Below are 72,089 nucleotides of genomic sequence, written 5' to 3'. Positions count from 1 at the left end.
GAGGCTCTGCATAACTATAGAGTTCCGCCTTACCTGTTGAAGGTAGTTAGCAGCTACCTCAACAACAGATGGTTGCATGTGGACACCTATGATGGAGGAAAAGATTATAGCATTACCGGTGGAGTTCCACAGGGCTCTGTCATGGGGCCGCTACTCTGGAATGCAATGTACAACGGAGTGCTAAACTTGAATATGCCTAAAGGAGTTGAGACCATTGGCTTTGCCGACGACATCGCCTTAGTTTGTGTGGCGATCTAAATGAACATCTAAATGAAGTGGAAGCTGTTTGCTCGAACGCGATATTCCGAGTTCAGCAGTGGTTGGCATCAATGGGCCTTCACTTGGCCGAACATAAAACTGAGGCAGTGCTCGTAAGCAGTCGGAAGAAAGTAGAGATTGCAACAATTCAGGCTGGCACCGCGCAAATAACCAGCAAAAGCGCAATAAAGTACCTTGGCATACTTATCGATTCCAGGTTAACGTTCAAAGACCACCTCAATGAAGCTGCAAAGAAAGCGAGGGCTACCGGCGCTGCCTTATCGCGCCTAATGTGCAACACAAAGGCTCACACACAGAGCTGCAGATTGCTGCTTCACGGGGTCACAAAGGCCATAATGCTTTACGACGCTCCGGTCTGGGCCGAGGCCATGGCCACAAAATCTTATGCACGGGACATGGAATCCGTCTATAGACTCAGTGCGCTCAGAGTCTGCTCCGGTTTCCGCACGATCTCTGGAATTGCTGCTATGGTGCTAGCAGGGACGAGACCAAACAACTGTTCAGCAAACTAAAAGACCCGAGAATTACCCAAATCGAAAGGGCTGCAATCCGCAAGAGGAAGCGGAGCATAAGTATTTCTAGATGGCAGGCGCTGTGGGACGAGTCTGAAAAAGGCAGATGGACTCACCGACTTATCCCAAATCTCGAAACATCGCTTAATAGGAGACACGGCGAAGTCAACTTCAACCTGACACAGCTACTGAGCGGACACGGTTGCTTTCGGAGTTACCTTTACAGATTTCGGCATGCTGCAAGCCCAGCGTGCCCATGTTGCAACAACGGTGAGGAAGAGACTGCTGAACACATTCTGTTCAGTTGTGGCCGCTTCGACACTCACAGAAGAAATCTGCAAGTGGTACTCGGGGTGCAGGCGTCAGCAACAAATCTGGTACCGCTAATCATACTGCGGAAGACCAATTGGGATGCCTTCAACAAATTCGCAGCGGTCACCATGGCCGAACTACGCAGCGAAGAACAACTGGCAAACAGAACCTGATAAGAGGATGTGCGGTGGAGGCAAGATCGTGTGAAGCAATACCCCCGCTGGCAGTCCCACACATTCCTAAATCTATTGTAAATTCTCCTTTCTATCCTTTCTTAAATAAATGAATTAAAAAAAAAATGAAGTAAGTAAGTCGTCTCGCCGACTGAGGTATACCATACACCAGTAAAGCAAATATTTCAACTGTATTAAACAAATGCATTTTCACATGCTTCTTACAATCATATCTTAGTATCTCGCTCACTCAATCAGACGAGCACCCTAGCGCCCCCACCAGCCAACGGCCAACTCCGGCCTTATGGAAAAACGTTCACATGCATAAATCGACTGTTTTTTGTCCGATTTTGATCAAATTTGGTATTTTGCTACATATTAGTATTAAATTTAAGTGTGCCAAATTTGGTTGCATAAGGTAAAAAAATACGGGAGATAATCAAGTTTTTGAAATTACGGGGGCGGAAAAGGGCGTGGCAAAATTTTCATACATACAAAATGTGTGCATTTACTAAGCGAATATACATACCAAATATGGTGGCTCTAGCTGGAATAGTTTTTGAGATAAACGCTTTTTTTAAATTGCGGGGGCGGAAAGGGGCGTGGCAAAAATTTGAAATAAACTTGATCACTCTACATACTACACGAGTCTACATACCAAATTTGGTGGCTCTAGCTCTTACAGTCTCCGAGATCTAGGTGTTCATACGGACAGACGGACAGACGGACGGACGGACAGACGGACGGACGGACGGACAGACGGACATGGCTAGATCGACTCGATTGTTAATCCTGATCAAGAATATATATACTTTGTGGGGTCGGAGATGCTTCCTTCTGCCTGTTACATACATTTTGGCGACTTTAATATACCATTTCACCCTATGGGTGTATGGTATAAAAAAAAAAACACACACACACACACACACTGTAAGGGCACCTGCAAACAAACTTCTAGCCGCCGCCTGGTTTCAGCACCCCGTGGCGCCGGGGGTAGCACCTCAGCTGCTTAAGCCGAATTCCCTGGTTCGAATCCCGGCGAAGGAATTTGCTAAAATCCCCTGTTGGTTCAATAAATCTAAATATATATATTCTTTTTATTTTTAATTAATAAATTGATATAAATTTAAATTGAGTCTGCACCAAATTTGCTGCTTATAGGTTCAAATCCTGGGTTACACCTATATTTGTTTTCCTTCTTTTTTTTGGTTTTTCATTTTTTTTTTTTTTTGGTTCCACTTTTGCCAAAGTAACCTTGGTCTACTGGTCAACGCTTTTAGTTCTATACAAGCTTGGATTTAGGCCACCGAGTCGGGGCGGTGTATCTCCCAGCCGTCGTCAGGAGGAAATTCTTGGCCACCGGGGGACTTGCGTACGTAGACCAAGGCATACTGAAAGCTGAGTACGAATCGGCGGTCGGGCGACGGCCGAGGCTGCAGTGGGCCTCCGGGCATACTTGGGCGGCAGATTTAGATTTAAATTTGGATTTAAAACCCGGCTTTTCCCAAATATTGGGCAATAACGAAGGCCATGGAGGCAGATATTGCAGAGGGGGGCGGACGAAGCGGCCATCTTTGGCAGAAAGTCAAGGCTTAGAATGTCGCCCAGAGAGTTGGTGTCGGATGTCACCAATATGGAAGAAATGGCAGCGGGTCCTAATCGGCCGTTAGTCTCCGATATTCCGGAACTTGATGAGCTGGGCAAGCTGCTCCATGCACTGGCCAAAACCTTCACAACAAAGGAAGGTGGCAAGCCACCAACTCGGCATGTAACTGCAGGTAACAAGGACGCGATTACGAGAATGTACGAGCTCCAAAGACTGCTCTGTCAAAATGCGATTGCCGGCAAACTCGCAAGCAAGCCCATAACGAGCGAAAGAGCGACGCAAATGTCCCCTGAGGCCGCCAAAGTGGAACTTAAAAAGCCGAAACCGACTCGAAATCAGCCCAATGTGGACCTGTGCCTACAAAATGGCAATAAAGTCACTCCGAAGAGGCCCGCGAGGAACAGCCATCAAATAGAAACTCACCAATCAAGAAGCGGCGGGCTCACGATAGACCGTCATATGCTGATATTGTAAGAGACGCGGTAGCTGCCCCGTCGACCATGTCTCAGACGGCTAACAAGGCCATGAATGGTCAACGCACCCAGCAGGAATGGCAGACTGTAGGCCAGAAAAACAAGAGACCAAGACCAGACGTCATATTTATAAACTGCGAAGATGCAACCAAGCAGCAGCAAGTCACAGAGCTGATCACAACAAATGGTGAAGCAGGATAACGAAATCACACAGGGTCTAAAGGCGGCTATACAAGATGCACTTGGCGATAGCGCAGTAGTCCGAGTTCCCAAAAAGGCGATCGTTGTGGAAATTAAGGACATCCTGAGGGCTTACACGCCAGACGATGTGCTCAAAGCAGTGTTCGCATCGCAAGACGGAGATATTCCAGCAGATGCATTTCCAAGACTACGAATGGCATACGGCAACACACAGACAGCGACACAACGACTACCAGCCGAGCTGGCCGAAAAGCTACTTAGCGAGGGCACAATTCGAATCGGAAGGTCAGTCTGTAGGGTGAGGATCAAGGTAGAACCACTCAAATGCTTCAAATGCTTGGAGTTCGGGCATGTAGCAAAAAACTGTGGCAGCCAATTTAACGCATCTCAACAGTGCTTCAATTGTGGCAGCACAGAGCACCATCGTGCCAGCGAAGGTTGTGAAGAACCATCGTGCATCCTCTGTACCCGAGCGGGGGGGCAAAATGTCTCACATAAAACGCTAAGCAGGGTGTGTCCGGCGTTCCTGAAGGCCTTAAACAAAATCAGGGATGTTTAGAGCACTGCAGCTCAACCTCAATCATTGCAGGGCCGCCCATGACTTACTGACTCAGTCAGTCAGGGAGTTACGGGTAGCGGCTGCATTGATAAGTGAGCCTTACCGCCGCATGAGTAGAGGAGGCTGGATTCAGTCGCTGGATGGAGGATCAGCAATTTGGGCATGTGAAAGTTCGCCATGTCAATTGGAAAATAATCACGCAGCTGTTGGATTTGTAAGAGCAGAGTTATCTGGCGTACGAATATACAGCTGTTACTTGGCCCCCAGACTAACTGCCGATGCTTATTATAGCATTCCAGATGCCCTAATTGACGACGCCAGAGGCCACAAAAAGTTGGTCATAGCAGGCGATTTTAACGCCTGGTCTGTGGATTGGGGATGCGCAAGCACAAACTGGAGGGGAAGAGCCGTTCTTGAGGCGTTAACATCCCTCGATGTGGTTCTGCTCAACGAGGGATCGCAACACACTTTTAACAGGGTTGGTGCAGCGTCGATAATTGACCTGACATTTGCCAGCAGCGGGCTGTTCAACAGTATAAAATGGAGGATCAGCAACCAATTCACCGGCAGTGACCATGAAGGCATTTTGTGCGACATAGGAGCCAATAGCAATAGAGCAGCAACTACGCGCAACTCGTGCAAAGGGTACAAAGCTGAGACGCTAAACCCGCAGCTATTCGCCGAATCGCTGGTCATTAATACCACAAATGACCCGGAGACTGCAGCAGATGCGGTGACAACTTGCCTCACAGAAGCATATAACAGGAGTATGGCAAGACGAGGCACATATCGGCGACACCACACACCCGTGTACTGGTGGTCTAACGATATCGCCGCAGCTAGAAGAGACTGCCACATAGCGCGTCGCCAATATTCTCGGTCAGGAGGCAGCGATAATGCGGATACACTGAGGCAGCAGTATAAGGCTAAGAGAAAAATACTCAAAAGAGCAATCAAAGACAGCAAGCGTACGTTATTTCTCGAACTTTGTGACACGGCCGACACAGATCCTTGGGGAAAGGCATATAATACAATTGTAAAAAAGCTTCACGGGCACAAGCAGCAAGCTCCGACAGACTCCGAGAAACTCGGCCGCATCGTATCTAGCCTTTTCCCGGCAGTGCATGACCCAGCAGAAACGCAAGATCCATCGGCGACACCAGCAGAATATGATGTAGAGATTACGGTAAGAGAGGTAATTGATGCTGCAAGGAAAATTGCAGACGACAAAGCGCCAGGCCCAGATGGAATACCAAGCCGCGCCACTAAGCTAGCGGTGTCCCTGCAGCCCGAGGCGTTCGCAAAACTCTTTAACCTATGCATGAGGTCAGGCATATTCCCAAGCAGATGGAAAATCCAGAAACTGGTCCTTATTCCCAAGCCTGATAAGCCACCAGATGATCCCTCAGCATATAGGCCCATTTGCCTGCTAGACACTCTAGGCAAAGTGTTTGAAAGAGTCATCTGCAGCAGACTGGAAGTGGCCATAAGAGAGGTAGGGGACTTGGCTCCGCTTCAGTTCGGGTTTCGCAGAGCACGCTCGACTGTCGATGCCCGCTGGAATAAAATTCTAGCTGCATTGGAAGGCTTTGGAGTGCCCATGTACCTAACACGTATCATACGTGGCTATCTCAGCAACCGGACTCTCCTGTACAGTACCGACGACGGGCTTAGAACGCATCACATCTCAGCCGGAGTCCCTCAGGGCTCGGTATTAGGGCCGACATTATGGAATGTAATGTATGACGGCATTCTTCGTTTGACGCTACCGGCAGGATGCACGATGGTGGGCTTTGCCGACGACATTGCACTGGTAGTGGCGAAGCATCTAAGCCTGGTAGAAACTAACTGCAATGAGGCAGTGTTGATGGTCAAAATTGGCTGGACAAATCCGTTATCTTATATGTGGCGCCCATATGGGCCAGAGCAGCAGCAACACCTAGCTACTCCAGAGGATTGGCAGCGACATATCGGCTGAGTGCTCTACGAGTCTGCTGTGCATTCAGGACTTTATCCACGGAGGCAACACTGGTAATTGCGGGCATGCCACCAATTGATCTACTAGCCCTAGAGGATCAGAAAGTGTTCTTGGCAGTTCGCAGCAACAACGCAACTAGAAGGGTCGCTCGCACAGAGGCGAGCAGCGCACGATTGATAGATGGCAAAGGAGGTGGGATGAGGCATTGAACGGAAGATGGACTCACTCGCTTATACCGAATATAAGAGCCTGGATAGGAAGAAATCATGGCCAAGTATCGTTCCCGATGACACATTTCTTAAGCGGGCACGACTGCTTTCGCAGCTATCTGCATCGTTTCAAGATCGAGAATAGTGCGCTATGCACTTGGTGCACCGAAGACATTGAGGAGGATGCTAGCCATGCACTATTTACGTGTGGCCGATTTGCGGAGCAGCGGACTCGGCTGGGAACACAGCTGGGAACATCTATCAACGCGGGCAATCTAATATCGATTATGTTAGAAAACGAATCTAACTGGAGAGCATTCAGCGACTATGCGGCATCTACAGCAGCTGAGCTTCGCAGGCTAGAACCCGAGAGGGCACACACACACACACAGACACGCACACACACACATACACACACACACACAGAGGACGTATACGTCTGCCCGACCAACACGATACGTCGCTGAGCGGAGCTTAAAGTGAGCTTTAAAGTGATCGCGCAAAGTGCGGCATACTTTTAGGGCCCCCATACTATCTAGCTGTGTTTCAGCCCTCCAGCTGTAAACTTGGTCTGTGGGCCCCAAGACGAGCACTCGGCCTTGTAGGCGAAAGTACCAGGCTCAAATCCGCCCTGTGAAAAATTTTTAAAATTTTTAAATTAATTTTTTTTTTAATTAATTTTTTTTAAATTAATTTTTTTTTTAACTAATTTTTTTTTTAAATTATTCAATTAATTTTTTAAATTTTCAATTAACTCGGACCGACATTTGAATTGTGTGGAGCCGAGCAGGGAGCGGCATAACTCCCAAAAAACCCCAGGGGGAAATACCTGGCTTCAAGCATGGTATGGCTTCAAGCAAGCTTAAGATCGGCTGGCTTGATGGCGGGGCCAAGTGGGCGGCGTCAGTCAATGGCGCTCGCCTCAGCACCGGCTCTATGGTCTGAGTCTGTTTGCGCCGACAGTCCATGCAGTCAGCTTGCGATAGAGGCTCTGTTCGGTCATGAGCGAGTAGGAGTAAATGAGTTGTTTGGCGTGACCGATACGCCAAAGAGGCTGCGTGAAGTTTCCAAGAGTCCTCCAGCAGGCGGCGCGATGCAACCAAAGAAATCTAAGTTGCAACAAGTAAGGGGCAAGAGCGAGTTGGCAGAAATGGGAGCGTTACTGGAGGAAATAGCCGAACGCATCAAGCCAGAAAAGGAGGAAGGCAAGCGAGCCATTACGAATGCTCTCAGAGAGAAAGTCGACAGACTTAAAGAATTGCAGCAGGCAGTGAGTAGCATTCTGTGCAGCGATAGCGACCCTGAAACAGTAGCGGCATGCCCCAAGTGCACTAAAGTGTCCCTCGTCACCAGAGGGCAACAAACGGAGAAGCCGCAACAGCAGCCTAGGATGCCCCGCCAGAGAGCAGTCGCCGCCGCCGCCAACACTTCGGAAACCTTTTCGCCGAAAAATCGACGGCCGCGAGAAACTTTTTCGTCGCACGACAACGAGGGGATAGTGCCACAAACAGAGCCTGCATGGCAGACAGTGACGACGAGGCGACCGACACGGACTCTACCAAAGAAGCGTCCTGCCGCTATTTTGGTACAACGGAAGAGTGGGATGACATATAGCGACATGCTAAAGCTGGTGACAAGGAGCCAGGATACCAAGCTGCAGGCAGTGGGCGAAAGCGTGTGCTCCATGAGACGTACCGCCAAAGGAGACCTCCTACTGGAACTAAACGCAGCAGGAGCAGAGAATGTCACCCAGCTGAAGGAGGACATAGGATCCGCGCTTGAAGGTCAAGTCGAGGCAAGGGCACTATCGAATCTGACCAGATTGGAGATTCTGGACATGGATGGCGGAACCACCAAGGAGGAAATCGTTCAGGCCGTCTCCGACCAGCTGAGTCTGAAAATTGTTCCCGCAGATGTTAAGAGTCTGCGCCCAGCGCACCGAGGAAACCAGAGGGCAACAATCTGTGTCCCAGGAGCGGTAGCAGAAGCAATCCTGAAAGCAGCCCACCTGAAGATTGGATACTCGGTATGCAGGGTACGCGTAAGCACTTCGGCGTCAAGATGCTACAGGTGCCTTGAATTTGGACATATGGCGGCAACGTGCAACAGCTCCGTCGACAGGACAAACTGGTGCATAAGATGCGGCGGCAAGGACCACAAAGCGAAGGAATGCAGAAATGGTTTCAACTGCTGTATATGCGAGTCAAGAGGGATCACCGAGCGAAAACACGTAGCAGGCAGCCAGCGGTGCCCCTCAATAACGCAGGCTGGGCCCATGAAGTCATCTCGACCAAGACGAAATGTTTAGCTTTACCCAGCTAAACTTAAACCACTGCGAGGCCGCCCATGAACTACTTAAGCAGCGGGTGCGAGAGACCAAATCTGACGCGGCAGTAATCAGCGAACCATTCCGCAGGAAAACCTCACCCAATTGGGCGTATAGCACGTCGGGCAAGGCCGCCATCTGGGCATGTGGCAACCCGCCCTCGCAGCTCCTTTCCAGGCTAGCTGGTGAGCACTTCATCAGGGCACAGGTCAAAGGAATATGGCTGTACAGTTGCTACTTGCCGCCCAGTCTGTGCCTTACGGACTTCTGCAAGGCGCTAGATGAACTGACGACCGACGTAAGGACACACAGCCCCACCATAATCGCGGGAGACTTCAACGCATGGGCACAGGAATGGGGAAGCTCCTCCACAAACGCACGAGGCCGCGATTTGCTCGACGCTTTTGCCTCCCTAGACGTCGAACTATTGAACCATGGCACCCAAAACACGTTCAATCGGGCTGGAAGGGGATCAGTGATAGATCTTACGTACGTAAGCAGTGGCCTTGCGAGGACATCAGCCTGGAAACTGGATAATTGTTACACGGCGAGCGACCATGAGGGGATCTGTGTTACTATAGGCCGTGAAACGGACAGACGACAGCACGCAGCGCACCCCCTCCCTATCGACATGCCCTTCAAAGAAGACACGCTGGAACCCCAGGCGTTCTCTTCAATGCTGACCCGGCAAAGTCTCACAGCAACCACGGCACAAGAAATGGCGAACGAAGCCTGCAGTATGTTGGCTGCTGCCAGCACGGCAAGTATGGCCCAATCCAGACCATTCAGAAGCCACCACAAACCAGTATTCTGGTGGAACGGAGAAATTGCAGATTTGAGGAGATCCTGTATGGCTGCAAGAAGGAAATACCAACGAGCAAGGAAGCGCATGGACTCGGACTGGACACACCACCACGCCCATTACAGCTCGGCTAGAAGGTCCCTCAAGAAGGCCATCCTTTCCGCGAAAAGTGAAGTTTATTTGCAGCTGTGTGACTCCGCAGAACACGACCTATGGGGAAGAGCATACAAAATAGTGGTCAAGCGGATACATGCAAACCGCCAGCTCATCCCATCTGACGCTGAAGAAGTCTCACAAATTATCGACGGCCTATTCCCCAATCGCCGGGTTTCCCCAAGCATAGCTCAGCATCCAGTTCCAGCATCACACACCATTGATGCGATCTCGTCGGATGAAGTCCTGGCGGCGGCCAAGTCGCTCCAACTCGGCAAAGCACCCGGTCCAGATCGGATCCCAAACCGCGCCGTTAAACTGGCCCTGACTCTACGACCAGAAGTCTTCGCAGCCGTCTTCAACCGCTGCCTCACCGAGGGAGTCTTCCCTGAGCAATGGAAGATCCAGAAGTTGGCCCTTCTCCCAAAGCCGGGGAAGCCTACAGATACTTCGCCCTCCTATAGACCGATTTGCCTGGGAGCTTTTTTAGGGAGAGGATCCTGAGATACGGCACCTCCGACGGCCCTAAGAGTCGTAATGTGTCTGCTGGAGTGCCACAAGGCTCGGTTCTGGGTCCGCTTCTTTGGAACCTGATGTACGACGGAGTGCTGCGTCTCCCACTCCCGCCAGGTTGCGAAGCCATCGGATATGCTGACGACGTGGCTATTGTTGTTGTTGCCAAGGAGCTGGAGAAGGCAGAATCAGTGGCCTCGCAAGCTATAGCCAGCATCACGCGGTGGCTTCAGTCGGTTGGCCTAGCCCTGGCAGCCGAAAAAACGGAGGCGGTTCTGATCAGCAGTAGGAAAACAGTTGAGCATGCCTCAGTGCAAGTAGAAGGTTCCACAATCACCTCAAAGCGAGCCATCCGGTACCTGGGCGTATGGCTAGACACCCGTCTATGCTTCAGAGAGCATTTGGAGAACGTTCAACGGAAAGCAGCGAGCACAGGACAGGCGTTATCGAGGCTAATGCTGAACACGAGAGGACCGAAACAGGAGCGGAGACTACTCCTGATGAGTGTGCTGAAATCGGTCATTTTGTATGCGGCACAAATCTGGGCCAACGCCATACACACTACGGCGTGCAGTAGGGGCATTACCGCTACCTACCGTCTCTGCGCGCTAAGGGTCTGCAGCGGTTTTAGGACAGTCTCTGAGGATGCTGCGCTGGTGGTTGCAGGCATAATCCCCATCAACTTGCTTGCGGACGAGGCCAGGAACATCGCGGACGCAAAAAGGAACGGTACACCAAAGCGGACAGCTAGCGACGACGCAAGGATGCAAAGCTTAGCCATCTGGCAAGAGCGGTGGGATTCATCTAGCAAGGGTAGGTGTACCCACACCCTTATCCCCACGATCAGGTCATGGATTGAACGGAAGCATGGACAGGCGACTTTCCATCTGACACAGTTCATCACAGGACATGGCTGTTTCAGATCCTATCTCCACAGATTCGGACACGAGGCTGAGCCGTACTGCCTGACATGTGGTGAAGGAATGGTAGAGGACGCGGAACACGCCCTTTTCGCATGCAGGCGATTCACTAGTCAACGGCGGCTCCTGGAGGAAACGGTCGGCACTGTGCTGACTACCGAGAACCTGGTGCCCATAATGCTGGCAGACGCGGCGGCGTGGGAAGCAGTGAGCAGCTTTACAGGCTTCGTGGGAATCAGCCTAAGAAAGGCAGAGCGTGAAAGAAATGGCCATACGTAAAGGGTTATAGGTTTTTGCGAAGCAATTCCCCATGGGACGTCCCGCAGAAACCCCCCTTATACGTATTTGCAGCTTTAAATTTGTAATATATATATATTTTGTTGTTATTTATGTAATAAATGAATTAAAAAAAAAAAAAAAAAAAAAAAAACACACACACACAAAGAGAGATAGAAGAGATGATATCGTAGTGCGGACGCGTTTTCGTCTCCGCTCCCAAGTATTCGTCTATATCGTGTTCTACCTATGAATAAAAGGCTCGAGTTGGTAGTGCAAGTGCCGGCGTTAAGTGTCTACTTGCCAGAACCCAAATTTTGTCCCGAATACCCGGTAAACAGGGCCTGCTGTGTGCGCCGGTCCATGAGCCTGCGTTTTCCTTGTGTGACCAGGGGGGTGGGAGTGGCTCTGTCCCGTCCCGTTACTTGTGGTTGTGTCGGTGTTGGTGCGTCGGGCTTGCTATTTCTTTTGGTTCCCGCTTTTGCGCCTCTTTGCCCACACAAATTCGTCCCTGCGGGATAGAACCATCAGCTGCTACCAGGTTTGCCAGATCAGTAGTTACTAATAGAGTCGCCGTTAACAGCGCCCGCTGGGCTAACAGCACCCCCTCCAACACATGATCGGCCACTGTTAACTGTGCACTCTATTAACTGCTAACAGTCGGTCACATTTGCTTTTGCATTGCATGCATTGCACGTTATCCGATACTAGAACCCGCTCCTAACATAGCTGAGTTCCAGCACCAAGCTACGTATTTGCTCGGTGGCGTTGTACGAGACGCGCAAGCCGCTGGCGCATGGGCCGCTGGTTCAACTCCGCGCTGGGGATTCGTGGATCTCTTGGATTATTTGCAATTCGAATAAAAACATTATAATACAATATAAATATAAATATAATTAAATAATTTCATATTCTCTATTGAATTTGTTGTCACCTATAATTGAATTTCCCCCCACTATACATATACATATATATATTTTTGCTTGCTGTTGACGGCACCGGAAGGTCAAGGCTCAAATCCGCTGGAAGCATCTGGAGATTAAATTTTCTTTTTTCCCCCGTTGCTTGTTCTTTTTTTTTCCTTTATTTATTTTTTTTTATAAATAAATAAAGACCTAGTAAGAAGTTTCCGAGTTGGAGCGGCATAACTCCCATCGCTAGGCAGGGGGAAATACTTGCCCGCCGAGGGAATGCCATTACAGCGCACGCCTCCGCCACCAGGGCAAGGGGCAGTACAACAGGTTGCCCCAAGTCTCGTGGCTCAAAATGCGGCACTGACGGTGGAGACTTGTCAAGATGCGACCCCAAAGCGATCGAGAGACTCCACAGCGAATAGCCCTAATAGCGGCGGTAACGTACCCCCCAAAAAAACGAAGGTACAGCCAAAGGTCAAGGCGCTGGATGAAATGAGCATCCTCCTGGACTCAATTGCTGTCCATTACTCTAAGGAGAAAGATGCTAGCGGCAAAATAAACCGCAGCATCACAAATACTTTTAGGGAAAAAGTCGCCAGACTGCAAGAATTAGTCGTGGTTGTTAGCGCGCCCAGAAGGACATCAATACGTGGCAGCGGGTCGGTGCGTCATCGCGGGCGGCCCGTCAAAAATCTGGGATACCTCGCAGAGTCAAGCCGGAAGCTCTCTTGGTCCAGCCAGCATCGGGCTGTAGCTAGAGCGAGGTCTTGGCCATGGTAACGAGGCGCAGAGATGATAAGCTCAAACGCGTAAGCGAGCAAGTCATCAAGGTACGGCGTACCGTCAAAGACGGGTTGCTACTCGATCTAAAGGGGGCCCCTGAGGACAAGCAGTTGCTGAAGGACGAGCTGAAGCACGTTATAGGGGAGTCAGCTGGAGTACGGGTCCTTGCTCCAATCAAACACGCAATTATCCGCGAACTGGACGAACTGACCGAGCCATGCGACCTTATTGTTGCATTGGCAAATCAAGCAAGTGTTGACGAGGACTGCTGCACCGTCAGGAGTCTACGCCGCGGGCTCTCCGGGTCCAAAGTCGCAGTCATCAGTGCAGCTGAAACGGTGATGAGGAAGCTACTGCCATTAGGCAGAGTCCGTGTTGGTTGGTCCTGTTGCCGCATAAAGGAGCTGGACGAGCTGCCTAAGCGCTGCTACCGCTGCCTCAGGGCTGGGCATATATCAGCGAAGTGCCCCAGCCAAGTGGATAGGTCCAACTGCTGCCTTAGGTGTGGAGTGGAAGGACATAAAGCCGCGAGCTGTGGAGTAAAAGACCCCATCTGCTTCCTATGCCAAGAAGAGGGCCGTCAGCCTACAAACCATTTTGCGGGCAGTCATCGGTGCCCCCTTAATGGAACAAAGAGGCAACCACGGGCCCATCAATGATGCGCCTAAATTTCATACAAGTGAACCTTAACCATTGTGCCGTCGCGCAGGATCTGCTCCATCAGACGGTTCGAGATCGGTAGACGGTAGATCGGAGAGGAACGTCGACTGGGTATCCGACATCAACGGGAAGGCTGCTATTTGGTCTTGTGGGACTAGTAATCTTCCAATTGAGGAAGTCGCCCCTCGATAAAGGGCTTCGTCCGGGCTAAAATTGGAGGGTACTGGGTCTACAGTTGCTACCTGCCTCCCAGCTACACCCTGGAGAGGTTCGGATGTATCATCGACGCCATTTCTGTCGACGCTATGGGCCGCCAAGGTGTCATCATTGGGGGCGATTTTAATGCCTGGGCAATTGAATGGGGCAGCACTCGCTCCGACGCAAGGGGCCGTCTCTTGCTCGAGTGTTTCTGCAACCTCAGTGTCTCGCTGCTCAACTCCGGCACAAGAAACACTTTCAGTAGAGCCGGTGCAGGAATCATTGTAGACCTTACGTTCGCCAGTGACTCTTTAGCGCCTCAGTCGAATTGGGAAGTTGGGCGTCACTACACCGGTAGGGACCACGAGGCCATTGTCTTCACCGTTGGGACAACCAGGCAACGAGCTGAACGAACGTGTCTTGAGTTCCTAAACGTGCACACGTTCAGCAGCGTGTTGGAGAATCTACGCGATGTACGCCTAGGAGATGCAGCCGCGGCAGCCAACTCTGTCACTCATGTCGACACTCGAGAGTGCCTGTGATGCGAGTATGTCCCAGCGCAAGGCATACAGAAGATACCACAAACCAGTCTGTTGGTGGAATGACAGCATCGCCGACGTTCGCCGCAGATGCTTCCACACGAGGCGCAGGTACCAGCGTGCTAGAGGGACGCTAGCCTTCTCAGACTTGCATCTGGACTACAAGCGGTGCTGTAAGGCAATCAAGGACAGTAAACGCGAGTGTTACCTGTCCCTATGCGACTCGGCAGAGCAGGACCCATGGGGAAAGGCGTACCAGACTGTCGTGAAGCGCTTGCATATAGACAAGACTCCGGCACCAAAAGACGCCCAGACCGTCCGGGGCATAGTAGATACCCTCTTCCCTCAAATCGTGGACGAATTGCCTGTCCTGCATCCCCCGCTTCACCCACACATAGAGGAATGCACAGTGGACGAGGTACTTGATATAGTCCGGAAACTCAAACCAGCGAAGGCTCCGGGACCCGACGGAATCCCTAACCATATACTGAAGATCGCGGTCTCTCTACAAGCTGAGTCCTTTGTGGACTTGTATAACAGTTGCCTGAGGGAAGGTGCCTTTCCATCCAGATGGAAAAAACAGAACCTAGTTCTGCTAACAAAGACAGGGAAAACTTCGCTCGAAGCGTCTTCGTTCAGACCGATCTGCCTCCTGGACACGGCAGGCAAAGTCCTGGAGTCCCTCATTTGCGCAAGGCTTAGCTCAGACATCCAAGCCAACGGAGGACTTTCGGAGCAGCAGTTCGGTTTCCGGAAGGCTAAGTCCACAACGGATGCCATTGCACGCGTGGCTAACATTGCGGCGGACGCGATCTCCGGTGTTAGATGGAAAGGGGGGTCAAAGGAGTATTGTCTGGTAACCACCCTAGACATAAGAAACGCCTTCAACTCGGCCAGATGGCCGACTTTGGAGTCCCACGCTACCTCCTTAGTTGCGTGCGACAATATTTTCAAGGAAGGACCATCTGCTACACCACTAATGATGGCCCAGTAGTGCGGACAGTGTCTGGAGGTGTGCCCCAAGGCTCGGTACTGGGACCTTTACTTTGGAACACGATGTACGGAACACGGAGTCTTACGCCTGAAGTTTCCGCCTGGCACCCACATCACAGGTTTCGCGGACGATATAGTTCTTGCCGTGGTCGCCAAGACCGTCAAGGAAGTTGAGGAACGCTCGAATGCCGCCATCAAAAGCGTCGAGCAGTGGCTACAGGCCGCCGGCCTCCAGTTGGCAGCTCACAAGACGGAGTCAGTGCTAATCAGCAGCAGGAAGGCTGTGGAAACTGCGAAAGTACAGGTGGGCAGCGCTGTGATAGAATCCAAGAGGGCCATTAAATATCTCGGCGTTCTACTGGACACTAGGCTCAGTTTTAGGGAGCATCTTCAACACGCAGGAGAAAAAGCAGCCAAATCCGCCCACGCTCTATCGCGCATCCTCTTGAACACGCGCGGCCCGAGGCAGGGACGACGGCTACTGCTCTCTACCGTCACCACATCGACGGCCCCATACGCAGCACCAGCGTGGACCGACGGTATGAAGGTGAAAAGCTACCGACGAGGTCTCGAAGCAACCCACCGACTAAGCGCTATAAGAGTCTGCAGTGCATTCCGCACGGTCTCGGATGAAGCGGCGCTCGTCATCGCAGGAATGATGCCGATCGACGAACAGGCAGCGATCATCGAGGCAGTCGCCAAGGCCAGACGAGGAGGTAGCTCAGATGGGCCGGGAGCAACGCGCAGCCTAGCGAGGCAACAAAGCATGCGGAGGTGGCAAGAGCGTTGGGACACCTCGACCAAGGAAAGGTGGACGCACAAGCTCATCCCTGATATTAGCGCGTGGGTTCTGCGTAAGCACGGCGAGGTAAACCATTACCTGACCCAACTGCTAAGTGGTCACGGCTGCTTCAGGACATATCTGAGGAGGTTCGGCCACGAAACTTCGGACGAATGCACCTGGTGCGGCAGCGGAATACCCGAAGACGCCGAGCATATTTTGCTGCATTGCCCCAGGTTCGAAGCGGCAAAATTTTCCCTGGAGTGTGCAGTGGGGCATCGCGCAACATTGGAAAATCTGACCAGGCTGATGGTCGCTGATCCCCGAGCCTGGGATGCCGTCAGCACTTTCGCGTCGGTGGTGATGAAGGAGCTCAGAAGGCTCGAACGTCAGAGGCACGAGGAATGATCGCCCAGGGCCCTCTGAAGCAGTACCTAAAAGTAGTCCCGCTTGACCCTGTATTTGTATCCACCTTCCCCTCTAACCTCACGAGTGTATTGTACTGTTCTTTGTTTGGTGACGCCATAATTTATTGTTATTATACTCTTTTCTTTATATGTTATGTTAATATGTTGTTATTTATATATGAGTAATAAATGGAACTCTAAAAAAAAAAAAAAAAAAAACACACACAAATGCTTGAGTGAAGGTGTCTTTCCCGATAGGTGGAAACTACAAAACCTGGTGTTGCTGCCAAAGCCGGGGAAGCCGCTTGGAGAGGCGTCCTCCTATAGACCCATCTGCCTCATCGATTCAGCTGGAAAAGTCCTCGAGGCAATAATCTGCTCGCGGTTGGAATCGGATATCATGGCAAGGGGCGGTCTTTCCGAGCACCAGTTTGGTTTTAGGAAGGCGAGATCTACGATCGACGCAATCAACCGGGTGGTAGGTTTAGCTGCAAGGGCAATTGAAGGAACGGGATGGAAAGGCGGTGCCAAAGAATATTGTCTCGTGGTAACACTTGACATTAAAAACGCCTTCAATACAGCGAGATGGAATAGGATCTTGGACGCGCTTGGGGCCTTTGGTGTTCCGAGCTATCTCATCAAGTGCGTAGCCAGCTATTTCTGCAACAGGAGGATACGATTCTGGACGGACGCAGGATTAGAGGAAAGGGTCGTATCTGCTGGCGTCCAACAAGGGTCTGTCTTGGGCCCGCTACTGTGGAACATAATGTACGACGGCATTCTGAGGATCCCTCTACCACAAGGATGCGAAACCATCGGATACGCAGATGACGTGGCGTTAGTGATCGTAGCCAAGGATCTTGCGACGACTGAAGCGTTTGCATCCTGCGCGATTGGAAAAATCACGAACTGGCTTCACTCAGTCGGTCTCTCACTGGCAGTGCACAAAACGGATGCGGTGCTTATTAGTAGTAGGAAGGCAGTGGAAGTTGCGAGGATACTAGTAGAGGGATCTGTGATTGTCTCAAAGCGGGCTATACGTTACCTGGGCGTATGGATAGACACTCGTCTATGCTTTCGGGAACATCTGAATCACGTACATACCAAGGCGGCGAGTACTGGGCAGGCCTTGTCCCGAATCATGTTAAATACCAGAGGCCCGAAACAGGAGCGCAGGCTGCTGCTAGCGAGTGTGCTAAAGTCAGTGATATTGTATTCAGCGCAAGTATGGTCGCAAGCTATTCACGTCCCGTCATACAGCAGAGGCATTAAAGCCACATATCGTCTGTGCGCACTTAGAGTGTGCAGCGCTTTCAGGACCGTTTCGGAGGACGCCGCGTTGGTAATTGCGGGTATGATGCCAATCGACCTACTTGCCGATGAAGCCAAGGCGATCGCCGTAGCTGTCAGCCGCGGCACACCCAAAAAAGAGGCCAGCTCTGAGGTGAGAATTCGGAGTCTTGTGACTTGGCAAAGACGCTGGGATGCCTCTAGCAAGGGAAGGTGGACGCATCTCCTCATCCCAAACGTAACGGAGTGGACGTAGAGAAAACATGGGCAAGTTTCCTTCCAACTCACACAACTGCTTTCAGGTCACGGATGCTGCAGATCATATCTGCACCGGTTTGGGCATGAGCATGTACCCTTTTGCTTGGTCTGCGGCAGCAGCACAGTCGAAGACGCAAGACACATCTTGTTTGAATGCGTCAGGTTCAACAACGAGCGACAAAGGGTGGCAGACCTGATCAACACTGCCCTTACACCTGACAACTTGGTCACAGCTATGCTGGCCAAATCGGCGAACTGGGACGCAGTATGCGGCTTTGCGGGGGTGGTCTGTCAAAGCCTTAGACAAGAGGAACGCGCAAGAAACGGATAAGTATGCTAGCAACACGTTTTTGCGAAGCAATTCCCCCTGGGACGTCCCGCAAAAATTGGTTCGTATTATGCCTGCAGTCCGATAGAAAACATTGTATATTCTTATGTTATTGTTTTTATGTTATAAATAAAGGAATTAAAAAAAAAAATTCCTCGGTGGTTCCGCGACTCCTAAAAAAACTTAAGTATAAACAAATCGCTTCAATTTTGACGTACGAGGCTTACCACTATACGGATTCCCTGTGCTCCAGCTGGTGGTCCCCATTCCAGCTCTCGGGTGGGCCAACGGGCCAAATCAACTCCAGGAATAAAGGGGACTGGCGAGGGGGTGGCTGGCCACTTCTTTTTCCCGCCTCTCATAATTTTTATTTGTGTGGGTGAGAAAAAATTTTGCCAAATTCTCCACTTTCATTCCACCGCGTTGCAGCAACAAATCTAAACAGCTGTGATCACAATGTTGATCAGCGCCAAAAGCTCAGCCTGAGCCGCCCTGGCAGGGGGCGCCACTTTGCAGTTTGAACCGGGAAAAAAAAGCGCCACTTTATTGTTTCCCGAAAATTTCAAATTTAAATTTGGCGCTGGCGCCAACATTGAGATATGGAGGGTTATGTCTTGTCGTTGGACCATCTAGCTCGTTGCGATGACGGATCGGTGCAAGATGCACAATGCCTAGAAGCGGCATTTGGTAAGCGGCCAAAAATTGTTCGGTCGCCGCCTGTCAAATTCAACCATATGGAGGCGGAGACGGTGGCTTTACCCGGTAATAGCTCAGCAACGGCTGGAACACCGGCAATGGCTCCCAGCAGTCCGGAGACAACCACCTCGCCAAAAGTTATCTCAAATGTGACGGAGTTAGACGAGTTGGGCTCGCTCATTTGGGAGATGGACATCATGTTCAACAAAGGAGATGATGGCAAAAAACCAGTACGCCACATAAACCTCGGCACGAAGAATGCAATAGTGCGAATGAAAGAGCTGTACGAAACGCTATGCCATATAATGATAGGCAGCAAAACGATGGTAAGCTCAAAGTGCAAAATTGCAACTCAAACCTCGCCTCCTAATGCTATTAGGCGAAAAACGGTGCGAAAAAGATGGATGCGATGGGAAACACGCCCAAACGCCAGAGAGAAGACGTGGGCGCACAGCGCAACACCCCTCCTAAGCGACCGCGAGCAATCGCGCTAAACACGCCACGCGGCGATCCGGAGCCAGGTACTGGGCAGCGAGCCATTGCGACCGAGCCGCAGGTAGCCCATGGAGCGGCGGAATGGCAGACTGTCTCAAGGAAAAGAGCGAGCAAGCCATCCTTGAGGAAAGCTAGGCCGGAGGTAATCGTAATCAAGGCAAAAGAGGGCTGCACTTATGCCGAAATCCTGAGCCTAGTTAGCAGAAGGCCAGACGGCAAGCTCGACGACGTTAAAAATAACGTCAAGAGGACGAGGAAAACGGCTACGGGCGATCTACTTCTCGAGCTTAAGGGGGGTGGAAATGCAAACAGCAGGAAACTGACTGAAGACTTGAGCCAAGTACTGGGCCACCAAGCTTCAGTACGAGCAGCTGGAGCCGATGCGTGGCTGGAAATGCGCAACCTCGACCATTTAGCGACGGTAGAGGAAATCAAAAAGGCAATTAAACAAAAAATTGGCGATGACGTCGGGCAAGTAAATGTAAGGGGCCTGCGCAAGTCGTGCAGAGGCAAACAGGTGGCCATCTTGAACATGCCGCGGACTATAGCAGCCACATTATTGAGAGAAGGCTCCATTGAAGTTGGCTGGGATGCGTGTCCGATTCGAGAGAGGCAGGCTCAAAAGAGATGCTACAAGTGCCTATGCTTCGGCCACAAAGCAGATAGTTGCACTAGCGCCAAAGATCGCACGAACTGGTGCCTCAGATGCGGCCAGACTGATCACAAGGCAGCCACATGCAACAACAACCCAGTTTGCTTTAATTGCGTAGATGCAAAACGCATGGATGCGAGCCACTACACTGGTAGTCGCCGCTGCCCAATGGTAACTACTGGAGAGCAAGCTTCGAATAAGAATTTATGAAATTTTTACAATTAAATTTAAACCGTATACTGCGATATAGCACACAAGGCGGCTCAAAAATACACTTGGTACAAGGAGGAGTTCAACAGGGCTCGGTTTTGGGCCCCCTATTGTGGAACATAATCTATGATGGGGTCTTGCGGCTGTCTCTACCACCTGGCACGCAAATCATTGGTTTTGTTGACGATGTGGTGCTCACCTCGGTTGCGAAACACATCCACGAAGCAGAGGAGAAAACTGCAGAGGCGGCGAAAATGGTGAAGCAGTGGCTAGCCAACTTAGGACTTCAACTTGCAGACCACAAAACAGAGGCTGTGCTAATAAGCAGCCGGAAAACTGTTGAAAGAGCGAAAATCTCACTTGAGACCTGTACGATTGAATCGGTAAGGGCAATAAAATACCTGGGAGTAATGCTGGACACCAGACTCAGCTTTAGAGAGCATTTGGATCATGCCAACATAAAAGCTGCGGACATTGGGCGAGCTATAAATCGCATCCTGCTCGGTAAGGGCAATAAAATACCTGGGAGTAATGCTGGACACCAGACTCAGCTTTAGAGAGCATTTGGATCATGCCAACATAAAAGCTGCGGACATTGGGCGAGCTATAAATCGCATCCTGCTCAACAACAGGGGCCCAAGACAAATGCAACGGCTACTGCTAGCGTCGGTACTAAGGTCGGTCATGCTATATGGTGCACCTGTATGGGCATCCGCGATGGAGCAATCAACATATCGGCGCGGGATGGAGTCTACATATCGACTGACAGCGATTCGGGTATGTCGTGGCTTCCGAACTGTCTCGGACGAGGCGGCTCTGGTCATAGCTGGGATGACTCCAATCGATCTGCTAGCACGCGAAGCGAAGTTCATGTTTATTAGGAGACAAACCGTGGCATGGACGCAGGCGGTAAAAAGCGCAGCAAAAGCAGCGGCCAGACGAGCGAGCATGGAGGAGTGGCAACGCAGATGGTCCACTTCTACAAAGGGAAGATGGACCCATAGGCTGATCCCTAACCTAACGGATTGGCTTTCCAGACAAAGTGGAGAAGTAACATTTGAATTAACACAAATTCTGAGCGGTCATGGCTGCTTCAGGTCATACCTTCACCGTTTTGGCAAAGACAGTAGCCCCGAATGCACGCTTTGTCGGAATGGCATGATAGAGGACCTGGAACACGTTCTATTCAGCTGTCCAAGATTTTCGGCAGAGAGACTCGAACTAGAGGCTATTCTAGGACGGACGCCCACAGTTGAAAACCTGGTCCCAGCAATGATTGAGAGCCAGGAGAAGTGGTCTGCGGTCTGCATATATGCAGCAAATGCCATGGGCACGCTCCGCCGACTGGAACGCCTAAGAAACGCAGGAGGGGCATAATAGGCCCGTCATCGTCCTGCGAAGCAATACCCCACGGCAGTCCCGCAGGTTCCCGATGGCATCTTATCTTCCTGAATTATCCTTCTTTTCTTTCTTTTCTTTGTTGTTACCTAAATCTATCGCTAATTGTTGTTCTTTTCTTAATAAACGAATTAAAAAAAAAAAAAACACACACACACACACTCACGGATTGAACGGACGGATTGAAAAAAACGGTGTATACAGAGGAACGACGCTGGTACGTCGCTCCATCAAAAATCCGGTTTTTAACTCGTTTGCGGGATCTGCTAAGTAAAACGGACGGGGTGAGACGGTGTTGGCTACGCAGGCCTACTCACGGGTTTTCTCGAATCGCCTTCCATACGGTCGTGATTCCGCTTAAGGCTTGATAGGAACGGTTGCGGTCGTCCGATCAGGGGGGTGAGGGGCGCCAATTGCTCTTCCCGCCTCTCTCGCGCACTCGTGTGTGGTAGTGGGGTGGTCGCACACCCATCAACATGAACATCGATAACTGAAGAAAAAATATTATCCTGGTTTGAGTCATCTCTCATTTTGTTTTTTGCTTCTTTGCTGCTTTTTTTTTTGTCTCCCACTTTGTATACAGCTGGATAATCTGACTCGTGGTGCGGACATCAGATGTGCACCGGTCAGGCCAACCCGGGCCTAAAAGCCCCGATTTTGGCACCTGCCAACCCCGCGGAGTGCATCGAAAGCTTTTAAGCTAAGTTTCAAAGCTTGTAATTCGATCACGCAAAGTGCGGCATACTTTTGGGGATCCCAAGGTATATAGCCGGGTCTCAGCCCCCCAGCCGCCAACTCGGTCTGTGGCCCCAAGGCAAGCACTCAGCCTTGGATGCGAAAATACCAGGTTCAAATCCCCACTGTGGAAAAATTTGCAAGTTGCATTTTTCACATTAATTAATTGTCAAATTGGGTCATTTGGAACCAGTGGTTGGCACTTTCGTCCGTCACAGACCGAAATTTCCAAGTGTGTGGAGCCGAGCAGGGAGCGGCATAACTTCCATAAAATTCCAGGGGGAAATACCTGGTTGGCAAGCATTGGAGGGCTTGAGATCGGCTGGCTTGATGGCGGGGCCAAGTGGGCGGCGTCAGTCAATGGCGCTCGCCTCAGCACCAGGTCTATGGTCTGAGTCTGTTTGCGCCGACAGTCCATGCAGTCAGCTTGCGATAGAGGCTCTGTTCGGTCATGAGCGAGTTGGAGTAGAGGAGTTGTTTGGCGTGACCGATACGCCAAAGAGGCTGCGTGAAGTTTCCAAGAGTCCTCCAGCAGGCGGCGCGATGCAACCAAAGAAATCTAAGTTGCAACAAGTAAGGGGCAAGAGCGAGTTGGCAGAAATGGGAGCGTTACTGGAGGAAATAGCCGAACGCATCAAGCCAGAAAAGGAGGAAGGCAAGCGAGCCATTACGAATGCTCTCAGAGAGAAAGTCGACAGACTTAAAGAATTGCAGCAGGCAGTGAGTAGCATTCTGTGCAGCGATAGCGACCCTGAAACAGTAGCGGCATGCCCCAAGTGCACTAAAGTGTCCCTCGTCACCAGAGGGCAACAAACGGAGAAGCCGCAACAGCAGCCTAGGATGCCCCGCCAGAGAGCAGTCGCCGCCGCCGCCAACACTTCGGAAACCTTTTCGCCGAAAAATCGACGGCCGCGAGAAACTTTTTCGTCGCACGACAACGAGGGGATAGTGCCACAAACAGAGCCTGCATGGCAGACAGTGACGACGAGGCGACCGACACGGACTCTACCAAAGAAGCGTCCTGCCGCTATTTTGGTACAACGGAAGAGTGGGATGACATATAGCGACATGCTAAAGCTGGTGACAAAGTAGACAGACTGAGAGAATTGCAGCGGGTAGTAGTTAGCAACATTCTGTGCAACAATTGCGACCCTGAACCATTAGTGGCATACACCATAACGCCGCCGAAGTCCTTCGCTACCAAAGGACAGCAAACTGAGAACTTGCAACAGTCAAGGGTGCCCCGTCAAAGAACAGTCGCCAACACTTCGGAAACCTTTTTTGCTGCAGGGCAAAAAAACGATTCCAAGCCGCAAGAAAATTTTTTGCCAAATGCAGGCAAACAAGCAGAGCCGGCTTGGCAGACAGTGGCTGCGCGACCAGCGAAAATGGCGATACCCAAGAAGCGTTCACCTGCTATTTTGGTCCAGGGAAAGGGTAACATCTCATACAGCGAAATAGTGAAGCTGGTTACTAGAAGCCACGACGAGAAGCTCATTGCTGTGGGCGACCGCGTTCGCACGGTAAGACGGACTGCGAAGGGAGACCTGCTTCTGGAACTAAATCCATCTGGCGCCGAAATAGTAGACCAGCTGAGACAGGACATAGGTGTAGCCCTAGACGGGCAGGTTGAGGCGCGCGCACTGTCAAACCTCACCAGGATAGATGTGCTGAATATGGACGGCGAAACCACGAGGGAAGAAACAGTACGATCGTTATCAGAGCAACTGAGCGTGCAAATTGAAGACTCGCATATAAAAAGTCTGCGCCCAGCCCGCGACGGCTGTCAAAGCGCGTCCCGTCAGCAGTGGCCGAGATCATCTTGAAGGTTGGCAACCTCAACCTTGGCCATGTAGCAGCTCGCTGCTCGGACCCGGTGGACAGGACAAACTGGTGCCTGAGATGCGGTGGCAAGGATCACAAGGCGAAGGAGTGCAGGAACGCACTCAATTGCTGTCTATGTGAGGCGGCGGGCGAAAGCAATATAGCCCATGCGGTCGGTAGCCAGCGATGTCCAGCAACAACGGGTGTACCACCAAAGTTGATCGAAAAGGGCCACCAAAATGAGTAGATTCCTTCAGCTGAATCTTAACCACTGCGAGGCTGCACACGACCTACTTGCGCAAAATATTCGCGAAGTCAAAGCGGAGCTCGCAATCATAAGCGAGCCCTTCAGGAAAAAGTCCACCGGCATTTGGGTGGCCAGTACCTCCGATAAAGCCGCACTCTGGTCATGCGGCGCCTCTCCGATCCAACTGCGACACCATATGGCTGGAGAGCACTTTGTACGCGCGCAGCAGATGGAAAATGGGTCTATAGCTGCTACCTGCCCCCCAGCGTGAGCCATGATAATTTTTGTAGAGCGCTTGACGAGATAGTCAACGACGCGCGTTCTCGCAGCCCACTCGTTATAGCAGGGGACTTCAACGCATGGGACCTTGATTGGGGAAGCGCGGTTACCAACGCGAGAGGACGATCGCTTCTGGAAGCTTTTGCATCGCTGGACTTAGTCCTTCTGAACAGAGGGTCGAGCTTCACATTCAGCAGAGCAAGCGGCGGGTCCGTTATCGACCTCACCTTTGTCAGCGGCGGGCTATTTAGGTCGTCATCATGGAGCGTTGGTGAAATCTACACGGCCAGCGACCACGAGGCGATATTATTCACCCTAGGCGTCACCAAACCCCGTCAGGCAGCGCTGCCCCAAAGCAGGGTATACAAAAGCGACACTCTGGACGTAAGAGCCTTCGCCGAGGCATGGGCAACACACGAGTGGACCCAGAGCACAGCCCAGCGGATGGCAGACCAGCTATCCAGCTTGCTGGCTGCATCGTGCAACGCGAGCATGGCGGTAAGGAGACCTTTTAAGGGACGTCAGCAACCGGTCTTCTGGTGGAAAAGCTCGATTGGAGACACACGAAGAACGTGCCTAGCATCTAGGCGGCGTTACCAGAGAGCAAGGAAGCGAGGATTGGAGACATGGCCGCAGCTATGGGCAGCCTATAGCGCATGCAGGAAGGAGCTGAAGAAGGCTATATATGAAGCGAAGCGTGAAGTGTACCTAAGTCTCTACGACTCGGCCGATCAGGACCCTTGGGGTAGGGCATACAAAATCGTGGTCTGAAGGAGTCTACGCCAACAGATTCTCTTCACCTACTGAAGCCAGCGAGTTGGAACGTATTGTCTGCGATATTTTCCCCCAGCGAGCGGACTCCCTAAACTGTAGGCGCGTTGAACATGCTGCTTCCCGCTACCATGTACCAGTTACCACCGAAGAAGTGCTTGCGGCCGCCAGGTCGCTAAAACAAAACAAGGCCCCGGGCCCGGACTCCATCCCCAACCGTGCACTTCGGCTGGCAATGGCAACTCGCCCAGAAATATTCGCGGCAACCTTCGACCAGTGCCTGAAGGAGGGAGTATTCTTATCTCAGTGGAAGTTGCAAAAGCTGGTGCTGCTCCCCAAGCCTGGAAGACCAGCAGAGGAAGCGTCGTCATATCGTCCAATCTGCCTCGTGGACTCCGTGGGTAAGGTGCTGGAAAGCCTCATCAGCGCCAGACTGAGCGAGGCGATCAATGAGGGGGGCGGCCTATCCGCCAATCAGTACGGATTTCGCAAGGCAAGGTCCCCAATAGACGCGGTCAGCAGAGTAGTGTGTACAGCGGCCGATGCTATTAAGGGTTCTCGATGGAAAGGAGGTGCGAAGGAATATTGCCAAGTGATCACACTGGACGTAAAGAATGCCTTCAACACGGCGGATTGGGGCTGCATTCTTGATGCTGCCAGAAGCTTCGGAATTCCGTCGTACCTGTACGAGGTGATATGGAGCTTCTTTTCGGGGAGAAGGCTGGAGTAGGCTGCGTCTACTGGATCCGTTCAACGGCAAGTGTCTGCAGGAGTGCCTCAGGGCTCTGTTCTGGGTCCCCTTCTGTGGAACATCATGTACTATGGCATCCTTCGACTAGACATGCCGAGTAGGTGTCAGCTAGTCGGCTACGCGGACGATGTCGCGGTCATAGTGGTGGGCAAGGAACTGAAGGATGTAGAGTCAACGGCAAATACAGCCATTGCATCCATTATGACCTGGCTGCGCTCGGTGGGCCTAGTACTAGCGGCGCATAAGACGGAAGCGGTGCTAATCAGCAGACGGAAGTTAGTGGAAACGGCCACCGTTACTATCGACGGTATTGAGGTGAAATCGGCTAGAGCAATTCGATACCTAGGAGTGTGGCTCGACACAAGATTGTGTTTCCGAGAACACCTAGCGGAGGTACAGCGGAAGGCAGCGGAATCGAGTAGAGTACTCGCCAGGATCATGCTCAACACAAGAGGGCCCAAACAGGAGCGGAGAATGTTGCTGATGAGCGTGGTAAAATCGCAAATATTGTACGCAGCCCAGATCTGGGCACCGGCCATGGAGGTCGATTGCTACCGTCGCCTCATCAGTCCGACGTATCGACTCTACGCTCTCAGAGTATGTAGTGCCTTTAGGACTGTTTCGGAGGATGCAGCATTAGTAATCGCCGGCATGGTGCCCATCGACATTCTGGCAGCCGAAGTTCGGGTCACTGCAGAGGCCACCAGCAGGGGCATTCCGAAGAGTGCCGCCAAAGCAGACGCTAGAAGGCTCAGTTTGAGGAAATGGCAGGACCGATTGGACGCTGCACCAAACGGCGGATGGACGCACCGCCTCATCCCCAACATTGAGGCTTGGGTCGGTAGAAAGCACGGGCAGGTGAATTTCTACCTCACGCAGGTGCTGAGCGGACAAGGCTGCTTCCGCCAATATTTAATCAGGTTCGGCCACGACCACTTCCCAACGTGTCCTGAAGGAGCAATCGAGGACGCCCACCACGTTGTATTTAGTTGCAGCCGCTTCAGTGCGGATAGACAGCGGGCAGAGCGGGCGTGGGGGGACTTGGCGCCTTTTGTCTCCAGCCGCCGCCTTCGTCATAGTATTGGTGCGTAGATCTCTCCCATCCTCTCTGTTATCCGGAATCCACTCCGTTCTGGACGCACGTTCACTTGTGGCAGCGAAATAAACTTGTAAAGTTGCCCCACAATAGGGATGGGTATCAGAATCAGATACTTTTAGGTATCGATACTTAGTGTACCAAGTATCAATTTTTTGACGCGATACTTCCATCTCGCCTATACTGTAGGTATCGATACTTCTGCAGACGATACTACACGCAATACTGCCGACACCTGGGTCGAGTTTTGATGTACTGTTATCTCTTTTTACTTTCGGCGTGATATGAAAGAGATGAACATACCCAAGATCGATATAGATCATCTGAGTGATCTGAGTTGAAAGCGTCTAAGTTTGTACATTTCCTTGTATGTTGTGTTGTTTGACTTAACCTATTTTTTGAGTTTTGAAAAATACAAAATGTTTAAACTAAGTGGAGCGAGAAAACATTTTGATATAAGTGGAAAAAAAGCAAAGTGCAATTTATGCGGGCGACAATATACTTTTCACGGCAATACGACAAATTTATGGAAACATTTGCGGTTGCACCACAATATACAGAAAGATGGGACAGCGAAGAATGCCGATGACACTGGACTATCAGCTTCATTTTAAAAATTCCGATATAAGATGTATCTCTGCAGAGGTAAGCTTTTATTGATCTTTTCTCGTTCCGGATTAATTATGTCTGATGAGGGAAACCGTTTGTCGTCTACTCACCTTCAACAACGACTGTTTTTAGCACCTTTAGATGACGAGTTGTGGTTTCTTAATTTTTTTATTTCAGTTTATTTTGATGTTGATCACGTTTAAGCAATAAGGAGCAGCTTTGTATCAAAATTCTTAAAAAAGAAATAAAATAATAATTTATGTAAAAAGCCTTCGAAAGTGCCTCGTTTTTTGACCGATACCAGACACCGATACTTGCAAGTATCGATACTTGAAGGCTTCAAGAATCGTGGAATCGATGTAGACTCATTAAAGTATCGCGATACCAAAGTATCGATACTTCACCCTCCGATACCCATCCCTTCCCGCAAAGAGCCACTGATCAGCCAGTGTTGGACAAAGCAAATAGGCTTTGGGCTGTGCCCAAGGCTGCATTCGCCAGGTGGCGCCTACGCGTCGTTCCCTTGCCGTTACATTTTTAAATTTAAATTCAAATTTAATTCTGAAACCACATAGGGAAATGGACAAAATGACTGCGTCGATGGATCAAGCCCGCTGGGATGGTGTGGCCACTGAACAGGGGGGCGAAGAGATGGCATTTAGTAAGAGCAGTAGGATGATGCGGTCGCCAGTGGCTTCGCCGGCTGGGCCACCGTTACCACCGTCTGATAGTCAAGCGAGTGCGACGCCGGTACTAAGCCCGGTTGTACTATCGCGCATTCCGGAGCTTGACGACTTGGGCAATCTCCTACGCCACCTGGAGAACACTTTTAAGAAGAAGGATGACGGCAATCAAAACACGATGCAAGACATAAGGCGCATGATAGAGCTGTAAACAGCGATCTGCCATTTAGTTTTTGGCGACAAATGCGTAAAAAAGACCGCAGTGGATGTGGCCACGCAGGCCACATGGCCGGCAACCAAAGCCAAGCGTATTGGCAACTCGGTAGCACACTCCGACAGCCCAAAGCGCCCGAGAGAGGAGCCACCCGCACAGAGGAATACTCCGCCCAAAAGAAAGCGAGGCAGTCAAGGCCCACGTATGCGGCTATGTTAGGAGGTAGTGCACCCACAAGCGCTAGTGCTATTGAGGGCGAGTCTGCAGGTACTCATGGGCCATCCCCAGATTGGCAAGTGGTCTCAGCGAGGCGCAAGCCGCACAGAGGTCGGCCAGATGCCATTATAATTAAGGCGGAAGAGGGCATTTCGTATGCGCAAATGTTGAAAATGGTAACCCGACGGGCGGCTAAATTGCATTAAAGATATAGTGGCAAGGGCCAGGAAGACACAAAATGGCGATCTGCTTCTGGAGCTTAAAAGCAAAGATGGAGACCGCAAAATACAAGAGGAGCTATGCAACGTATTGGGCACAAACGCCAAAGTACAAACTGTCACTGACGTTTCACACATCGAACTGCGGAAACTAGATTGCCTGGTAACGGCAACCGATATCATTGCGGCCATTACAAAGGCAACGGGTATATCGGGAAGCGCCATCACAGTGAAGACGCTGTAACGATCCTTTTTCGTCCTTCAGGATAATTTCAATCTTTAGGGCGAGGTTCGGCACAACAAATTTTAATTTGTGCCCCAGTGAAATCACGACACAATAATTTATGTATATATAAATGTATGTTGGAGTTTATTTCTATATTTTGGGTTTCTTTTGGTTAAATGTTTATATAAATCACGACACAATAATTCATATATATAACTGCTTCAGACCTTTGGTTAAATGTTTAGATACGATTTTACACTGATTCGGGTTGATGCTTGTATTGACTGTGTACTTGTTGTAACTGTATTTAGATTTTGTTGTTGTTTAAAGAGTCTATAAGGTTACTCGTAAGGCCTTATAACTCGATGACTTGCTCGTACTTGTAGATTGCTAGGCGCCAAATATTCTTAAGGTTACTCGTAAGGCCAAAAGATATTCGTTGCTTCGCTAGCTGATCAGGACTCGATGACTTGATTGCTTGATCTCGACTCGACGACTTGATAAATATCCTGACTTGCTGCTCGTCTTATATAGGCCTCCTGGGCCTCCAGAATCACTTGGTTGCTATGCGGTCTTCCATCCTTTTCTAGTTTAGTTCTCTGCTCTGGTCGCATGTCCTCTCTCGTTGCTAGGCGACGCTGTTTTCTCCCATGTCCTTCTCCTTGTGGGCTCGTTCTCTCGATTTTTGGGCATGGTTGCTCTTTTATATGGCCGATTACTTTATGTGAGCAACATATTGATTTTTGTTTACTTGGATTTAGTTAATTTATTTCAACATTAACTAAATCATATGTCATCCATACGTCATTCGCCTCGTAGACAGGGCTTCCCCAATACCCAATTCCCCCTTTCTTGGGCTTGCACATACCCCCCTTTGCCCATTGAACTTGATCGACGATATTGGCTTTGCTTGATATGCACACAGCCCCCCCCACTACCTCCCGTTGGACATGCATTGCCCACACTTTGGCTCTTTGTTTCTCTGCTTGTTCAGCCTCATAGAGCGCGCTCCATCCACCGGTACCCGCTCTCAATTAGCACACGCATAGTGTCGGTGTGCTGCGACTGTATTGCTGCATTCTCAGCTCTCCATGCATACCCTCTCTTAATCGGTCCATGCCCTCTTGTGATTGGACCATCGCAGCCCTCTCTCTTGTGCGTATGCTCTCCAGCCGTTGATTTTTCTGTTTTCTGCCTCCCACGCATCTTCCCGCTGTGACGAAATTGCTGGTTTGGTCGTATGTGGTCCGATCGAACTTGTTGTATCGTAGCGAAATGTTGCGTGTGTTAACATGTTGCGAAGCATGATCTTTGGCAACATGTTGCCGGGCATCATGCATCCTTGGTTTTTCATTGCGTTGGTTTTACATGTTGTTGTGTGGGACATTATTGTCAAATATATGTTCCTCACAACGCTGCGACCAACCTTCAACGAGACCCAAATGGCAGTTGTATGTCTGCCACAGACGTCGGCGGCCTTTCTTGTAAAGAAGAGAGCACTGGTAGTGGGCTGGTTCAGCTGCCACATCAGGGAGAGAGTGGCTCAGCGGAGATGCTACAAATGTCTCAATTTTGGACATGTGGCTTTCAACTGCAAGAGCACAGTTGACCGAACCAGCTGGTGCTTCAGATGTGGGCAGCCTGGACATAAAGCTGCGGCTTGCGAAAACGATCCAATTTGTTACAACTGCGTCGAAGCAAACCGCACTGACAGGAAGCATCTTGCCGGCAGCAAAGATTGCCCGCTGACAAGATCTGGCGCTTAACTAACAAACAAACCGGGATGAAGTTTATTCAACTAAACCTCAACCACTGTGCAGTTGCACAGGATCTGTTGGCGCAAACAGCGCGTGAAGTAGACGCCGATATAGCGATTTTGAGCGAGCCGTATAAAACAGGCGATGGCCCCCTGTGGGCAGTGGACTCGTCTAAAAAAGCTGCCATTTGGTTATGCGGACAAAACGTACCGGCTATGGAGTCGATTTATGCGTCCCTCGGCGACGTTCGCGCGAAAATCGGGGATATGTGGTACTATAGTTGCTACCTAGCCCCCAGTCTGAGACTCACGGAATTTGAAAGAATAATTGACTCCATCGCCGCTGAAGGCGATCTATAATCGCAGGTGATTTTAACGCTTGGTCCGAAGAATGGGGCAGCAGTTCATCTAATGCTAAGGGAAGAACGCTTCTCGAGTCCTGGGCGATCCTCGATATTGCTGTGCTAAACACTGGATCCAAGCATACGTTTAGTAGGGCAGGATGCGGCTCTGTAATCGACGTTACATTCACCAGTGCCTGTCTCTTCCCCCATTCAATCTGGAAACTTTGCGATTTCTACACTGGTAGCGATCACCTGGCCATTATATGCTCCATCAGTAGAAGCGCACACCATAGGCCCAACCCCCTGCGAACAGATCAAGGAGGCCAAGCATTCCGCGTGGATACTCTTAATCCATTTATTTTTGCGTCGGCACTCAGCATTCCGCGACTAGACGGAGATGCATCAAGTCAGGCGGACACCATTATGGACGCAGTAAGGGCGGCATGCAACGCTAGCATGAAGGCCCGAAGAGGGCATAGCCGACATAGAGCCCCTGTCTACTGGTGGGACGAGAACATTGCGGAGGCAAGAAAAAAGTGTCTTCGTGCTAGAAGGCTCTACCAAAGATCGCGTGGCAGATCAGAGTTCTTGCTGCTGCAAGCAGAATTTGCAGCCAGAAGAAGGGACCTTAAAGAGCTTATTTAGTCACGAAAAAAACCTGTTTTCTCGAACTTTGCGACTCAATAGAAAATGACCCCTGGGGCTTGGCCTATAAAGTAGCCATGAAAAAGCTTAGGGCTGCTAAGCCGGCGGCTCCAGACGAAGGGCGCATGGGTATGATTGTGGAAACTTTGTTTCCGGCCACCTCATCATTAGGCCCGAAACAGATGCAGCATACTGCTCCTGGCCCGGATACCATCCCAAACGAGGCCCTAAAACTAGCCATTGGCCTACAATCTGAAAGTTTTGCGGAAGTTTTTAACGCTTGCATGGGTGAAGGTACATTTCCGGACAGGTGGAAAAGACAGAATCTGGTACTGATTCCAAAGCCAAACAAACCTGTAGAAGACCCCTCTGGATATAGGCCAATTTGTCTTCTGGATGCGACAGGCAAAATTTTTGAGAGGCTACTCAGGACCAGAATTGAGGCAGCAATCAAGGCGGCTGGCGACCTCTCGCCTATGCAATTTGGATTCCGCAGAGCTATGTCGACTGTTGATGCCATCAAATCCGTCATCGACACTGCTGCCAAGGCTATAGAGGGGCAACGATGGAAGGGAGGGCAAAAGCAGTATTGCCTTGTCACCACGCTGGACGTTAAAAATGCCTTTAACACAGCAAATTGGACTAACATTCTTGCAGCATTGCGAAACTTTAGTGTCCCGGCGTATCTCACAAGAATAATGGAGGACTATTTCAGGAACAGAGTTCTGTACTACAAATCACACGGAGGGACGCATACTTATGATGTAAAAGGAGGCGTACCCCAAGGATCCGTTCTTAGGGCTCTACTTTGGAATGCAATGTACGATGGAATCCTGCGCATCTAACTTCCGAGCGGTGCGCGACTGGTGGGCTTCGCTGACGATGTTGCCATAGTAGTGGTGGCTAAATATCTGGAAGCCGAGGAAATAACTGCGCGTTCCATCGGAAAGACTAAGGACTGGTTAGCTTCTGCAGGTCTCGAGCTTGCAGTACAAAAGACGGAAGCTGTGCTAATAAGTAGTCGTAAAACGGTTGAGGTTGCCAACATCATCGTGGACGCCACCACGATTACCTCTTCACGGGCCATCAGGTATCTCGGTATACACCTGGACACGCGCCTGTCCTTCAAGGAGCATCTGGAGCTGGACGGTCACTTAGCCGCATCATGCTCAACAGCAGAGACCCAAAGCAGGGTCGGCGCCTGCTCCTGATGAATGTCATGAAGTCCACTATGCTCTATGGGGCACCAGCCTGGGCTAAGGCCATGACGGTCAAAGCATATAGGAGACGCCTAGAGACCACATACCGTCTTGCGGCGCTGAGGGTCTGTTGCGGCTTTTGCACAATATCAGACGACGTAGCACTTGTTATAGCAGGTATGGCGCCCATCGACCTGCTGCAACGGAAGCATGGCGAGGTAACTTTCGAGCTGACACAGATACTCAGCGGTCATGGATGCTTTGGGGAATATCTCTACAGATTTGGTCACCAGGCAAGTGCGGAATGCACTTGGTGCAGGAACGGTGCACCAAGTTCGCATGCACCATGTTTGCGACAGAAATGCAGGCGGCCGAACTGCTCTGTGGCGAGCCATTATCTTCACAGATGCAATAACCCCAGGCGGTCCCGCAGTCTCCCATATCTACAATCTCCCACTTTTTTCTTCTTCTTTTGATTAAACCTACCTTTCTTTGTTGCCCACTGTTTTGTTTTTTTTGTTAACCTATTTGTAATTCCTTTTTCCAAACGCGAAAGGCCGCACTGTACTTGAAGCATTCGCCACCTCAGATCTGGTAGTGTTAAACACAGGCAGCGAGTTCACATTTAACAGAGCGGGCTACGGCTCTGTCATCGACGTGACCTTCACCAGCAGGCAAATTTTTATGCTTTCCAACCATGGTAGGAGATGCTTATGATCTATCTAGGAAATTAATGGCCGCCATCACTGCAGCATGCGACAGCAGCGTGGCCGTACGCAGGAGCCATAGCAGGCACAAAAGGTCTGCTTACTGCTGGAATTGCTGAGGCCAGGAATAGATGCCTGAGGGCGAGGCGATGTTACCAGAGAGCCCGAGGAGAAGGACTCTTCACCAGCCTGCAGTAGGAATATGCTGATCGCCGCAGATTACTCAACAGGCTAATCAAGGATAGCAAGCGTAAGTGCTTTTTGGACCTGTGCAACGAGGCTGAAACTGACATCTGGGGTATGGCATACAAGCTAGCCATGAAAAAGCTTAAGGCGATAAAGCCAGCAGCACCGTTAGAACAACATATGGAGCATATCGTTAAGACGCTGTTCCCAAGTACGTCAACGGTATTGCCAAGGAACGACAGTCCCACATTAAGCGAATACAGCCCGGTAACTACAGAGGAGGTGCTATTGGCGGCAGGGCACCTGCAAGACAACAAAGCCCCTGGCCCCGATGCAATTCCTAACAAAGCTATTAAGCTAGCTGCCCGCTTGCAGCCGGAAAAATTTGCGGATGTATTTTCCAAATGTCTCAAAGAGTGCACGTTTCCCGAAATTCGGAAAAAGCAGAACCTGGTGCTTATTTCGAAGCCGAACAAGCCGCTTGAAGATCCTTCTGGCTACCGACCACTCTGCATGCTTGACGCTGCGGCGAAAATGCTAGAGAAAATCATCAGCACAAGGCTGGAAGCCGCTATCTCACAGGCTGGAGACCTTTCGCCCATGCAATTTGGATTCAGAAAGGCCAATCCACGCTGGATGCACTATCGACAGTAGTCGACATAGCGGAGAAGGCGATTGAAGGGCAACGGTGGAAAGGTGGCGGGAAAAAATACTGCCTTATAACCACACTCGACGTTAAAAACGCTTTTAATACGGGCAACTGGACAAAAATAATTGATGCACTTGGCAGATTCCAAGTACCGGAGAACCTCATATTCACCATAGAGGATTACTTCCGGAATCGCGTATTAAATTACGACACCCGAAATGGAGTACGATCCTATGAAATCAGGGGAGGCGTACCGCAGGGCTCAGTACTTGGCCCGCTCCTGTGGAACGCCATGTATGATGGCATACTGCGCATAAATTTGCCCCCAGAATGCCACATAGTAGGATTTGCTGACGATGTAGCGCTAGTGGTCGTCGCAAAGCATTTACGTGAGGCGGAGGAGAAAACGGTGGTGTCCATGGGAGCAGCAAAACAGTGGCTTTCTGATGCAGGGCTGACACTAGCGGACCACAAAACAGAGGCTGTCCTTATAAGCAGCCGAAAGACGGTGGAAGTTGCCAAAATCGAACTGGAAACGTGTACCATACAATCTAGCAGATCGATAAGATACCTTGGTGTCTTACTGGACACAAGACTTTCTTTTAAGGAGCACCTGCAACATGTCAATACAAAGGCAGCAGAAACATGTAGAGCATTGAGCCGCATAATGATGAATGCAAGGAGCCCACGGCAAGCACAGAGAATGTTGCTTATGAATGTTGTCAAATCGACCATACTTTATGGTGCACCGGTATGGGCAGAAGCGATGCAGCAAAAAACGTACAGAAGAGGACTTGACTCTACATACCGTCTTGGCGCTCTGCGTGTTTGCCGTGGCTTCCGGACCATTTCCGATGACGCTGCACTAGTCATTGCAGGGATGACACCGCTTGACATACTGGCAAAAGAGGCTCAAATGATCTTCCAGCAACGGCAGGGACAAGTATGGACCCCCACGACCAGGCGAACAATCATCCAAATGGCGAAAGAAGCCAGCGTGGCAGAATGGCAGCATCGATGGGCAGGCTCAACAAAAGGTCGGTGGACCCACAAGCTGATACCCGATATATATGCTTGGATAAATAGGCGTCATGGCGAAGTCACCTTTGAGCTTACGCAGTTCCTTAGTGGTCATGGCTGTTATAGGACATACCTGCACCGTTTTGGACACGAAACCAGTAATGAATGCACATGGTGCCAAGAAGATGTGGCGGAATCACCGGAACACATCATATTCGAGTGCCCAAGGTTCCAGGAAGAGCGACGGAATCTGGCGGTGGAAATGGGAGAGATACCCACAGTCGCCAATTTGACAAAAAGCATGATGAGAACAAAACGGTCATGGTCAGCAGTGTGCAACTATGCATTCGTGACTATGAGCAAGCTGAGGCTCCTTGAGCGAGAACGTCACGCTGGAGGGGCATAACTGATGCCCGCCATTATCCCTGCGACGCAATACCGCAAAGCAGTTCCGCAGGATTCGCATGGCAGCAAACAAAATTTCTCTCTCCTTATCTCTGTCCTCTTATTTCTACTTATTTAACCTATGTTATCACCTGTCCTATTTATTGTTAAAAACTTGTATTACCTACTACACTACATCTTCACATTTTAAATAAACGAATTAAAAAAAAAAAAAAAAAAAAAAACACACACACACACACACACACATTGGTGCAAGATGCGCAAAGTTTGGATGCAGCATTTGCTAAGCGGAGACTGAGAAGTTGGTGATTCACGCTAATCGATCTGGAACGGCTGGAACACCGGCAATAGTTCCCAGCAGCCCGGAGACTTCCGTTTCTCCAGAAGTTGTATCTAATGTGGCAGAGCTAGATGAGCTGGGATCGCTCATCTGGGAAATGGACACGATGTTCAATAAAGGAGATGATGGCAAAAAACCAGTACGCCACATAAATCTCGGCACCAAAAACGCAATAGTACGAATGAAGGAGCTACACGAAGCGATATGCCACATAATGATGGGCAGCAAATCGGTGGTAAAGGCGGCAAGGAGCGAAATCGCCACAAAAACTTCGCCTCTAAATGCTAGACAGCCCAGAAATGATGCGAAAAAGATAGATTTGGCAGGAAACACCCCCAAAACGCCAGAGAGAGGACGCGATTGTCCAGCGCAATACCCCACCAAAGCGATAGCGAGCAATGGCGCAGAACACCTCACGCCGCGATCCGGAGCCAGGTACTCTGCAGATAGCCAGCACGTCAGAGCCGCAGGCAGCCCATGGAGCTGCGGAATGGCAAACTGTATCACGAAAGAGTGAACAAGGGAGGAAAGCCAGACCAGAGGTTATCCTAATCAAAGCAAATGAGGGCTGCACATATGCCGAAATCCTGAGCCTAGTCACCAGAAGGCCAGACGGCAAGCTCGACGACGTTAAAAATAACGTCAAGAGGACTAGAAAAACGGTCACAGGCTATTTTCTTCTTGAACTCAAGGGTGGTGGAAAGGCCAACAGCAAAAAATTGACCGAGGATTTGAGCCAGGTCTTGGGCCAACAAGCGTCAGTTCGAGCAGCTGGAGCAGAGGCGTGGCTTGAAATGCGCAACCTCGACAACTTAGCGACAGAAGAGGAAATCAAAAAGTCAATGCAACTAAAAATTGGCGATGACGTCGAGCAAGTGAATATAAGGTGCTTGCGCAAGTTCTTTAGAGGCAAAAAGATGGCCATTTTAGGCATGCCGCGTACTATAGCAGCCAAACTACTAAAAGAAGGCCTTATAGAAGTTGGCTGGGACATGTGTCCGATTCGCGAGAGGCATGCCCAAAAAAGATGCTACAAGTGTCTATGCTTCGGGCACAAAGCAGAAAATTGCACTAGTGCCAAAGACCGCACAAACTGGTGCCTTAGATGCGGACATCTGCTCAGTCGAGCGCAAAGCAGCCACATGCAACCAGTTTGTTAAAGCCAGTTTGCTTTAACTGCGTAGACGCAAAACGCCCGGATACGAGCCACTATACTGGTAGTCGTCGTTGCCCACTGGCAACCACAGGTGAGAAAGACGCCAGCAAGAAATGATGAAGATCCTACAACTAAATCTAAATCACTGCGGGGCGGCGCAAGATCTACTGGCGCAATCTATACGCGAGCTAAAAGTGGATGTGGCAGTACTAAGCGAGCCTTACAAGACTCAAACTGGATGTTTTTGGGCTGCGGATAGAACGTCTAAGGCTGCCATATGGGCCTGCAGTAACAGAGCGCCGGCCGCAGAGGCTGTATACTCCTCTGACGGTTATGTGTGCGCAAAACTAGGTGTATTTGGCTATACAGCTGCTACCTTCCACCTAGCCTCCGTTTCGAAGAGTTTGAAAGTAGACTCGACAACCTCGCTGCGCACGCAAGGGGTAAAAGAAAAGTCGTTATTGCTGGAGACTTTAATGCATGGTCCCACAAATGGGGAAGCAGCTCAACAAATGCACGAGGACGCAGCCTGCTTGAAGCTTTTGCCATACTAGATCTGGCGATTCTAAATACAGGTACAAGCTACACTTTTACCAGAGCGGACTACGGGTCAGTGATTGATGTGACTTTTGCCAGCAGCCAGATTGCAAGCGCCATACAGTGGGAGCTAAGCAGCCACTACACTGCCAGCGACCACATGGCCATTATTTGTAATATTGGCAGTCGAGCCCAACAAGCAGCGGTACAAGAAAAACGCAAAATGTACAGAGTTGATGCACTAAACCCTGAAGTATTCGAATCATCACTAGTGATCCCAGAAGTAACTGGAGATGCCAACAAACAGGCAGAAATGATTATGGAATCTGTAGTTGCAGCTTGCGATTGCAGCATGCCCATCCGCAGGGCTCATAGCAGGCACCATCCCCATGTATACTGGTGGACCAACAATATTGCCGAGGCCCGGAAAAATGCCTGCGCGCAAGGCGCGTTTACCAAAGAGCGCGGGGCAGCATCACCTCTTCACATTTCGGGGATGAATTTGCAAGCAGACGCCGGGAACTAAAACGCGCTATAAGAGAGAGCAAACGCCGTTGTTTCCTACAATTATGCGATGAAGCGTCGAGCGACATTTGGGGGATGGCGTATAAAATGACCGTTAAAAAGCTGAAAGCAGTCGGACCCGCTGCACCAAGCGAGGGGCACATGGTGAATATAGTGCAAACGCTCTTTCCCGATACCTCATATATGGCTCCCAGGGAAATGCTGCAAATGGATCACACTGATCACATAAGTGTCAGCACAGATAAGCTGCTAGCGGCTGTTGCACAAATGCATGACCAAAAAGCGCCCGGTCCGGACGCGATTCCCAACAAAGCGCTCAAACTAGCAGTGCGACTCCAGCCTGAAAAGTTTACCCAGGTGTACTCCAAATGCTTTGAGGAATGCATTTTCCCAGACATTTGGAAAAAACAAGATCTAGTGCTAATACCAAAGCCAAACAAGGCGCAAGATGACCCGTCTGCATACAGACCACTCTGCATGCTAGACTCGGATTCTCTTTTCCTGGTTTGAGTCCCCTGTTTTTGTTTTTGTATAACTATATATACACACTGTGTGGTTTTTCCTGCAACCTCTTTTTTCTCTATACACAGCTGGATAGCTCGTGGTGCTGGTACCAGCTGTGCTCTGGCCAGGCCAACCTGGGCTTCAAAGCCCTGATATTGGCCCCTGCCAACTCCGCGAATCTGCGTAAAGCGTTTAAGCGGAGCTTTAAAGTGATCACGAAAAGCGCGGCATACTTTTTGGGTCCCCAGAGTATATAGCAGTGTTTCAGCCCTCCAGCTGTCAACTCAGACTGTGGGCCCCAAGATAAGTACTGTGCCTTGGAGGCAAAAGTACCAGGTTCAAATTTTTTTTTCCAAAGAAATTCAATTAATTGTTCAGTCACAGACCGAAATTTCCAAGTGTGTGGAGCCGAGCAGGGAGCGGCATAACTCCCAAAAGTCCCAGGGGGAAATACCTGGTTGCAAGCAATGGACGGCTTGAGATCGGCTGGCTCGATGGCGGGGCCAAGCGGGCGGCGTTAATCAGTGGCGCCTGCTTGCTGGTCGGAATCTGTTTGCGACGGCAGCCCAGTCAGTCAACAGGAGATTGAGGCGGTGTTTGGCCATGGGCGTGTAGTAGATGTGGAGGAGTTGTTTGGTGGAACCGAAACGCCAAAGAGACTGCGCGAAGGCTCGATGAGTCCACCAGCAGGCAGTGCAGTGCAACCAAAAAAAATAAAAGTTGCAACAATCTAGTGGCAAGAGCGAGGTGGGAGTAATACTAGAGGAAATAGCCGAACGCATCAAGCCAGAAAAGGAGGGGGCAAGAGGTCCATAACGAACGCGCTTAGAGATAAAGTTGACAGATTAAAGGAATTACAGCAGGCTTTGAGCATCATTCTGTGCAACGACAATAGCGACCCGGTACCAGCAGTGTCATGCCACAAATCGTTCGTCACCAGAGGGCAACAAACGGAGAAGTTACAACAGCCAAGGATGCCCCGCCAAAGAGTAGTGACCAACACTCCGAAGACTTCTTTGCCAGTGGAGAACCGTCGGCCGTCAACTTTTTTGCCTCATGAAATCGAGACGATAGCGCCACAGTCAGAGCCGGCATGGCAGACTGTACCGTCAAGGACAGCGAGAACAGTTAAACAGTCGCTGCCAAGGAAACGCCCACCTGCTATTTTGGTGCATGGACGTGGAAATCTGTCCTATAGCGACTTGTTGAAATTGGTCACACGTAGCCAGAGCGAGAAATTGATAGCAGCGGGCGAAAACGTTCGCACTGTTAGACGCACAGCAAAAGGGGATCTGCTATTAGAACTGAACCCAGCTGGTGCAGAAAAGGTGGGCGATTTGAGGCAGAACATTGATTTAGCCCTAGCCGGACAGGTGGAGGCCCGAGCCCTGTCGAATATGGTGAGAGTGGATGTCCTGGATCTAGACGGGGAAACCACTAAAGCGGAGATCATACAGGCTCTTTCGAATCAGCTGGGTCTGAAGGTAATCGAAGAGGACATCAAAAGCCTGCGCCCGGCCATCGGCGGTTACCAAAGGGCTACGCTTCGTGTCCCTGCAGATGTGGCCGATGCCGTCTTGAAGGCTGGCAACCTCAAGATTGGGTATTCTGTGTGCCGCACTCGCCTGAACTCGGCGACTGTCAGGTGCTACAGATGTCTTGGCTCTGGTCACGTTGCCGCTGCATGCTCAGACCCAGTCGACAGGACATATTGGTGCTTAAGGTGTGGAGGCAAGGACCATAAAGCGAAGGATTGCAGAAATGGGTATAATTGCTGCCTATGCGAGGCCCAAGGCATAGCCAATAGAGCACATGTAGCCGGCAGCCTGCGTTGCCCATCGGCTTCCAAGAGCGGACCAAATGTGCTGCTTTCCCGGACCCAGCATGATTAGATTCCTACAGCTAAATCTAAACCACTGCGAGGCAGCCCACGACCTTCTGCTGCAGACTCTAGTGGAACAGAAGAGCGATGTGGCCCTTGTTAGCGAACCATATAGGATAAAACCCAGCGGGAACAGCGTGTGCAGCGGATCAAGCAAGGCCGCCATCATCGTTTGCAGCACTCACATCCCCCCCCTGACGAAAGTGGAGGCTGCGAGGCATTACATACGTGGCTGCATAGGCAAGATATTTGTATACAGTTGCTACTTTCCCCCGAGTCTTTCTTTTGATGAATTCTGCGGGACTGTCGACGAGCTGGCAGCTGACGCCCGTTTGCACACTTATCGCTGGTGATTTCAACGCCTGGGCAGTGGATTGGGGCAGCACTTATACCAACTCAAGGGGAAGAGCGGTTCTGGAAGCGTTCGCCCAACTGGACATAACCCTGCTAAACAGTGGCGGTAGAAATACCTTCAACAGCGCGGGCTATGGCTCGGTGATAGACCTGACGTTCGTCAGTAGCTCTCTGTGCCGAAACGCAACCTGGGAAGTCGGCAATTTCTACACTGCCAGTGATCACGAGGCCATACTGACCGTTCTCAGCTCCAGAGAAATCTTGCCAGTGCCAATCCCGCAAGAGAAAGCGTACAGAGCCAGCAGCATAAGAAGCATTTTGAAAAAGCTCTCTAAACGAGGTAACACTTCAGGTGGACAGCGCTGAAAATATGGCAAATTGCATGGCTAGCGCAGTCCTTTCGGCATGCGACGCTAGTATGAGCATAAGAAGGACCTACGCAGGCCCCCACCGCCCGGTCTTCTGGTGGAATGAGGCGATCTCCGGAGAGCGGCAATCCTGCTTCGCTGCAAGGCGGCGGTATCAGCGCGCTAGAAAAAGCGGCGACCCGTCTTGGCCCATCCTGAGGGAAACTTTCTGCGCGGCTAGGAAAGCACTCAAGAAGGCAATCCACTCGAGCAAGCGGAGTTGTTTCCTTAACCTATGCGACTCGGCGGAAAATTACCCATGGGGCAGGTCATATAAAATCGTGGTCAAGCACATTTATGCCTCGAAGCAGCGACCACCAACGGATCCAGAAATGCACAAAGGCATTGTTGCAGGACTGTGTTCCCGCATACTGGAGGAGAAATAGTGAGTCGACGGATCAGCAGCACTCTCCCCTTCGCAGTAGAGCCTATTGAGCTGGAGGAGATACGTGCGGCAGCAAAGAAGCTGAAAAACGGGAAAGGACCCGGCCCAGACGGAACCCCAAACTGCGCCATAAAACTTGCTATGACAGAGAGTCCAGAATTATTTTCTGAAGTCTACACCCAGTGCCTGCGAGAGGGCTCTTTCCCTGCAAGGTGGAAGCTCCAAAAGTTGGTGCTTCTCCCGAAGCCTGGCAAGCCTCCAAGCGATGCACAGTGGGGCCTTCTGGCATTTAGCATTGCAAAAATCATAGCGTCTGAACCAATAAAGCGATTTCAAAAATGATCATATGATAAAGAATACCTTAAGCTTCAAAATGAATGTTTGTCAAAAGTGCTGGGTGTTCGTGGTGCTGAAATATTCAAGGTCAAAGTCAGAAAATATTTCCAAGCATGTTTTTCCTTTAAAAATGGATCGAAACCCGGTTTTTTTTAATCACAACTGGAATTTTTCATTGTTTTAGACGACTATGTAACATGTTTTAATGTTTTAATTTGATTTTTTAACATAATTACAAAAAGAAAAAAAAAAATTTTTTAAATTTTTTTTTAGGTTAACTTTGAAAATTTGCTATTGATGGCTGATTTTATTCAAAATAATTTTCAATATTTACATCAGTATCTAATAAACTCAACATTTCGGGACTATAGTTGCTATTTTCCAAATCCTTTCGTGATCGCACGTGTCTCAGTGATGCAATAAGTGGGTCCGAAGAGGCTGCTAGCATGTTAAAAACGTCTTCATTTTGTCTAACACGAGAAGTTTTTAATGTATTAGTGTATCTGAACCTTTTGTAGTCCTTGTTTTTACATTCCTGTGCTTCTTCGGATAGCTCTCCAAGTGGTAAACACTGATATTCTATTAAATCCTTTCCGTGAGCCAAAATCCTAGGTACCGTTGGGGTAAGTTTTTTTGGCGGATACAATTCACTCAAAAGATGAGCAGTCTTTGAAGTATATTCGGCAAATTTTTCACCATTTACCGTTTCCTTGCAATTTATAATATTCAAGATAACAGCCAACCTTTTAATGATCTCTTGACTAACACCTGTTATAAAAGATGTCACTTCATCATTTTCAAAAAATCTCCTTGAAGTATTTCCATCATTCGTATTTCCGTATCCGTACTTTGGGCAGTCAACTTTCAGTCCCAGCTTGCGAGAGAATTCAGCTTGTATAATCTCCTTCCTGCTCTGAATATCCTCACGAGATGTTTTATCCGTTTATGTTTCTCCTGGCCGAGGAAGTGTGTAAGCTAGCTTCAGAATAAAATCCATACACTTTATTCTGCAATGCAACGGAGAAATTCCATATTCGTAGCAGTTCTCCTCACTTGTTGAATCGTCTAAGTTCTGAAATTCTTTTTGAGTTTTTTGGCAAATTGGACACCTTAACGTTGAGGAAGTGTTTGTAATTTCTTTTAACACTTTTCCATCAATCATTGTCAGGAAAAACTCAAAGTTAACCGTAAGTGTTTTTCCACTCTTGGTTTGGAAAACAGCAGGTTTCAGTTGGCTTATTTGATTTTTTATGTCGCCAACAGTTGATTTGATTAATTCCGAGGACTCCTTTGCATATTTGAATAACAAAGGCCGACAATAGTGGGTCGATGACGGTCGAAGATTTCTCCAATGTTCAGAACTTTCACTTCTTAGGCGCAAAGGAACTACAGAAGCCATGAACATATTTTCATCAGAAATAGTTTCGTCTTCTGTGTGTATAATCTGCTTGTAGTCGCTTTGTCCAGATGATCCATCACATCCCCATTTGTTGAGTAATGTCAAATTTTCGGGAAGAAGATCCACCTCTCCATCAGGCATACTTTCAACAAGACGTCTCGCAGTGTGATTCATTAAATCCTGGAGTTTTATTTCTACAGATACCTCTGTTATAATTTTATTTGTCAATATAATTCAAGACAGTTTTATTTAATTGTGCAAAAATGTTGTTAAAGAATGAAAGGATTTTGAAAGTTTTCACACTCTTTGAAATACAAATACTATTCAGTCCTAATTTAAGGTGTTTCCACTTATGAAGTTAAAAATAAACTGTCGCAAACGAGAGGAATAAGTAGCTCTTTATGTTATATTTTTTTAATTAACTAGGTAGAACGAAAAATCGGTATTACCCTTTTTGTATTAATTAGTTAAACAACTTAATATTTACATCCAATTATATAATTTGGGCGTCGGCCACTTGACATCCTGCCGTTGTGATCGTTTTGGGTTAGTTTACAATTACAAGTGTTTGTTCCCACAACATGTGTGGCTGATTGTAATTCTAGTCATATGCTAGGTTAGTTGTTTGTGACAATAGTACAGTTGTATTATATTTTCTTTAGTGCATCTGATTTGGTGAAGACGCTTCAGATGGACACGGTGTTTATTCTTAAACATTCTGCGCGGGGCCACCAAATGGGGCGATTGGGATTCTTTTATTTTTATTAAGTTGTCTTAAACAAATTATTATTATTAATATTATCATTAGTAAGATGACTAACATTAACGAAGCATGACCAGCTACATGATGGAAGTTTAAGCCTAGTAATTCAATATGATGTTCCTTTAATGATTGTAATTGACTTCCTATTCTTTCTAATTCTGCCGAATGGTTTACTATGTTTGCTTCTACTGGATTCCATGCTATATTTGCTATGTTACTAATATCGCCTACGTGCGAAGTTTTGATAGCTATGTACGACTCTGACTGGAAGCTATGATGAGCCACTAAAATTGTATCTTCTGTCCTAGCTGTGCAGCCTGATTTGAGGCTCAAAATTCCTTGTTCTGGTATGTCCAGCACCTCCTGTTGTTCTTTACCGCATTGGACTCTGGCCTTAGGAAGCACGCACAAAATTCTCTTTATTAATAAAAAACCACAACCATGAACCGTCGGCGACATTGGATACCAAGGATATTTTGTCATGTATAAGTCTGAAGCTTTCGTACACAAATTCTGGAACTTTTGTGGATATATTTCATATTCACAGGAGATTGCAATCAAAAGTGTCCCAAAGCATTCAAGAATATCATCAAAGTTAAAAATAGATAAGAATATGTGAACATTTGAAAAAGCCCTTCTAGCAGTATTCCCATCATTTGTATTGCCGCTTCCGTTCTGTTTTGGTCTATCTACGTGTAGTCCCATTTGTTTCCATAGCTTTTCTTGAATATTTTTTTTTCGAGATGCCATAAAAGCCTTATCATTTGGATCTTTGATTTGCCACTTATTTATTTCTATCCGATACGAAATATGCAGAGCAAATTCAAGAAACCTTATCCATGCGTATTCGATTTTCAGTGGTGTACAAAATCGCACTAATTGAGTTTTAGAATTCATCCATAGAACTCTCCCCAAAGAATCTAATAACTTTATAGGGATTATTGATGTGACAAATAGAGATTGGTCAAACGTGTCCTGCACATTTTCTTCAAATTGTTGCTTGTATAAACTGTGTCCAGTCGATCCATCAAAGCAATAGGTGACGATTACCTTCACATCGGTTATGCTTTCAAATTAAGCAAAAACTTTTTTTTGAAAAATAATTATTCTTTTTGCAGTATGGTTCAGCATATTTTGTAACGAAACTTGTGCTGAAGTTTCTGTTGCTTGTATTCCGACGGGTCTACATTCAGATTTAGCTTTAAAAACGTTGTTGTAGAAAGAACTTTTTGGAGAAAGAATTTTCAAGTAGAAATGCTAATGCTTCATCTGCAGTCATCTGAACTGGTTTTTGATTGCAATCGCTTTTCCTCTTGACATTGTAGTAAATGTACAGTCAGTACATTTATTACATTTTGATTTTTTGGTAGCTGCATGAAAAAGCATTGCTGTATTGCGCCCTTGACTAGTCGCGATATCTGAAGCTATCTTTCGTTTTAAACGACTGCTGCCTTTATCGTAAGTCAGCCGTGGACGACCAACGGAACCAGTGCTGCAAAATCTACGTATTTTTACGTAGATCTACGTATTTTCAGCCCCGATCTACGTATCTACGTATAGAGCTCCCAAATCTACGCAAGCTCCCAAGATGTTGCCTAATGTTGCCAGAAAGAACAGGCTGGCAACGATATTCATTATTCTCAGCTGTGCAGCACATGTAAATTTTTGTCGCGATAAAAAGTTCCTAAAGTTTGGTTGTTTTTATATTGATCTCAAATGGAAAACTACTCTTCTATAAGCAGTGAAAGCGATAAGGAGCAATCCACCACTCCCACAAAGAAACGGAAACGCCACTATGACATGAAATATTCGGATAGTTGGGAGCACGACAAAAAATATTGCGGCTGGCTGAAAAGAAGCGTCAAAGGTAGCAATTTTTTCTTTTGCAAAATTCGCAAAATAGACTTAAAATGTGGTGCAGGTACAAGAGTTTTAGATAATCACGTAAATTGTACAAAACATAAGAACAACGAGAGAAGTATGTATTTTGTTTATTCATTTGTGTCTGTTGTCTTCGAGTTTGTTATGTCTGTATCTTAATTTATGTTTTTATGTGTTTTTAACAACTTGTCCTTGTGCAGGAGGAACTAAACCCAGTGTTTATTCAACAAACGTTATACATATTTTTAATGCATATATATAAATATTTTTAATACATTAATTTCAAGGCGTCCATCAACCAACAATTTTATCTATGTTGCCTGACACAGCTTTAACTACTTTTAAAAACAACATAAAGAGCGCCGAAATAAAAATGTCTTTATTTTTGGCAAAGCATAATTTGCCATTTTCCTTGGCCACCGATTTACAAGATCTAATTCAAAGTATCGACAAGGACTCAAAAATAGCTGCAAAATTACAATTCGGACGTGGTAAAGCTCATGATATTATAACACATGTTACTGGACAAGTGGCAGAAGATCATATAATTAACCGTTTAAAAAACAACAAATTCTCGTTAATCGTTGACGAGAGCACCGACAGGTCTACCACAAAACATTTGGCGCTTATTGCAAGAACTGCAATCAACTTTAAAGTTAAAGATAATTTTTTAGGCCTCTTAAAAGTCTCCAGCAGCACTGCCTCTGATTTGCACAATGACTTAGTATCATTTTTCGAAGAAAAAAACATTCCATTTAAAGAAAACATGATTGGCTTTGCAGCAGATGGGACGAATTCAATGTTTGGTCAACACCATTCTCTGTCAAAATTGCTATCAGACGATATTCCTGATTTATTTCTTATGAAGTGCATTTGCCACTCCTTTCATCTTTGTGCCTCATATGCTTGTAAGGAGCTTCCACGCAATATTGAGGACTTCGCTCGCGAAGTGTATACATTTATACAAAACAGTCCGAAACGTATTGCGGCCTTTCAAGAATTCCAAGCTTTTGTGAACGTAAAGCCACACAAATTATTAAAACCGTGTCAAACTAGGTGGCTTTCTTTGATGCAAGTAGTAAAAAGACTGTTGGAACAACTACCGGCATTAAAGTTATATTTTCAAGAAGCTGTGTTGAACGACCGATTACGTTCCGCCGAACCTATTCTAAAAATGTGCATCGAGCCAACCACTGAATTTAATTTAGAATTTCTGAATTTTGTGTTGCCAATTTTTAACGAACTGAATTTGGAGATGCAATCAGAAAGCTGTATTTGCTTTACGAGAACGTTTTTCGTGCCTATAAAACAATAATGGAATGTTTCATAAAGCCAGAACACATAGAATTGTCTGAGGAGGAACCCGAACAAAATAGCAACGAAAAAGCGGCTTTGGAATCAAAAATTTTGAATTGCGAATTTGAAAATTCCGATCTATACTTGGACTTTAATGACATTTATTTGGGAGGCAATGTGGCTGCCCTAACTCTTCAAAAAAGCGGAACCATTGATTGTGCGAATTTATTATTATTTCGGCAAAATTGTCTTAAGTTTTTTATTGAGAGTCTTCGTCAAATAAAAAAGCGCTTCCCATTTAATAACGAACACATGCAAAAAATGAAGCAATTGCAGTTCTTAAATCCTGCGGTATTCTTAAACAAGAAATTAATACGCAACATACCATCGATTACACAAGCTGCACTTTCATTTCTAGGTAACTACTTTAAAATTTATTGTTTTATATAACCTCTAATAAACATGCATTTTCATGACAGGACTGTGCACGCGAAATTTCAATGAGCTCGACAGGGAGTGGCGTATCTTACGGAATACAGATCTTCCCTTTACTGGGGAAGATGCTAAGGAAGTAGAGATTTGGGCGTATATTGCATATATTTGACACCCCCCCAAGTTTTTAGAGTCGGCAATTTGTTTAAAACTAATCGGCTAATCAACAACTTTTGATTCTTAAAATCGAAAAATAAATTTTTTTTATAATTGTTGACATGCATTCGATAATCAGAATATTGTATGATTGATTAACCCAATTACGTTTATTAATTTATTTGTAGATTCAAAGTTATAACGTTTTTATACCATACACCCATAGGGTGAAATGGTATATTAAAGTCGCCAAAATGTATGTAACAGGCAGAAGGAAGCATCTCCGACCCCACAAAGTATATATATTCTTGATCAGGATCAACAACCGAGTCGATCTAGCCATGTCCGTCTGTCCGTCCGCCCGTCCGTCCGTCCGTCTGTCCGTCTGTCCGTATGAACACCTAGATCTCGGAGACTGTAAGAGCTAGAGCCACCAAATTTGGTATGTAGACTCGTGTAGTATGTAGAGTGATCAAGTTTGTTTCAAATTTTCGCCACGCCCCTTTCCGCCCCCGCAATTTAAAAAAAACGTTTATCTCAAAAACTGTTCCAGCTAGAGACACCATATTTGGTATGTATATTCGCTTAGTAAATGCACACATTTTGTATGTATAAAAATTTTGCCACGCCCTTTTCCGCCCCCGTAATTTGAAAAACTTGATTATCTCGCGTATTTTTTTACCTTATGCATTCAAATTTGACACACTTAAATTTAATACTAATATCTAGCAAAATACCAAATTTGATCAACGGACAAAAAACAGTCGAGTTATGCATATAAACGTTTTTCCATAATGAGTTGGCCGTTGGCTGGTGGGGACGCTACGGAGCTCGTATGATTGAGTGAGCGAGATACTAAGATATGCTTGTAAAAAGCATGTGAAAATGCATTTGTTTACTTTATTTAACATAATTACAAAAGAAAAATAAAAAATTTTTTAAATTTTTTTTAGGTTAATTTTGAAAATTTGCTATTGATGGCTGATTTTCTTCAAAATAATTTTCAATATTTACATCAGTATCTAATAACTCAACATTTCGGGACTATAGTTGATATTTTCCTATGTAGTCGAATAGGACTGGCAATCGGCACAGCTTTCGTAATGCTCGCCTTTGCCCTCTCTTGTTCCTTTTCATACTTTGAAGAAAGTGCTTCTGAAAGATGCTCCGTTGTAAACGTTGAACAATCTTCCACATCTTTATGCGGCCTTCCTCTTCCTCGGCTAGTTGATGGTTGATCATCTTCGTGCTCCGAATCTACGTATGTCGTATACTCCTCAAGCCAAACTTCATTTTTTTTACGAAATTTGCCAGATTTCTGCCGCTTGCGATCCATTTTCGCCTTAAGTTATATTGTGTATCTTTGATTTTCAACTTAAGCTCCGTTTTCTAGCGTTTTAAAATGAAACGCTCATCTCCTTTAGCAAATCCATTTCAAAATCATTTAAGTCTTCACACTCTGAAAACTTTCAAAATCCTTTCATTCTTTAACATTTTTGCACAATTAAATAAATCTGTCTTGAATTATATTGACAAATACTATTCAGTCCTGATTTAAGGTGTTTCCACTTATAAAAATAAAAAAAACTGTCGCAAACGAGAGGAATAAGTAGCTTTTTATGTTATATTTTTAGAATTAACTAGGTAGAACGAAAAATCGGTAGTACCCTTTTTGTATTAATTAGGTAAACAACTTAATATTTACATCCAATTAGGTAAACGGAAATTAGAACGACCAACCCATAGGACAAACTTTTCATAAACTTAAATAACATTTACCTGTCTTGTCATTTTTTCCAAAGCAGGTAATTAGCAATTTATAATTGTAGAAAGGCATATATGTAAACAGGTAGTATTTGCAAAACAGCATTACGCAATGTTATCATTTAAATACAAAGAAGCTACAGGGCAATACGCATGCGCTCTTCTTCTTCTTTATACCTGCAGCGCATTTTTTAGGCGAGGTTGCCTTAGTTTTATGGCTTACGCATCGCTGTCGCAGGTCTCCGCATATTGGGACTATATATGTACATCTGATAGGTAAATATTTCACCTACCTAGTGTATATAGTCCGGTATTGATACTTTTGAGTCTTGCTAGTTTTATTCCATCAAAGTTCAAAAAATGTCAATATTTAGTACATTTTTTAAACGCTTCTAATTCAATAACTATTTAAGTAATTATTAAACATGCTATTAATAAAGAACATACTTTTCAGATAAAAGCAAAAAATCCAAGATCGATTGTTGAAATCGCCCAATATTCAGTTTTAAAGTTGCGAGTTTTTTTTAAAAATTAGCATTTTTTCCTTTTCACTAAAAATGTCTCAACTTTGGGCGCCTCTAGCACCCATGAATCTCAACCGATTTCAAAAATTTTTCGGATTCATAATCTCTGAAGTATTTCCTATCGATTGCATATATCATTTTTGCCAAACGCGATCATGAAAAAACGTATTTTTGCAACGCTATCCGAGCAGAGGCCCAACTGTGCGACGTGTCTGCCTACAGGCCGATATGCCTTATCGACACTTTGGGTAAGGTGTTAGAATCAATCGTATGCTCAAGGCTGCAGCAGGCGATTCAGGATGGTGGCGGACTCTGTACGAACCAATTCGGTTTTCGGAAGGCCCTGTCCACCACAGACGCAGTAGCCAAGGATGTAGTCACGGCCTCGCAGGCGATCCAGGGCTCGAGGTGGAAAGGCGGCTCGAAAAAATACTAAAGTATTCTGGATGCCCTTCAGTCGTTCAGCGTTCCTCCCTACCTGCGCGCCATCGTGTGGAGCTACTTTCACGGCAGGCGACTTGTGTATAGGTCAGACGTGGGCTGCGAATCGTACAATGTTTCGGCTGGAGTACCACAAGGTTCTGTCCTAGGGCCAACATTATGGAATGCCATGTACGACGGCGTCCTGAGGCTGGCTGTGCCTGCAGGTTGCCAACTAATAATCCTATTCCACGCAGACGACGTGGCCCTCATAGTGGTGAGTAAGACCATCAGACAGGCCGAAGATGGGGCGAACTCTGTCATAGCCACCATCATGCGTTGGATGACCTCCGTGGGCCTGAGCCTGGCAGCGCAAAAAACCGAAGCGGTGCTGATTAGTAGCCGAAAGATTGTAGAGACCGCCACAATCCTAATCGACGGAAACACGGTGCAATCAAAGCGTGCGATTCGCTACCTCGGAGTATGGATCGACACCCGCCTTTGCTTTAGGGAGCACTTGGCGTATGTAAACGAAATAGCAGCCGCGAGCGTCCGTGCCATCTCAAGGATCATGCCGAACACGAGGGGTCCCAAGCAGGAGTCCAGGAAGCTGCTGACAGTCTGCAGGTCGATCATTTTATACGCGGCCCCAATCTGGGCACGCGCCATGAGCGTAGATAGCTATAGCAGAGGGATCAGATCTTCGCACAGGCTAAGCGCGAGTTATGCCATTAGCAACACTTCCCATAACAGCCGACCCAAGAGGTCTACACTCCACATTAATGTAAACATAAACAATACCATTCCATTAAACATAGAGTGTCACAAGATAAGTGACAGTTTCCCTAAACATAGAGTGTCACAAGATAAGTGACAGTTTCCCTAAACATAGAGTGTCACAAGAAAAGTGACCAGAAGAAAACATTATAAACACTTAGATGTAAGCCAAACCAGAATATGATTTGATTCAATAAAGCAGTCTTGATTTAACACTCAACCAGAACAGACTCAATCTTAATTGGCGCAGTCGGTACTCGAGTTCACAGTTAAAATATTGTGGAAACTTTGAACGCAATCAAAGATAACGAAACAATATAATACTGTGGAAAACAAAACATTTAGTGACAAAATAAAATATATATATTGTGGAAACTTTGGAGAAAATCTAAGCCAACGAAACAATATAATATTATAAAAACATTTTGTGACAAATAACGAAACAATATAATATTGTAAAAACACTTTGTGCAAACAAACAGAATTATTGTGGAAACTTAAAAAAAAAAAAAAAGTTAACGAAACAATAAAACATACACCATTAAAATGGCACAAATTAACGAAATACAACAATGCATTCAAATGCTAACATCAATAATAATATCCAATCAAGAGATGCATTCTAATCCAACAACAAGGGAGAGAAACAGCATCGAGAAGGAAACAAGGTACTTGCCGGTGTTCACTGGACAGGAGGGAACGTTACATGGTTTCATTTCGGCAGTCAACCAAATCATGGAGGAGTATGATGATAACGACCAGGTCTTCACTGTTATATTCAACACCAAAATTCAAGGTCAGGCTAGAACTATGCTTAATATTAACCCCCCTACATCTTGGGCTGATTGCAAAACTCGTCTTCGACATCATTATCGCCCAAGAACGGATCAAATGGGTCTAACCAGAAAAATTAATAACTTAAGGGTAACTACCGTTCGAGACCTTGATTTTAAAGTAAGAGCAATTGTTGAGGAAATTACTGAATTTTCGGTCTTTGAAAACAATAGCAGATTAGTTGACATATTAAGTGGTCTCTTAATTCAAAGAGTAAAAGAATTATCTTGTGGTCCAATGGCCATTGCCTTAATGAATAAAACAACATTAACAGATATAAGAATTGAACTTGCAAATTATATTGGTCTGAATTATGGAAATTTAAATAAAAAACTATTATTAACCAAAAATGACAATGACCATAGTACATATAACAAACAGACAACTAATAAAAATACAAACCGAAATACTGAACAGAGTCAAAATGTAAAACAGTCTCAAAATCCCAATAGACAACAGAGTCAAAATACGAGACAGTATCAAAATCCGAATAGACAACAGAGTCAGAACGTAAGACAAAATCAAAATTATCAGCAACCACAAAATAATCAGCAACCACCAGCAGAAGCAATGAGTGTAGATAATATAAATGAGGAAGTAGTAAACAGCACAGATAATCAAGAGTTTTTTACCAACTAGCCTCGGATGAAAAAAAAAATTTTTATAAAAGGAACAATAGAGGAAGATACTTATATTATTTTAGTAGATACAGGATCAACCATAAGCATTTTAAACACAACTAATGTACATAATTCCAAATACAAAATAATTGAAAAATATTCAAAAACCATACATACAATAAAGGGAAAAATAGAAAGTGACAGTTACTTAGTGAAAACAAAAGTGCCAAGGGAGTTTAAATATATAAATTATGCAAGAACAAAATGGGTGGCTATGCCCCTGGAAAAATCATATGATTTTCTATTGGGTATGGACTTCATTCAAAGGAATTTTGCAAATATTGATTTTCAAAACAAAATTATTAAACTTAACAATGGGGTCGAAATTCCATTCCTTTTCAAACAATCAGAAGATGTTTGCGTAATGGAAGTAAGTGAAATTGATGATCTTAAATTAAAAGAACTCAATACTGAGGAAGAACAAATAATAAGAAATCTTTCAAAAAAATACGAAAAGTTATGTTTCAAAGAAGGGGATCACTTAACCAATACTAACACTATAGTTCATAGCATAAAAACTACTACAGACCAACCTATTAATTCAAAACTCTATCGGGTCTCCCCAAAATATGAAGAAGAAATAAAGAAACAAATAATTTATATGGAAAACAATGGAATTATAAGAAAAAGCAAAAGCAAATATAGTTCTCCAATATGTGTCATACCTAAAAAAAGAGATAGCTCTGGAATTCAAAAGTATCGTATTTGTGTAGACTATAGGCGTTTAAACCAAGTAACCGTTCCAGATAAGTACCCAATACCTATCATGGACGCTGTATTAGACAAACTCGGTAAAGCCCAATATTTTACTACATTAGATTTAGCAAAAGGCTATCACCAAATTTTAATGGCAGAAGAAGATATAGAGAAAACAGCATTCATTTCACCAATGGGTTTATATGAATATGTTAGAATGCCTTTTGGGTTAAAAAATGCCCCAGCCACATTTCAACGTTTAATGAATGAAATACTGAGGGATTATATAAACAAAAGTTGTGTTGTATACATGGACGATATTTTGATATTTTCAACAACACTTGAGGAACATAAGATTGCTCTACAAAACATTTTCAAAATACTTAGAAATCATAACTTAAAAATTCAACCAGACAAATGTTCCTTCATGAAACAATATACTGAATATTTAGGACACATTCTCACAAAGGAAGGGATTAAACCCAATCCACATAAAATAGAAGCAATAAAAGCAATGCAGCTACCTAAAACAGAAAAGCAATTGAAAGGATTTCTGGGTATGACAGGATTTTACAGAAAATTTATTAAGGACTATTCCAAAATAGCTTACCCAATGATCAGATATTTACAAAAAGGCACACAAATTAATACAAATGACCCACAGTTTATAGATGCCTTTGAAAACCTTAAAACACTTATAAGCTCACATCCAATCTTAAAATATCCAGAGTTTGATAAACCATTTACCATTACAACAGATGCCAGTGACTTCGCAATAGGTGCAGTATTGTCTCAACAAGAGCAACCAGTTGCATTCCTTTCAAGAACTCTAAATAAACACGAAAAAAACTACAGTACAATTGATAAAGAATTTTTATCCATTATACATGCAGTAAACTATTTTAGACACTATGTGATAGGTAATAAATTCCAAATTATAACAGATCATGCTCCGATAAAATATCTAAACGCAAAATACAAAGGGAAAGAAATGACAGCAAGACACCAAAGATGGATTTTAAAATTACAAGAATTCGATTATGACATAATATATTTGAAAGGAAAAGACAATAAAGTGGCAGATTTTTTAAGTAGACAGGAAACAGCTGAACTAATAAACAAGGATAAAACAAATGAGTCAAACTTTGAACTATCAGATACACAGCATTCAGCAGATGAAGGAGGATTTACAAATTTCTATATAAAAGACGATATTGTAAACAAATATAAAACTCAGATAATAGTAACTTATACAACAACGGACAATATTAATATTCAGCATGGTAGAAAAATAATAGAAGTAAGCCCAGCAGAAACAGAAATTGAAATCGAAATCAAAATGCAAAATAATATAAATAAAGGAACAGTAGGAATTTTTTCAGAAGTTCCAGACTCAGAATATTATAAGATACAATGTATCTTAATGAACATTTTTTCACACTGTAATAATATAAAATTTTTTAAATGTACTAAGAGAGCTCAGGAAATTTCAAGCGAGGAAGAGTTACACAAACAAATAGCTATTTACCACACCAAAGATTCATTACATAGCGGAATAAATGAAGCTTTTAATTCGTTAAAGAACAAAATATATTTTCCAAAGCTAAGAGACCATATTCAGTTGATAATTTCAAATTGTAAAAAATGTAAGGAAATTAAATATGACAGAAAACCAATCAAACCTAAGTTTCAATTCACAGAAACACCGGATGTCAAAAATCAAATTATACATTTGGACATATTTCATATAAAACACAAATCGTTTGTTACAATCATAGACAAGCTCACAAAATTCGCAGTCGCTTATAATATAACAGATAGAAACTGGAAAACTAAAATGGAAATTATGATTGAACACTTTGCCAAATTCAATAAGCCACATAAAATAATAATGGATAATGAATTTAGATCAGAACAGATAAAACAATACTTAAACCAAGAACAAATAGAAATCCATTATACAAAGCCAAATTCACATACAGGAAATGCAGACATAGAAAGACTACATTCTACTCTCATTGAAATAATAGCAGGAATAGATGATGATTTATCAATTTCATCCAAAATGCAATTAGCAATAACAGCTTATAATAACCGTTATCACTCTACAATAAAATGTACACCAAATTATGCAAAAAACATAGAAGATGAGGAAAAACTAAAAAACACTATTATCAAACACAAAGAAAAAATTTTAAGCAAACAAAATAAAACAAGAGAAGATTATGAGGAGGAAAGACAGGAAGGACCAATTAAAAACTATAAACGAGTTAGGCATAAGGATGAACCTTATTTTAGAATTACAACATTAAATAATATTCATCCATGTAATATAAAAAGACCGTCAAAGCAGGAAAAAATTAATTTCCAACAAAAGACAGATTGACATCTTTGAAACAAAAATTTTTTTTTCTCTTATCCTCAGATTTTCATAATTTTTTATGTTATAATGTGTGTTCAAGGCAGATTACAAATTGAACCAATTCAATCAAATGCAGGATATGCACCTATACAAACTTATTCCACGGAAATAGTTAATGAAACAGTAATTATACTACACATTATTAATATCGACCCTTTAAATAATATAATAAATCAAATGGAGACAAACATTAAAAATTTTAACATAACAGGAAAAAAGGAGCTATTAGCCGAAATAAATCTAATTAGAGCTAAAATAAAATCCATAACCCCAAACAACAGAATAAAAAGAGGAATGTTAAATATTGTAGGAACAACATACAAATGGCTTTTTGGAATTATGGACGATGAAGATAGAACAGATATTTTAGACCACCTTAACAATATTGACCAAAACAACCATAATATTATACAAGACATGAACCAACAAATTGTTATAAATACACATTTTAATAAAACAATACACAACTTAGCAGAAACAATTAAACAAGACAGAACAATAATCAAGGACATACTTACAAGCATGGACAATCAAAATCAAGAAATAGAAATGAAAATACTTCATAATGACCAAATGGGAAAATTAAAAAATATAGAATTCAAAATAAATTATATTCAGGAAAACATAGCATCAGCAAAAAATAATATAATCGTACCAGAAATTTTATCAGAAGAGGAAATAAATAAATTTGACATTGATTTTTATAAATTAAAGCTAATCCGTATGGGCATTTTAAAATATAAGAATAATTGCATCATAATCGCAATTAAAATCCCAAAATCATTTATAACCATAGATGTTAAGTTAATTATTCCTATACCAAATATAGATTATATACAAATAGACCAAGAAAATCAGTTAATTGCAGAAATAAATAATAAAACATTTACATATGAACCCAACAAAATTTTAAAAGAATTAAAATTAAGTAAAAGTTGTACCATTAATAATAATTGCAAATTTATATTCAACAATATAACGAGTATTGAAGAAATTGACGATGATACAATTATAATCAAAAATGCCAAGAATACAAAAATATATCAAAATTGCGATAAAAGAAATATTATACTTAATGGAAGTAACTTAATTCAATTCGGTAACTGTAAAATTCAAATTCTAAATGAAATATTTTTTAACGAAAAAACAGGATTTCACGAAAAATTTTTTTATCCAACAGAACTATTGAATCAAACCTATAAAAACACAATAAACTTTGATCATGTAACAATAGATAATTTTGACAATTTAAAAGAAATCACAGAACTTAAATACGAAAAGAAAATGACAAATGGCATATTTTTAACACTTTTTATTATTATTATTATATGTTTATCCATTTATATACATATATACTGTAAAAAGAAAAATATAAACATTAATGTAAACAGAATTCAGGAGAATTCATACTCTCAGAGGGGAGGAGTTATGCCATTAGCAACACTTCCCATAACAGCCGACCCAAGAGGTCTACACTCCACATTAATGTAAACATAAACAATACCATTCCATTAAACATAGAGTGTCACAAGATAAGTGACAGTTTCCCTAAACATAGAGTGTCACAAGATAAGTGACAGTTTCCCTAAACATAGAGTGTCACAAGAAAAGTGACCAGAAGAAAACATTATAAACACTTAGATGTAAGCCAAACCAGAATATGATTTGATTCAATAAAGCAGTCTTGATTTAACACTCAACCAGAACAGACTCAATCTTAATTCGCGCTTCGAATCTGCTCGGGGTTTCGCACGGTATCAGGCGGCACTTGTGATCGCCGGAGTGGTGCCTATCGACCTACAGGCGAAGGAGGCGGAAATAATATCAGCTACAGAGCGTGGATCTTTGGCCAGGCGCCGCGCGCGATCGGACGCCAGAGACGCAAGCATCGACCTGTGGCAGGCTAGATGGGATGCGTCGGATAAAGGCAGGTGGACCCACAGATTAATCCCGAACATAAAGAAGTGGACAGAGAGGACACATGGTACGGTCAATTTCTACCTGACCCAGTTCCTTAGCGGCCATGGGTGTTTCCGAAAGTACCTTCATCGTTTTGGGCACGATAGCTCTCAATGCTGTCCGGTCTGCCCCGGCGAAATAGTGGAAGACGTGCAACACATCCTGTTCGTCTGCAGACGCTTTGACGACGGCAGGAGGGCGCTTGAACTGGAGGCAAACGTGAAAATATGCGCCGAAAACCTTGTGGATCTGATGATGGCGAGAAAGAGCATGTGGGAGGCGGTGAACAGTTTCACAAACGTGAAAATATGCGCCGAAAACCTTGTGGATCTGATGATGGCGAGAAAGAGCATGTGGGAGGCGGTGAACAGTTTCACCGCGTCAACAATCCGCGAGCTGCGCTTAGCCGAGCGTGGCAGGGCTGGACCTGGAGTGGCACAGGAGGTAGCAGCTATCCTGAGAAGCAATTCCCTCGAGGAAGTACCGCAGGTACTTTTTCGTAATCCGTAATCCTTTTTTCTTTGTACCCGACTTCGTATGTTTGTTTGTTATGTATATGTTAATTGTAATTATGATATATGTATCTCTTATTTGTAATTATGTTAGTAATGTTTTAAATGAAATAAAAAACACATATAACAAAAGCATCAGCGACGGAGTCTTCCCAGATCTCTACAAGAGGCAAAAGCTTGTGCTGCTACCAAAGCCAAGAAAGCAAGTCGGCGAACCCTTGGCATACAGACCTACATGACCTCTCGACACGACAAAGTGCTCGAAAGAATCCTAGCGGATAGACTAAATGAGGCACTACATTCTGCCAGCGCATTGTCAGACAATCAATTTGGGTTCCGAAAGGGGCGATCTACTATCGACGCAATCCAAAAAGTGGTGAGCATAGCACGTAATGCAATAGCCGGTGACCGATGGAAAGGAGGTGCAAAGAAATATTGCATCATAGCCACTTTAGATGTAAAAAATGCATTTAATTCGGCAAGGTGGCCTTGCATACTAGATGCCCTGCGAAATTTCGGCATACCACTATATCTATGGAAGGTAATAAGTAGCTACATCTCCAATAGAAGCCTCTACGCAGACACACTTGAAGGAGAGAAAACATATAACATCACTGGAGGTGTCCCACAGGGCTCGTTTCTGGGACCCTTGCTTTGGAATGCCATGTATAACGGCGTCCTAAACTTGGAATTGCCTGCTGGGGTAGAAATTGTAGGTTTTGCTGATGACGTAGCCGTAGTATGTGTGGCAAAGAATTTGAGTGAAGCAGAGACAATGTGCTCGAACGGAATCGCTCGAGTGCAACAATGGCTGGCTACAACGGGCCCTCTCCTGGCCGAAAATAAAACAGAAGCTGTTCTTAAAGGCAGTAGGAAAAAAGTGGAGACAGCAAGCATACAGGTCGGCGGCACGCAAGTAATCACAAAGAAGGCAATAAAGTACCTTGGGGTACTTATTGATACAAGGCTAAATTTCAAAGATCACCTCACAGCAACGGTTAAAAAAGCCAGAATAACTTGCTCTGTCTTATCACGATTAATGCCCAACACAAGAGGACCAAGCCAGAGTCGTAAAACGCTGTGGCATGGGGTAATCAAGGCAACCATGCTTTACGGCGCGCCCGTTTGCGCAGAAGAAATGTCCACAAAATGTCCGTAGCTACCTACACCGGTTCAGACACGCAACAAGCCCAGAGTGCGCCAACGGAGAAGACGAGACGGCTGAACACGTCCTCTTCACGTGCGGACGCTTCTACATCGAGCGAGAACACCTCGACGCGGAACTCGGGGAGCAAATTACAGTATCCAACTTGGTCCCAATGATTATTCGTCGCAGGGAAAACTGGGAGGCATTCAACAAGTTCGCGGCCATCGCCATGACCGAGCTCCGCAGAGTGGAGCAGCTGAGTCGAATGACCTGAGAGCAGGAAGCCTGTGTGAAGCAATACCCTCGCTGGCAGTACCACATGAGCTACTTCCCCTCGCAAACTTTTTTCCAAATTTTCTTTTTCTTCTTGTACATATTTCTATTTCTTAATAAATGAATTAAAAAAAAAAAAAAACACACACACACATATATAAGTTAACAAGTAACACTTAACATAGGATATTTTATAAGTTCATAATCTACCCTCGCTATCGCGTGCTCCATAAGTTAAGTAGCAGCCCTCGCAATTGCGACATTGCATAAATTGTATCAGCGCGCTATAGCTGCAATGGTCAGCGACGGTAACCGGACACTTTTGTTTTGCTGCAAGAGTTTCCGTTATCGCCGAAGATTTGCTGAGTCGGCTTGCCGACCATGACATTGTGGCATGATGCGAATTTTGGGCTTAGCTTAAGTGAAATATTCTATGTATTAAAAAATCAGTTTGAATACAGCGCTCTTCCAGTAAGTCGCTTAAATAAATATTCACTCCGGCACTTAGCCGTAAAATAATTTGTTTTATTGTCTGAGCCCAAGGCCAGCAATAAGAGGCTCAGTTTGCCTCTCAACCTAATCTTCACCCTTAACAGGACTGGAGCATTGTAATTGGCGCCCAACTAGTGGTCGGACTCCACATCCACTAATAACCAAACAGCAGCACAGGAGCTGCAACAAGCAACAACAAATAAGACAGCAGCGAGGGAGCTGCCAGTGACCAACAAAAAATTAAGACAGCAGCGAGGGAGCTGCGAGTGACCAACATAATAAAGAAATATTTTTTTTTGTGTTAGTGGAATCATGTAAGTGGATACTCTAGCCAAAATTTTTTCTTATACAAAAGTCTTAATTTTTTGTAAAAATTAGTTTAGTACTTGTGAGCGTTTAATATTGCAACAGATCATAATTAATAACAGTAATCTGAACTAGGTTTCTAAAACTTGTGAGAGTGACTGTCTTGAGAATTCTAGGTAAAACAATTTGTCATCCAGTTCGTTAATAAAATTAATTTGTGTTACTTTCTGTGTCTAAAATTGTGCTATATCAATACATACAGTTCTCGTGGTTCAGAGCTACAACGTAATTCGACCCGTTTTGCTTTTCGCGGCCACTGGCCTGCGCATGTTCAGCCAATACAGAACACCTCGCAAGCACTTTAGCGACTCAGATTCCGACTGTGACATTCGCATCGAAGCCTCAGCTACAAAACCTCTCCAAAGAATTAATGAGTTGGCTCAACAAATAGCAGCAGCAAACGTTGCCGCCCCACAAGTAGTAGCATATTCTGCTATAGGAATTAGAAACGACATTCACTGTGACGAGCCACTAGATGCCGTCAAATGTTTACCTGAGTTTGCAGGAGTACAGGAAGCTTATGTATCTTGGAGGCAGGCAGCATTAGCCGCTTACGAGATCTTTAGACCACATAATGGCAGTTCTCGTCATTACCAGGCGGTTATCATTATAAGAAGCAAGATTAGGGGCCCCGCAGACGCGGTGCTGGCCTCATTTGGTACAGTATTGAATTTTGATGCGATAATAAATCGCCTAGATTTCACATACAGTGACAAGAGACCCATTCACGTCATTGAACAGGAATTAGGTACCTTGAGGCAAGGTGGCCTGTCCCTGCTCCAGTATTACGACGAGGTAGAGAAGAAACTCACTCTTCTCACTAACAAAGTTAACATGTCATATGAGCCAACTTTAGCGAAGGGCCTATGTGAAAAATTCCGTGACGATGCGTTGCGTGTGTTCATATCGGGTCTCAAGCGCAGTCTTACAGATGTGCTCTTTGCAGCAAAGCCCAGAGATTTGCCTTCAGCGCTATCTCTCGCGCAAGAAGTTGAGTCAAATCATGATAGGTACACATTTGCGGCTAATTTCGCAAAAAGTCTAGAGGACAAAGAGCGCAAGCCGCATGCAAAAGCGCAGGATCACCAACAGGAGAGGCATTCGCGACAAGCCGAAACACAAGCTAGCGGTACCAAGAATCCACACTTTAGCAAGCAAAATAAGGCCCCAGTGCAGACGGATCAACGAAGCAGTAGGCAGCATAAAAATAATGGTGCACCGGTGCCCATGGAGGTCGATCCTTCCTTCTCAAGGGTTTGGCAGCCCACTCAGGCCCCGGTTTACGCGAATAGGAAGAACCCCGCATCCGACCGCACAGGCGGTCAGAGAAATCAGCAAAGATTGAATCACGTCACGCAAGACGCGGGACAGGAAGCAGAGGCGTACGCTGATGCGGCCTCTAGCGCAGCGGCACAAATCAATGACGATGCTAGTTATGACTCTGATGCCCTCAATTTTTTAGGAGTAAATCCCTGCTACCCGTCATCAGACGAAGAATAGCAGGGACTCACATGCGATTCCTCATAGACACGGGCGCGGCCAAGAATTTCATTCGGCCACATGAAGGGTTAAAAGGCGTCCACTCTGTAGAGTCCCCCTTCAAAATTCATTCCATTCACGGCGAGACACAAATTACACACAAATGCTTTGTTGCAATGTTTGGGTTAAAGGCAACCTTTTTTATTCTGCCAGACTTGTCAACTTTCGATGGGATTATAGGCCTTGACCTGCTAAAGCAGGCAGCTGCTTCGCTTTGTCTAGCTTCAGGACAGCTTAAATGGGGCACGGAGGTCGAACAAATCACCTTCCACACGTGCAAAAATGTAAATTTCACAAATGTAGACTGTGCAGAGGCATCCCCATTAGCCAGAAGTTCCTTTTTGAAAATGCTAAAGACCAGACAAAAGGCCTTCGCAGACCCAGACGAAGCGTTGCCGTATAACACATCAGTCGTGGCCACCATTAGGACCACAGATGAGCAACCGATCTATGCCAGGCTTTACCCATATCCAATGGGAGCAGCTGATTTCGTTAATAAAGAAATCAAAGATCTGCTAAAAAATGATATAATTCAAAAGTCAGTCTCTCCCTACAATAACCCAATATGGGTAGTAGACAAGAAGGGCACTGATGAAGCGGGCAATAGGAAAATGAGGTTGGTAATGGACTTTCGTAAACTTAACGAAATAACCGTGTCTGACAAATACCCTATGCCAAATATATCAATGATATTGGGGAATTTGGGAAGAGCCAAATTCTTTTCAACATTAGACCTCAAGTCTGGTTATCACCAGATCATACTCGCTGAACGCGACCGCGAAAAACCTCTTTCTCTGTAAACGGGGGGAAATACGAGTTCAAAAGGCTCCCCTTTGGATTAAAGAATGCAGCAAGCATCTTCCAAAGAACCATCGACGACATACTGCGAGAGCAGATTGGCAAATTTTGCTATGTTTATGTCGATGACGTAATCATCTTTTCAGAAGATGAGGACTCCCACATTAAACACGTAGATTGGGTCCTAAAAAGCTTACACGAAGCAAACATGAGGGTCTCCATCGAAAAGTCACGATTTTTTAAGAAAAGCGTGAACTTTCTTGGTTTCATAGTCACCAGCACTGGCACCACGACGGATCCTGAAAAGGTTAAGGCAATACAGAAGTATCCAGAACCTAAAAATCTGTTCGAAGTCAGATCATTTCTAGGCCTCGCAAGTTATTATAGATGTTTCATTAGGAACTTTGCCGCAATAGCAAAACCCATCTCAAATATTTTGAAGGGTGAAAATGGAGCAGTCAGTAAGCATAGGTCCAGAAATATAAAGGTTCAATTCTCTGAAGTGCAGCAAAGGGCGTTTCAGAAGTTGCGCGACATTTTGTCATCTGAAGACGTAATGCTCAGGTACCCTGATTTTAAGAAGCCATTCGATCTAACGACCGATGCTTCGGCTTACGGCATAGGTGCAGTCTTGGCTCAAGAGGGTCGTCCTATAACAATGATTTCAAGATTATTGAAGGACAGCGAGGTAAACTATGCGACAAATGAGAGAGAGTTATTGGCCATCGTATGGTCACTTGCCAAGTTAAGGCATTACTTGTATGGGGTAAAAGACATTAATATCTTTACTGACCATCAACCCTTGACCTTCGCAGTTTCGGAATCCAATCCAAATGCGAAGATCAAGAGGTGGAAAGCGCGCATTGATGAGTCTAATGCACGTATCTTCTACAAACCCGGCAAGGACAATCTGGTTGCGGATGCCTTGTCAAGACAGCAGCTCAACGCTGTGAATGAACAAGAAATTGAGTCCTGCGCAGCAACGATCCACAGTGAGGTATCTCTCACCAACACCATTGAGACAACAGACAAACCCTTGAATTGTTTTCAAAACCAAATAGTGCTAGAAGAGGCGCGTTCACCCTTAAAACGAAGTTTTATTCTCTTTGGAAATAAGAAACGCTACTTGATCAGCTATACTTCCATCGAATCGCTGCTAGACGAGCTCGAAGATGTAATTTCACCCAAATGCGTAAATGCTCTCCACTGTAATTTGCACACACTTGCAATGATACAAGATTCATTGGTTCGTAGATACCCGGCCACAAAATTCTGGCATTGCAAAAATCGCGTAGTGGATGTAATTGCGGTGGGAGATAGAAGGGAAATCCTCACAGCCGAGCATAATAGGGCCCATAGGTCTGCACAGGAAAATATTAAGCAGGTACTCTCGGAGTACTACTTTCCAAAGATGGCAAGAATTGCCAATGAAATAGTACAAAATTGCAAAACATGTGCTAGGGCTAAATATGATAGACACCCCAAAAACAAGAGCTTGGAGAGACACCGATCCCCTCACATGTAGGAGAGATGTTACACATAGACATTTTCTCCACTGACAAGAAATACTTTCTAACTTGCATCGACAAGTTCTCTAAGTTTGCTATTGTCCAACCGATCCCCTCAAGAACCATTGTGGATCTGAAGCCAGCTCTAATGCAAATCATGAATTTTTTTCCTAAAGCCAGATCCATTTACTGCGACAATGAACCGTCATTGAATTCAGAGACCATAGTGACTATGCTCGCAAACAACTATGGGGTCAGCATTTCAAATGCACCGCCATTGCATAGCATCTCGAATGGACAGGTTGAGCGCTTTCACAGCACCCTGTTAGAGCTAGCCAGATGCCTAAAAATCGATAGAGGCATAAATGACACTGTAGAAGTCATTTTACTGGCTACAACTGAGTACAATAAGTCGATCCATTCGGTCACCGACCAGAGACCAGTCGATGTGGTTCAGGCTCACCCAGATGAGCCACAAGGAAAAATACAAGAAAAGATCAGAAACGCTCAGACGATGCTCAGAGCTAGGGAGAACGCAAATCGTCAGAATAGGGTCTTCGACGTTGGTGACAGAGTTTTGGTCAAGTCCAACCGACGGCTCGGAAACAAACTCACACCTTTATGTGATGAGAAGACAGTGGAAGCAGACCTGGGGACCGAGGTCCTTATTAAAGGGAGGGTGGTCCACAAGGACAACCTAAAGTGACTCCCTTGTCTTTTTTGTACTCCTTTTTTAAGCCACTAGGCAAACTCGTATAAGCTAGATATAGTTGTTCAACTTACTTTTAGCCACTTGGCATAATTTTTACAAACTTACTTGGTGGTGGGCCGTGAAAAGAAAAACAGAAAAATTGCGAAAAAATAAGAAAACAACCTCATTTCACAGGTTTGGATCCATACTATTCCTCTCCTTATCCCTGGCTTCGGCACATGTCATCGACTACTCGCGTGCCAAGTACATTCCCATCGTCGACGGCGAAATCTTGGTATGGGAAGAATACGCCTATGCCAGGCACTCGGCAAACCTCTACGAGTACGCGCGAATGGTGGAAGAAACGGTCAAATTAATTGACATGTTCCCGCAATCCCACATGAAAAAACTTTTAATTGTGGACACGGCACATCTACAAGACCTATTGGAGGCGTTAGGCACGCACCATAGAGTCGCCAGGAGCTTAGAGTTCCTAGCATCCATACTAAAGGTTGTGGCGGGTACACCCGATGCCGAGGATTTAGAGCAGACTAGGTTAACTGAAATGCAATTGATAAACGCCAATAATAGACAGATAGAAATAAACACTAGAGTTCAGGACCAGCTTAATCAGTTAACAATTACTGTCAACAAAATTCTCAAGATAGCCAAAGACTCACAGGTTGACACTGGCCATTTATATGAAACACTTCTGTCTAGAAACAGAATGCTAATGATGGAGTTGCAAAATTTAATGCTTGCTATTACTCTGGCAAAGGCCAACATTGTTAGCCCAAACATTTTGGACCATTCAGATTTGAAATCAATTTGGCTAGAGGAACCCACCAACACTCCCATAGGAGATCTTATGTCCGTTGCGTCCGTAAAAGTTCTTCAATCCATTAACACGATACACTTTATAATTAAATTCCCCAAGATTAAAAGAACTTGCAGAAAGATCACAATTTATCCTGTTATCCACAAGAACTTCATAGTGCGATTGTTTGACAACGTCATAGCCGAATGCGATGGAGAAACCCACACACTGCAGAGTTGCGCCGCTTCACCTGGAGCCACATTTTGTCGTCTGGCTTTGGAGAGTTCATGTGCCAAAGAGCTCCATGCAGGTGTCACGGCACACTGCGAGATCCAGCCGAGCAACCTGGAAATAATCACCCATGTAGATGACGGAATCATAATCCTCAACGACGGGTCCGCAAGGATTCAGGTGGACAACGGCACTGAGATCCAGGTACAAGGCACGCATCTCATCACGTTCGGAGACCGAGTCGCAATTAACGGGACTCTGTTTTACAATCACAACAATGTGCGCAATAGAGTCCCGGGTATTGCCAATTCTCCCTTGCTGAACATCACTGCCACCCAAGATGTCCTCAGCCTCCCTTACCTTCATCGTTTGAATGAACGTAATCTGGAGGTGATACAGCAATTCCAAAAAAACGCCGGAACTGATCAGGCCTATCGTGTGGCATTCATCATCGGAGCCATATGCTGTGCTTTGATCTGCATTGGCCTCACTCTTTGTCGACTCATCGGTGCAAAGAAGTCTGCAATGCAGTTACGAGAAGTCGTCGCCGGGATTGGGTCGGCCGAGGACGGCCTTACACTTGAAGGGGGAGTAGTTAACAAGTAACACTTAACATAGGATATTTTATAAGTTCATAATCTACCCTCGCTATCGCGTGCTCCATAAGTTAAGTAGCAGCCCTCGCAATTGCGACATTGCATAAATTGTATCAGCGCGCTATAGCTGCAATGGTCAGCGACGGTAACCGGACACTTTTGTTTTGCTGCAAGAGTTTCCGTTATCGCCGAAGATTTGCTGAGTCGGCTTGCCGACCATGACATTGTGGCATGATGCGAATTTTGGGCTTAGCTTAAGTGAAATATTCTATGTATTAAAAAATCAGTTTGAATACAGCGCTCTTCCAGTAAGTCGCTTAAATAAATATTCACTCCGGCACTTAGCCGTAAAATAATTTGTTTTATTGTCTGAGCCCAAGGCCAGCAATAAGAGGCTCAGTTTGCCTCTCAACCTAATCTTCACCCTTAACAGGACTGGAGCATTGTAATTTATATATATGCAGCGCAAAAGAGTCTTGAATTTTGTTCTTACCTTGACCTATTTCTTGCTGCGAAATACACTCCTTATCACAGCACACCCGCACGCGCTAACTTTTTTATAAAAAATTAAAATAAAAAATTATATATATATAAATATATGTATGTATACATATATATGAAATGGTTGAACGATAATTAATTTCACACAGTTACCAAAATAACCTGACCTTGAACTCAATGCTTGAACGATAAATATAAAATAAATTTGATTTCTTCCCCCAAGGTCAAGCATTGTTTACACAATCATCCAAATAACATGACCTTGAACTCACACACTTACGCACACCTTATCACAAAAATATGTGAAATATATATGTGTATTTTCAAGTGCGGTCGCGTTTATCAGTCGCTCCGCAAAATAAAAGAACACAATTGACGTACAATACCTGGAATATAGAGGGGAAGGATTAGGAACGGTCGCCAAGAGACTGCCCACTCACCTGGACTGCAATCGGCTGCCCAGCTGGCTGCATCTGTTGTGTTGGAGAAATTATTTATTTCCCATCAGTCTTAGCTTGAGGCCACGCCGAGAGGGGCGGCGGGGGTGTTAACCATATCCCGCGCTTTCTCCTGTGGTGGGAAAATTGCATTTTTGGCATTTTCCTTATCGTTTGACTTCTTAGCGCTTTAATCAGCTGGTAACTAGTGTTGTGAACCGTCGATCGATAACAGAGTCGATAAACCAGCTGACGGCTTAACATAAGCTCACAACATTAGCCTCCATAGTGCTGCGTGCTTTTGGGCGCTCGCTTAGGCGCGATTTTTAAAGATCCCCTATTGGCGCTTGTATCAGCGGCCACAGCGTATAAAACCTGGCAGCAGGTATAAAATGCAAAAAACACATGGGAAAATGTTTGGAAAAACGTCGACTACTCCAGGTGGCAGCCACAGTTGTGGAAATCCACCCATGGTACAAGCCATGGCAGGGGCACCGGCGGCAAACTTGGCCGATGCAACGGACATAGCTACAAGCAGCAAAAAGCACGGACTGTGTACAAACGGAGCCAATCCATTCGCCAAAGGAAGCAAGATCGCCAGGACACCGCCGCAGGCTCTTCACTCGGCCCCGACAGCCATTTGAGGAATACTCGTCTCAACTGGATGCGGAGAAGAGGCACCCAAACGGGCAAGGGAAGCAAGCCCTTGCAACACCGAAAGTGGAACCTTACCGAAGAAACTAAAAGGACCGCCGCAGGCACTAAACATGTTGATGGCCGAACTGGGCAAAATCTTAGACGAGATCATAGATGGCTCGGTTAATAAAAAGGCTCCCCCGACGCGTAACACAACCCAATGGATGAAGGAGGCACATCTTAGGATGAAATCCATTCACCTACAGGTAATGGAGCAGATGCAGGAATATCCAGTGAAGGCTGGACCATGCCTTGCATGCGCAACGCGCAATTCTGTCGCCAAAACCACCAAAGAGGTTATGTAGTATATTCATACAAATAATCATTCAGTACAATGAGCTCAACTTGTAACACCCTGTTGCAAGTATAAACAATTAAACATATACGCATTAAAATATAATTGTGCACTTGAATATGTTTATATATATACATTGATGTATGTACCTAAACATATTCACATAAATCTACAGCTAAGCATGATCATATATGTATGTACATTTGTATATGCACATACATATATTCACATAAGCAATGTATGCACAAGCGTAACATGAGCTAGAGCCAGGCCAGCGTGGGAACGCTGACCAAGCACTTTGATGCATGCGCTCCAACAATATGTATGTATGTACTGACACTCTCCCTCTCTTTTGTAGCTGTCGCATAAGTCGCAGCATAAGAATATATATGTAAACTTAGCTTAAGCAAAATAATAATTTGGAATAAAGAATCAATCGGATAACTAGAACCAACTGACACTGACGTGTCCGTCTTCAAGATTATTTCTTCTCAAATGGAACCCGGTCATTACATGGCGACCGTGACAGGACTCTAAAGGACCTACAAGGACTCTTCATGCTAACAACAGCAACAATAAAAAAAACCAAGAAAATTTCAACAAAACAAACAAAAAAAAAAGCATAAAACAATGTCTCACAATGTGTTGCAACTACTTTAGCGATAGAGAGCAGCATTAGCAGCAGCAGCAAGCAGTCTGGCAACCCTGGCAAAAAACGTTAATTCAAAGCTCAAGCTCCAAGCTCCAGTTCCAGTTCCAGCTCTCCCCCCACCCGGTTTTAAACCAACAATCTTTATAAAAAAACAAAGAATTCAATTGAACGTTTTAAGCAAGAAAAACAACAAAGACACACACACACAAAAAACAACGAATTCCCGCCCCCCGTCAAGTATCCATCTTTTCGGCAGTGGCGTTCGAAACCGACCAATCAACCAACAAGGAACACGAATGAACAGTGAAGATATTCCCTTTGCGGAATCTGCTCCTATCGAGCAAAGGGATGCACCGACGCTAGAGGAAGCGTTAGAGCTGTATCCCAACGATGGACCGCGCCCACTCACAATAGCTGAGTACCGGGCCCGCAACACAAAATCTACAAAGCCAGAGCCAAAGAAGACCAAAAGAGGAGGCCAAATACACAAGCTACTCCAGCAGAAGAGGCTGGAAGTAGACTTACTGGCCACTCTGAAGACGGAGGAAGACCGACAACGCTGCATAGAGCGTATTGACATCCTGAAAGCTGAACTTCGCCAAAGAGCAAAGAAACGCAAGGGGGCCGCAGAAATGCGCAAGCCTTAACTTGCCTTTAATTCAATAATTCTAATTATAAGCTTAATAGCAAGTTGGAGCACGAAAGTGCAACTTGCGAACTACTAACTCAATGCTAGGCTATTACTAACAATGTGGTTGGAGAATTTTTTTAAAAAAAAAAATAAAACAAATGAAATGTATACCTGAATTGTGAGCCAACCACATTCTCTATAATTTTTCCACGTCTCCGGCTCGCTGTGCAAGACACAGTTGAGATAAATTTTATTTCTCTCTTATTTTTTTTTCTCTTCACAAATAATTTAAAAAAAAAAAAATATGCATGAATCCATAACAATTTTATTTCAATATTTCAAATAGAAATCAAATTCAGACAAATATACCGGTCAAAACATATTTATGAAAAAAAATTAAAGTAATTGCTAAACAAAAGTTTTTAACCTGTCTTTATGAACTTTATTTCATATTTTTGTATACTTGTAATAAATAAAAACAAAAATCCCATACGTATGTTCGATAATAGCATAAGTAAATTTGATGATATATCCGTTATACCCACAATGGGGTTAATCGAAACAAAATCAGTGGACTCCACTGCGAATGTCATAAATAAAATTGAATCATCAAATGCTGATATGACATTAACGAACATACTACTATTAATAATTGTCATAATATTGTGCGCATATGTATTGTATAAGGCTTACCTATTACACAATATATGTGTAACAAAAAGAGCTCTAAGCCAAGCTAATGATCTAGATAAGATCTAAAAATACATATGCACACAAGCAATTTTAAATCAAAACCTTTTTAAC

This window comes from Drosophila willistoni, unplaced genomic scaffold (assembly GCF_018902025.1).
Source record: "Drosophila willistoni isolate 14030-0811.24 unplaced genomic scaffold, UCI_dwil_1.1 Seg212, whole genome shotgun sequence".
In the NCBI taxonomy this organism is placed as follows: Eukaryota; Metazoa; Arthropoda; class Insecta; order Diptera; family Drosophilidae; genus Drosophila; species Drosophila willistoni.
This window is presented reverse-complemented; position numbering follows the sequence as displayed.